Here is a 72,089-nt window from a genome sequence, read left to right on the forward strand (position 1 = left end):
CTTGCGTTTTCACTTGTCTGAAGAAATTGAATTGTTGACATTGGATAATCATCCCTTTCCCATGAAAATGTAAACTTCTGGGAAACTGCAACAGACAAAATCTAATGCAGTGAACAAAATCCTGCACCTTTATTCATCAATCCCATTTCCTATCTCTGTAGAAACTCCCTTCCACTGACAGATTCTGAGATCCATACTCAATCTCAAAAACCACCACAGAAAAGTGACTGATAATTTTAAACAGTGAATCTGAACTATTTGAAGTTCTGACTCAGTCACAGAATCGCAGAAACTTTGACTCTGTGGGATGAAAATTATCAGAATAACTTTGCAACATACAGGTAACATCAATAGGATTTGACCATTTGATCAAGTCACCCCTGATGCTACTAAATTTCAGGGAATACAACCCGAGTTTGTGCAATCTCACTTTGCAATTTAACCCTTGGAATCCAGGTCTCATTCTGGCAAAGCTGCGATGCACTCGAACTGTCTAAACAGTCCCTGGAGTGTCGGATTAACCCGGGTCACTCACATACACCCAGGTCAGGTTCAAGACTCACCTGTCTCACCCGCTGAGACGCTCCTGTATCACTGGCCTTATTGTAGTCGGATGCCGCGTTGGGAGCAGGACAGGTAGACGGGATTAGGATGACTGCTCATGTGGAGGGTAAACATGAGGAATCTATCAGAGAATCAGAACAGACCAGGGAGAATCAAACAAGGAAATTCATGTTCAATTTGTTAAGCCCTGCTTTGTGGAATGTTTTTGTTTTTGATGAGGATGTTGCCAGCAACCATTCCCAGAGATGATGCAGCAGGGGCTAGATACAGAGTAAAGCTCCCTCGATACTGTACCCATCAAACACTCCAAGGACAGGTACAGCACGGGGATATATACAGAGTAAAGCTCCCTCGATACTGTCTCCATCAAACACTCCCAGGACAGGTACAGTACGGGGTTAGATACAGAGTAAAGCTCCCTCTATACTGTCCCTAACTAACACTCCCAGGACAGGTACAGCACAGGGTTAAATATAGAATAGAACTCCCTCCATACTGTCCCCATCAAACACTCGCAGAGAGAAATAGAGACTGAGAAACGGATTGAGAAGGGATCTCCGTCCTGCCTCACCAACTCTCTCTCATCCAAAACTGGAGAGAGCATGGGAATGAGAGAGCACGGGGGTGGGGATGGTGGGTGGGATGGTGCAGAGATAGTTTGGGGGGTGGGAGAGAAAGCGTGGGGTTGGCAGAGAGGGTGTGGGCCAAGATGATGATCAGAGAGAGAGTGCATGTGAGAGACAGAGATTGTGTGTGTGAGAGAGAGATGGTGTGTGTGCGTGGGAGATTGTGTGTGCAAGAGATAGAGTGTGAGAGTGAGCGTGTGAGAGGGATTGTGAAAGTGGGATTGCACGTGAAAGGGAGAGAGTGAGAGAGAGTTGGGGTGAGAGGGTGAGAGAGTGCGGATGAGAGTGAGAGAGCTTTTGGGTGAGAGGTTTGGGGTGATAGGGAGGGAGAGTCGGGTGAGAGAGTGGGGAAGGGAGGGAGAGAGGTTTGGGGTGAGAGGGAGAGAGGGTTGGGGTGAGAGAGAGAGAGTGAGTTGGGGTATGAGGGGGGGAGGTTTGGGGTGAGAGGGAGAGACTGTTGGGGTGAGAGGGAAAGAGAGTTGTGGTGAGAGGGACAGCGGGTTCTGGTGAGATGGAGAGAGGGTTGCATTGAGAGGGAGAGAAGTTTGGGGTGAGTGGGAGAGAGTTTTGGTGAGAGTTAGAGAGGGTTGTGCAGAGAGGGAGAGAAGGATGGGGTGAGAGGGAGAGAGGGTTGGGTGAGAGGGAGAGAGGGTTGGTGTAAGAGGGAATGAGGAGATGGTGAGAGTGAAAGAGAGTTGGGGGGAGAGGGTGAGAGAGTGGGGATGATATTGAGAGAATTTTGGGTGAGTGGTTTGGGGTGATAGGGAGAGAGTGTTGGGGTGATTGGGAGAGAGAGTTGGGGAGATTGGGAGAGAGAGTTGGGGAGATTGGGAGAGAGAGTTGGGGAGATTGGGAGAGAGAGTTGGGGTGAGAGGGAGATAGAGTTGGGGTGAGAGGGAGATAGTGTTGGGGTAAGAGGGAGAGTGGGGATGAGATGGTAAGTTGGTTGGTGTGAGAGGGAGAATGGGTTGTGTTGAGAGGCAGAGAGGGTTGGAGTGAGAGGGAATGAGGGTTGGGGTGAGAGGGAATGAGGGTTGGGGTGAGAGGGAATGAGGGTTGGGGTGAGAGGGAGACAGTGTTGGGGTGAGAGGGAGACAGTGTTGGGGTGAGAGGGAGACAATGTTGGGGTGAGAGGGAGACAGTGTTGGGGTGAGAGGGAGACAGTGTTGGGGTGAGAGGGAGACAGTTTTGGGGTGAGAGGGAGACAGTGTTGGGGTGAGAGGGAGAGAGTGTTGGGGTGAGAGGGAGAGAGTGTTGGGGTGAGAGGAAGAGAGGGTTGGGGTGAGAGGGAGAGAGGGTTGGGGTGAGAGGGAGAGAGGGTTGGGGTGAGAGGGAGAGAGGGTTGGGGTGAGAGGGAGAGAGAGTTTGGATGAGTGGGAGAGAGAGTTTGGGATCAGGGGATTTATATAGAGAATAGTAGTTACCCGGGATTGAGTTACAGGCTGGAATCTAATTGAGGGGTGCAGGGGGTTTATATATAGAATAATCGATACCCGGGATTGAGTAACAGACTGGAATCAAGAACAGTTGAAAATATCATTTTTCTTGTGGTGTGCTGAAGTGCAGGTTACAGAGGCTGATTCATGGAATGGGTAGTGTGAGTTTTTAACCAGCTTGATCCCAAATATCAAATTTAATTTCTCATTGGAACTATTTGATGTTTTGAGATTCAAAAGCCTCATTATCTTTGAATTCGAGTTCAAATTAAAAAAGTGTTCAAATTCATTATTCACAATCTAATGCAGCGAACAAAATCCTGGACCTTTATTCATCAATCCCATTTCCTATCTCTGTTGAAACTCCCTTCCACTGACAGATTCTGAGATCCATACTCAATCACAAAAACCACCACAGAAAAGTGACTGCTTATTTTAAACAGTGAATCTGAACTATTTGAAGTTCTGACTCAGACACAGAATCACAGAAATTTTGACTCTGTGGGATGAAAATTAACAGAATAACTTTGCAACATACAGGTAAATTGTAGTGACAGAAGGATACTTGTCTGTTCAAAAAGGATTCGATAAGTTGCCTCACAAAGCTTGTTACTCAGGACAAGAGCTCATACATTAACCTAATCTCCCCCCTCAGTACCTCTCAGGATTTGACAAATTGATCAAGTCACCCCTGATGCTACTTAATTTCAGGGAATACAACCCGAGAGGGAGAGTGGGTTGGGGACTGCGATTACTGCCAGTGTTTTGGGGGTTTGTGTGAGATCGGGGTTTGGAACTGGAGTAACACAACCAACAGGGGAAAGAAATATAGTTTTAATATTAAGCCAAAAATAAAGACAGGCCCTTGTTGAAACCATGTCTGTCCTGGGATTAACCCTCAGTGGACAGGAGCAGCAAGGGGTCCTGTCCTGTTATTAACATTCAATGGACAGGATCAGCAAGGGGTCCTATCCAGGCATTAACATTCAAAGGACAGGATCAGCAAGGGGTCCTATCCAGGGATTAACATTCAATGGACAGGATCAGCAAGGGGTCCTGTCCGGAGATTAACATTCAATGGACAGGGCTCCTAGGGGATAGAGTGAGCGACATTCCAAACATGTGCGAGAATCAGGGGGTGGAGTCTGTATCCAGCTCACTCAGGATAAATATGGATCAGGATATTCCCAAACCAGTCCCAAACCAGCAAACTCCCTGTGCACTCTCTCTCTGGAGAGAGTGAACAGCCTGCCCACTCTGGTTCAGTGTGTGTGTGTGTGTGTGTGTTTCTGTGTGTCTCAACCTGCTTTTGAACTGTGATTTGTTTGTGTTGGGAAGTTGCTGAGAGACTGACTTGAGAGTGGTAACTCTGGGATCTTGTTGTGCTATGTTGTGTTTTTTTAAAAATGTCCTAGTTTTTGTCCTTTTAACCAATTTTATCTGTTTTTCTCCTGAGAAATTTGTATTCTGAAAACTGGAAGGTGAGGATCCAAAGAGGGAAAGTCTGGGATAAGGACAAGGAGCTTCTTCCAGAGGGGGATAGTCTGAGGCCTGGTCCACAGGCTTCACCCACGTGAGTTGTGTCTGTTTATTAACCCAATCGAGGTTTAATTTTCATCTCTGAGAGACAGAGAGAGAGCGAAAGAGAGAGAGAGTGAGGAGAACAGAGATGTGAGTGAGATACAGAGAGAAACACAGGGGATGGGAAAGGTCTCTCAATCTGTTTTAGCATCTGGTTTATAACTGCGATATTTTGGTATTTGGATGTTGCTAAGGGATTGCATAACTGTGAAGGGGAGGGGGTGGGTGTGGGGGTGGAATCCTGGGCTCCTGCTGTGCTATTTTGTTTAGAAATGATCTTGCTTTGTGTGTTTAGTTAATTCTTTTCCCTCTCTCTGAGACAGAGTGAGAGAGAGAGAGGGGGACAGAGATGTGAGTGAGATAGGAAGAGAGATACAGAGAGAAACACAGGGGATGGGAAAGGTCTCTGAATTTGTTTTAGCCTCTGGTTTATAACTGGGATATTTTTGTATTTGGATGTTGCTAAGAGGTTGTGTAACTGTGAAGGGGTCGGTATGGGGGGGAATGGAATACTGGGATCTTGCTGTGCTATTTTGTTTAGAAATGTTCTTGCTTTGTGTTTTAGTCAATTCTTTTCCCTCTCTCTTTTCCCCAGGAATTTGGAGTTTGAAGACTGCAATGTGACTATGAATCCATGGGCAGGAGCTTTTCCCCAGTTTGGATGGATGGACTCAGGCCTGTTCCACACCCCCCACCCACCCACGTGAGTTGTGTCCCTTTATGACCCCGAGGTTTAATTTTAATCTCGGAGGGTCCCTGGTTTTTGGTTCATCGATGAAGCGGTTTCTGTTAGAGGATGGGGTGCTGGATTTTGAAACCCTGGGGTTAAAATATCCCGGCCTTGCGATTAGTCACAAACACATTAACCCTTTTGTGTGTGGCAAAGAGGAGATTAAAAATCTGAAACCTGAGGCTGTTTAAAAGCTTGTTATAATTCCAAAATAAGTCAGGGAGTTTAGCACCTTCTGGAGACTGATGGGTGGACAGTGGGAACTATAAATGGAACTATAAATGTAAAACATGGCCAGTGTGGTGTGGTGAGGGTGGGGAGAGAGCAGCCCCCAGTCTCTGCCACTCCAGCTTGTTCCCTCTCAATGTGATTTGTCGTTACTTTAATTGGGGTTGGGGGAGGGTGTTGGGGGGGGAGAGAGAGAGGGGGTGAGGCCCATTCCCCACTCACTGTCCCGCAATCCTCAGCCAATACATTTTTATCTGGTCATGAGCAGGTGGGTAGTGGGATCTTGCTGTGTACACATGGTCTCCACCCCCGCCCTGTTCTTTGCCCCCCACAAGAGTGACCACACTTTCAAAATAAAAGATTGAGGGAAAGGAGGAGGGTGCAGAGGGAGGGATGATGGAGGCAGAGATAGAGGAGGGTGCGGAGGGAGGGGGATAGACTGAGGCCTGGTCCACAGGCTTCACCCACGTGAGTTCTGTCTGTTTATTACCCCAATCGAGGTTTAATTTCCATCTCTGAGACACAGAGAGTGAGAGAGTGAATGAGTGAGGGGGACAGAGATGTGAGTGAGATAGGAAGAGAGATACAGAGAGAAACACAGGGGATGGGAAAGGTCTCTCAATCTGTTTTCGCCTCTGGTTTATAACTGGGATATTTTTGTATTTGGATGTTGCTAAGAGGTTGTGTAACTGTGAAAGAGGGGGTGGGGGTGGGTGTGGAATCCTGGGCTCTTGCTGTGCTATTTTGTTTAGAAATGTTCTTGCTTTGTGTTTTAGTCAAGTCTTTTCCCTCTCTCTTTTCCCCAGGAATTCGGTGTTTGAAGACTGCAATATGACTATGAATCCATGAGCAGGAGCTTTTCCCCAGCTTGGATGGATGGTCTCAGGCCTTTTCCACACCCCCCACCCACCCACGTGAGTTGTGTCTCTTTATAACCCCGAGGTTTAATTTTAATCTCGGAGGGACCCTGCTTTTTGGTTCATCGATGAAGTGGTTTCTGTTAGATGATGGGGTGCTGGATTTTGAAACCCTGGGGTTATAATATCCCGGCCTTGCGATTATTCACAAACACATTAACCCTTTGGTGTGTGACAAAGAGGAGATTAAAAATCTGAAATCTGAGGCTGTTTAAAAGCTGGTTATAATTGCAAAATAAGACAGGTGGGGAGACAGTGCGATGAAGTGGAATCTGTTCAATTAGATTCACAGGGGCCATTACTGTTCAGTTTCCTGATATTCTGACTTTAGTTTTACCTGTGTGATTTTCTGTGTCTTTCTCCCTCCAGCTTTTCTCTCTCTCTCCCTCTCTCTCTCTCCAGATCTCTTTGTGCCCATTTTAAACTTTAATCAACAAAAAATGACCAGAAACAGCAATGTGATTTGTCATTATTTGAAATGGGGAGACAGGAACATTTCATCTCTCTTTTCAATGCAGAGCACATGAGACAGGGGGAAGGAAAATAGGAAGATGGGACAGAGAGAGAACGAGCGAGAAAGAGGGATGGAGAAAGAGAGGACAGGGACAAGGGCCTAGATAGGAGCATCCATCTTTACCCTGAATGTGAGAGACGGGAGCAGAGAGAGAAAAGGGAGGGAGTGATTGAAACAGAGAGAGAGGGGGATGCCAAGGCGAGTGGAGGTGTAAAAACAGGAGGGGGTGTGGGAAAAGAGAGACAGGGTCTAATGGTCTCCAGTGTGTAGTCACAAGCCACCTCCACTCACATCCTCTGAGAGAGAATGAGATTTTAAAATAAATCCTGGGATGGTAATTTTAAAAAGTGTCCCAAAGGAATGAGCAGCCCCTTACCAAACTGAAAGAGGGAGTTTAGCACCTTCTGGAGTCTGATGGGGGGGGGGACAGGGCGAACCATTTTAATTCAATTTATGCAGTTAAATGTCCTTGCTTTTGTCCTTTCAACAAAATTTATCTCTTTTTCTCCTGAGAAATTTGTATTCTGAAAACTGGAAGGTGAGGATCCATAGAGGGAAAGTCTGGGTCAAGGACAAGGAGCTTCTTCCAGAGGGGGATAGTCTGAGGCCTGGTCCACAGGCTTCACCTACATGAATTGTGTCTGTTTATTACCCCAATCGAGGTTTAATTTTCATCTCTGAGAGACAGACAGAGAGAGAGAGGGGGACAGAGATATGAGTGAGATAGGAAGAGAGATACAGAGAGAAACACAGGGGATGGGAAATGTCTCTGAATTTGTTTTAGCCTCTGGTTTATAACTGGGATATTTTTGTATTTGGATGTTGCTAAGAGGTTGTGTAACTGTGAAGGGGTCGGCAAGGGGGGGATGGAATCCTGGGCTCTTGCTGTGCTATTTTGTTTAGAAATGTTCTTGCTTTGTGTTTTAGTCAATTCTTTTCTCTCTCTCTTTTCCCCAGGAATTTGGAGTTTGAAGACTGCAATGTGACTATGAATCCATGGGCAGGAGCTTTTCCCCAGCTTGGATGGATGGACTCAGGCCTGTTCCACACCCCCCACCCACCCACGTGAGTTGTGTCCCTTTATGACCCCGAGGTTTTAATTTTAATCTCGGAGGGACCCTGGTTTTTGGTGCATCGATGAAGCGGTTTCTGTTAGATGATGGGGTGCTGGATTTTGAAACCCTGGGGTTAAAATATCCCGGCCTCGCGATTAGTCACAAACACATTAACCCTTTTGTGTGTGGCAAAGAGGAGATTAAAAATCAGAAACCTGAGGCTGTTTAAAAGCTTGTTATAATTCCAAAATAAGACCGGGAGTTTAGCACCTTCTGGAGACTGATGGGTGGACAGGGGGAACTATAAATGGAACTATAAATGTAAAACATGGCCAGTGTGGTGTGGTAAGGGTGGGGAGAGAGCAGCCCCCAGTCTCTACCTTTCAGCTTGTTCCTTCTCAATGTGATTTGTCGTTACTTTAATTGGGGTTGGGGGAGGGTGTTGGGAGGGGAGAGAGAGACGGGGTGAGGCCCATTCCCCACTCACTGTCCCGCAATCCTCAGCCAATACATTTTTCACTGGTCATGAGCAGGTGGGTAGTGGGATCTTGCTGTGTACACATGGTCTCCACCCCCCGCCCTGTTCTTTGCCCCCCACAAGAGTGACCACACTTTCAAAATAAAAGATTGAGGGAAAGGAGGAGGGTGCGGAGGGAGGGATGATGGAGACAGAGATAGAGGAGGGTGTGGAGGGAGGGGGATAGACTGAGGCCTGGTCCACAGGCTTCACCCACGTGAGTTGTGTCTGTTTATTACCCCAATCGAGGTTTAATTTTCATCTCTGAGACACAGAGAGAGAGAGTGAATGAGTGAGGGGGGCAGAGATGTGAGTGAGATAAGAAGAGAGATACAGAGAGAAACACAGGGGATGGGAAAGGTCCTCAATCTGTTTTAGCCTCTGGTTTATAACTGGGATATTTTGGTATTTGGATGTTGCTAAGAGGTTGTGTAACTTTGAAGGGGAGGGGGTGGGTGTGGGGGTGGAATCCTGGGCTCTTGCTGTGCTATTATGTTTAGAAATGATCTTGCTTTGTGTTTTAGTCAATTCTTTTCCCTCTCTCTTTTCCCCAGGAATTTGGAGTTTGAAGACTGCAATGTGACTATGAATCCATGGGCAGGAGCTTTTCCCCAGCTTGGATGGATGGACTCAGGCCTGTTCCACACCCCCCACCCACCCACGTGAGTTGTGTCTCTTTATGACTCCTAGGTTTAATTTTAATCTCTGAGGGACCCTGGTTTTTGGTTCATCGATGAAGCGGTTTCTGTTAGATAATGGGGTGCTAGATTTTGAAACCCTGGGGTTAAAATATCCCGGCCTTGCGATTATTCACAAACACATTAACCCTTTGCTGTGTGGCAAAGAGGAGATTAATAATCTGAAACCTGAGGCTGTTTAAAAGCTTGTGAGAATTCCAAAATAAGACAGGGAGTTTAGCACCTTCTGGAGACTGATGGGTGGACAGGGGGAACTATAAATGTAAAACATGGCCAGTGTGGTGTGGTGAGGGTGGGGAGAGAGCAGCCCCCAGTCTCTGCCTCTCCAGCTTGTTCCCTCTCAATGTGATTTGTCGTTACTTTAATTGGGGGTGGGGGAGGGTGTTGGGGTGGAGAGAGAGAGGGGGTGAGGCACATTCCCCACTCACTGTTCCGCAATCCTCAGCCAATACATTTTTAACTGGTCATGAGCAGGTGGGGAGTGGGATCTTGCTGTGTCACATGGTCTCCACCCCCCCCCCGCCCCGTTCTTTGCCCCCCACAAGAGTGACCACACTTTCAAAATAAAAGATTGAGGACCCCAATCGAGGTTTAGTTTCCATTTCTGAGACACAGAGTGAGAGAGTGAATGAGTGAGGGGGACAGAGATGTGAGTGAGATAGGAAGAGAGATACAGAGAGAAACACAGGGGATGGGAAAGGTCTCTTAATCTGTTTTAGCCTCTGGTTTATAACTGGGATATTTTTGTATTTGGATGTTGCTAAGAGATTGTGTAACGGTGAAAGAGGGGGTGGGGGTGGGGGTGGAATCCTGGGCTCTTGCTGTGCTATTTTGTTTAGAAATGATCTTACTTTGTGTTTTAGTCAATTCTTTTCTCTCTCTCTTTTCCCCAGGAATTTGGAGTTTGAAGACTGCAATGTGACTATGAATCCATGGGCAGGAGCTTTTCCCCAGCTTGGATGGATGGACTCAGGCCTGTTCCACATCCCCCCACCCACCCACGTGAGTTCTGTATCTTTACGACCCCGAGGTTTAATTTTAATCTCGGAGGGACCCTGGTTTTTGGTTCATCGATGAAGCGGTTTCTGTCAGATGATGGGGTGCTGGATTTTGAAACCCTGGGGTTAAAATATCCTGGCCTTGCGATTAGTCACAAACACATTAACCCTTTGGAGTGTGACAAAGAGGAGATTAAAAATCTGAAACCTGAGGCTGTTTAGAAGCTTGTTATAATTCCAAAATAAGACAGGGAGTTTAGCACCTTCTGGAGACTGATGGGTGGACAGGGGGAACCATTTTAATCCAGTTCACGCAGCTTCTGTGTGTGAATTTCTCTCTCTCTCTCTCCATCCTCCTGATCTTGCTGTGCCCACAGGGGCCTGTGGCCTTTCCCCACATGAGAGAGAGAGAAAGGAGAAGTCAGGGGAAAGAGGGGGAGAGATAACAAAACAGAGAGGAGTTGGTGTGGGTAGGTGAGAAGACACAGGGTCCGGGGGGAGAGAGAGAGGGCTCCTCGTGTGCAGTCACTGCCCAGCTCCCAGTCAGGGCCTTCCAGAAAGTGGGATTTGACCCCAACTGAAATCCCGAGGCAGTGATTTGAAAATGTCTCCTGAGAGAATCCAGCAGCTCCCCAGTTTGAGTTTCAGCCCTTTCAGGGGGTTGTGGTGGGGAGGGAGGGAGGTAACTGAGGGGATGGCCCCTAGATTGGGGAATTCCCACGGGGAAGGCGGGGAGAGAGAGTCTTTCACAGCAGGTATGGAGATAGGGAAAGTCATGGGATCTTGCTGTGTAAAAAAATAAAACACAGAGGCCGCCAGCCTTTCCTGAACTGCATCAGTGACCACACTTGATAGAAATGGGTTCATGGAGTGTGAAGCAGTCAGAGAGAGGGAGAGGGAGAGGGAGAGGGAGAGGGAGGGGGCCTGAAATGAGAACCCGGAGCCTGTGCGAAGGCTTCTTCTCACCCCCAGAGTCATGTCGGTGTGTGTTAGACAGGCCGGGCCACGGGCTTTCCTGGGTTAAATGGAAGGGGCAGCAGCCATTTCAATTGAGTTTAATGTAAATCTAAGGGTGCGGGCTGGTGGTGAGGGTGGGGAGAGAGCAGCCTCCAGTCTCTGTCTCTCCCTCTTGTTCCGTCTCTCCCTCTCTCCCTCCAGCCAATTCTGTCCATAATTCATCTTTCAGTAAAATGTATAAGAAAACCAATGTGATTTGTCGTTACTTTAATTGGGGGTGGGGGAGGGTGTTTGGGGGGGTGGGGGGGTGAGAGAGGGGGTGAGGCCCATTCCCCACTCACTGTCCCGCAATCCTCAGCCAATACATTTTTAACTGGTCATGAGCAGGTGGGGAGTGGGATCTTGCTGTGTACACATGGTATCCACCCCCCCCGCCCTGTTCCTTGCCCCCCACAAGAGTGACCACACTTTCAAAATAAAAGATTGAGGGAAAGGAGGAGGGAAAGGAGGGAGGGATGATGGAGGCAGAGAGAGAGGAGGGTGCGGAGGGAGGGGGATAGACTGAGGCCTGGTCCACAGACTTCACCCATGTGAGTTTTGCCTGTTTCTTACCCCAATCGAGGTTTAATTTCCATCTCTGAGACACAGAGTGAGAGAGTGAATGAGAGAGGGGGACAGAGATGTGAGTGAGATAAGAAGAGAGATACAGAGAGAAACACAGGGGATGGGAAAGGTCTCTCAATCTGTTTTAGCCTCTGATTTATAACTTGGATATTTTTGTATTTGGATGTTGCTAAGAGGTTGTGTAACTGTGAAAGAGGGGGTGGGGGTGGGGGTGGAATCCTGGGCTCTTGCTGTGCTATTTTGTTTAGAAACGTTCTTGCTTTGTGTTTTAGTCAATTCTTTTCCCTCTCTCTTTTCCCCAGGAATTTGGAGTTTGAAGACTGCAATGTGACTATGAATCCATGGGCAGGAGCTTTTCCCCAGCTTGGATGGATGGACTCAGGCCTGTTCCACAGCCCCCCACCCACCCACGTGAGTTGTGTCTCTTTACGACCCCGAGGTTTAATTTTAATCTCGGAGGGACCCTGGTTTTTGGTGCATCGATGAAGCGGTTTCTGTTAGATGATGGGGTGCTGGATTTTGAAACCCTGGGGTTAAAATATCCCGGCCTTGCGAATAGTCACAAACACATTAACCCTTTGGTGTGTGACAAAGAGGAGATTAAAAATCTGAAACCTGAGGCTGTTTAGAAGCTTGTTATAATTCCAAAATAAGACAGGGAGTTTAGCACCTTCTGGAGACTGATGGGTGGACAGGGGGAACCATTTTAATTCAGTTTACGCAGCTTCTGTGTGTGGATTTCTCTCTCTCTCTCTCCATCCTCCTGATCTTGCTGTGCCCACAGGGGCCTGTGGCCTTTCCCCACATGAGAGAGAGAGAAAGGAGAGGTCAGGGGAAAGAGGGGGAGAGATAACAAAACAGAGAGGAGTTGGTGTGGGTAGGTGAGAAGACACAGGGTCCGGGGGGAGAGAGAGAGGGCTCCTCGTGTGCAGTCACTGCCCAGCTCCCAGTCAGGTCCTTCCAGAAAGTGGGATTTGACCCCAACTGAAATCCCGAGGCAGTGATTTGAAAATGTCTCCTGAGAGAATCCAGCTGCTCCCCAGTTTGAGTTTCAGCCCTTTCAGGGGGTTGTGGTGCTGGGGAGGGAGGGAACTGAGGGGATGGCCCCCAGACTGGGGAATTCCCACGGGGAAATCGGGGAGAGAGAGGCTTTCCCAGCAGGTGTGGAGATAGGGAAAGTCATGGGATCTTGCTGTGTAAAAAAATAAAACACAGAGGCCGCCAGCCTTTCCTGGACTGCATCAGTGACCACACTTGATAGAAATGGGTTCATGGAGTGTGAAGCAGTCAGAGAGAGAGAAGAGGGAGAGGGAGAGGGAGAGGGAGAGAGAGAGGGAGGGGGAGAGGGCCTGAAATGAGAACCCGGAGCCTGTGCGAAGGCTTCTTCTCACCCCCAGAGTCATGTCGGTGTGTGTTAGACAGGCCGGGCCACGGGCTTTCCTGGGTTAAATGGAAGGGGCAGCAGCCATTTCAATTGAGGTTAATGTAGATCTGAGGGTGCGGGCTGGTGGTGAGGGTGGGGAGAGAGCAGCCTCCAGTCTCTGTCTCTCCAGCTTGTTCCCTCTCTCCCTCTCTCTCTCTCCAGCCAATTCTGTCCATAATTCATCTTTCAATAAAATGTATAAAAACACCAATGTGATTTGTCGTTACTTTAATTGGGGGTGGGGGAGGATGTTGGGGGGAGGAGAGAGAGGGGGTGAGGCCCATTCCTCACTCACTGACCCGCTATCCTCAGCCAATACATTTTTAACTGGTCATGAGCAGGTGGGGAGTGGGATCTTGCTGTGTACACATGTGGGCAGAGAGAGAGGTGGGTGCAGAGGGCGGAGTGATGGGGGCAGAGAGAGAGGTGGGTGCAGAGGGAGGAGTGATGGGGGCAGAGAGAGAGAAAGAGGAACAGAATGAGGGAGACTTTGACAGAGAGGGGGTGGGGGTGTTGGGGGCTCAGAGGCAGGGGAAGGAGACACAGGGTCTGGGGGTGTCCCCCTCCATTGTGGGACCGCTCGTGGGATCCTGCTGTGCAGAATTGCCTTACTTGCAACTCTAATAACTATTTGATTGACTGGGTGATGTGATTGTGGAACTATAAATGTAAAAGATGGCCAGTGTGGTGTGGATTTTTGTCGATGGTGAGACAGGAGCTTTCCAGAGTGCCCTTTCTATCCAGCACTCACAGGGGCGTGGAATTAAAAAGGCCGGAACTTGTACCCGGGTCTAATTCACCAAGAGGGAGGGAGAGCGAAAGGGGAGAGGGAGGGAAACAGGGAGAGAGAGGGACAGGGAGGGGAGAGACGAGGATCTGGGGGCCTCCGGCGTGCAGTGACTGCCCAGCTCCCAGCCTCTGGAGAAAAGACCCTCACTCCCAGCCTCCCAGAAGTTTGGATTAGTGAAAAGAAAATGTGTCACTGAGGGGCCAATCTGTGCCAGTTTGTTTCAAGATATTTCTCTGCCTTTGCCTTTCCATCAACTCTCAGTCTAAACCAATCTGATCTGACTGTGAGCACACTGCAGTGTGTGGGATCTTTCTGTACGCAAATGCCAAACAGGTTTTCCCAAATGACCAGCAGGGAGCACACTTTGAAAATTAATTTCCCGACTGGTGAAGCAGGCGGGAGGGCCTGAAGTGAAACTTGTTCAAGTGAGGCTGTTTCCCCGAATAATGCTGCTGTTTTAGGCACTGCGATGAATTGAGGCTTGAATGAAATGTGCGGGAACCATTTTGAATTGAGTTTATTGAGGGCCTGACTGTGGATTTCTCTCTCTCTGCCTCTCCATATTCTGGCATGGGAGAAACAGAGAGAGAGAGAGACAGAGGGAGAGAGGGAGAGAGAGAGAGAGAGAGAGAGAGAGAGAGAGGTGGGAAAGAGGAAAGATTGAGGCAACTATTGAGTGGGGAGGTTAACAGATGGTGGGAGGGGACGGTTATGAGGGAGAGAGACATCTGGGGTTTGTCCAGTCCATGTCCCTCGTGGGGCTGTTTTTGGGATCCTGCTGTGCGCTGCAATTGTAAACATTGATGCGTTTACTTTCGGAGGGCCTGGAATTGAATTTCTAAATGTGAGGCTGCGTAAAGGCCTGTTATTTTTATGTTGCTTATTTATTGTTCTATTTCCTGTGTTGAATCCCCATCACTGATTTCTCTGAAAGTTTTCATATATTTTGTAAAGCAATTAGTTCCCAACCCCGGGCCCAGTTTTAAAGAGGAAGATTAGCTTTTTCTAGGAATAGGGGGTGGGGGAAGGATACCTGGCTAACATCACCTTGCTTGTGGGATCTTGCTGTGCGTGTCCAACCTGCAGCCTGGTTGGACGTGGGGAAGTGTGAGGTCATGCACTTTGGTAGGAAGAATAGAGGCATAGACTATTTTCTAAATGGGGAGAGAATTCGGAAATCTGGAGCGCAAAGGGACTTGGGAGCCCTAGTCCAGGATTCTCTTAAGGTTAACTTGCAGGTTGAGTCGGTAGTTAGGAAGGCAAATGCAATGTTGGCATTTATTTCGAGAGGACTAGAATATAAAAGCAGGGATGTGCTGCTGAGGCTTTATAAGGCTGTGGTCAGACCGCATTTAGAATATTGGGAGCAATTTTGGGCCCCGTAACTCAGGAAGGATGTGCTGGCCCTGGAAAGGGTCCAGAGGAGGCTCACGAGAACGATCCCAGGAATGAAAGGCTTAACATATGAGGAACGTTTGAGGACTCTGGGGCTATACTCGATGGTGTTTAGAAGGATGAGGGGGGATCTGACTGAAACTCACAGAATACTGAAATGCCTGGATAGAGTGGACGTGGGGAAGATGTTTCCATTAGCAGGAGAGACCAGGACCCGAGGACACAGCCTCAGAGTAAAGGTGAAGACCTTTTAGAACAGAGATGAGGAGAAACTTGTTTAGCTAGAGAGTGGTGAATCTATGGAATTCATTGCCACAGAAGGCTGTCGAGGCCAGGTCATTGAGTGTATTTAAGACCGAGATAGATAGGTTCTTGATTGATAAGGGGATCAAAGATTACGGGGAGAAGGCGGGAGAATGGGGTTGAGAAACTTATCAGCCACGATTGAATGGCGGAGCAGACTCGATGGGCCAAATGGCCTCATTTCTGCTCCTAGGTCTTATGGTCATATCCCTTGTGGGGCTGCCTGTGGGATCCTGCTGTGCACTGCAATTGTAAACATTGATTTTCGAATGTTTGAGCTTCTTGAATTGAATGTCTAAATGTGAGGCTGTGCTTGTTAGTTTGATATTGTTTATTTATTGTTATAATTCCCTGTGTTGAGGGCCAGATGAGGAATGGGACAGGGGTGGGGAGTGGGGGGGTTTAATTCCAGCGATTTCTCTCAAGCCTTCAAAAAGTTGCAATACAATCAGTTCCACCCAGCCGACCCCAGTTTAAAAGAGGTAGATTAGACTTTTCTGGGGGTGAGGGAAGGAAGGATACCTGGCTAACATCACCTGGCTTTTGGGATCTTTCTGTGCTTGTCTGGCCTGCAGCCTGTCCTGCACCGCAACCATGGTTACCCTCCCCGAGTTCAGTTTACTGACGGGCTGATTGAGGGTTGTTCCCATTTCCCACCGCCCCCCGCCCCCATTTCTCTCCGTAAATCATCGATAAATGTAAAACATGGCCACAGCGCATCATTATTTCAAATGGTCAGACAGAGACTTTTCGAATCAAGTTCAATCCTGAGGAAGGGGGAAAGAACAGAGATAGGGACAGATTATCAAGCGGGAGAGAGAGAGAGAGAGGGAAAGATGAGCAGGGATGGGGTGGGCTGGATAGGTACAGAGGGAGGGGGAGAGAGAGAGACAGAGGGAGAGGTGACAGTGTTTGAATCGGAAAGTGCAATGTGAATATTTAGTGTGCAAACAGCAGCAGCCCTGGAGTGAGCAGGTAGAGGGGGTGAGGCCAGTGAATGGGAGAGGGACGGTGAGGTGGGGATGATCAGTGTTTGTGTGTTATGTACAATCAGGCAGTAAAACAGCTGGAGCTGTCAGGTTAAACACAGAGGGAGAGGGCTGGTCACGAGGCATTTACACCGTCATCTCATTTCAAATCTGTTCCCATTGTCTGTGTTTACTAACAGGGGGTGTGTTTACTAAATGATGCCTCTACCCCCACTCCACCGCCCCTCTGAGATTGTGGATGTAAGTGAGTGAGAAGAGCCCTGGGATCTTGCTGTGTCTTTTTTGTTTGATATATTTTGTAAATCAATTAGTTCCCAACCCCGGGCCCAGTTTTAAAGAGGAAGATTTTCTGGGAATAGGGGGTGGGGGAAGGATACCTGGCTAACATCACCTTGCTTGTGGGATCTTGCTGTGCATGTCCAACCTGCAGCCTGTCCTGCACTGCAACCCTGTGGCTGCCCTCCCCCTGAGATCACGGGGATGCTATAGGGACAGAGGGTGAGATCACCGGCAGTTTAAAGGGACAGAGAGTGAGATCACGGGAGCGTTAAAGGGACAGAGAGTGAGTTTCAGGGGAGGTTAAAGGGACAGAGAGTGAGATCACGGGGAGGTGAAAGGGACAGAGATTGAGATCGGGGACAGTCAAATGGACAGAAAGTGAGAACAGGGACTGTTAAAGGGACAGAGATTGAGATCACGGGGAGGTTAAAGAGACAGAGAGAGAGATCACGGGGAGTTAAACGTACAGAGAGTGAGATCACGGGGAGGTTAAAGGGACAGTGAGTGAGATCACGGGGAGTTAAAGGGATAGCGAGTGAGATCACGGGAAGGTTAAAGGGACAGAGAGTGAGATCACGGGGAGGTTAGAGGGACAGAGAGTGAGATCACGGGGAGTTTAAAAGGACAGAGACTGAGATCACGGGAAGGTTAAAGGGACAGAGAGAGAGATCACGGGGAGTTAAACGTACAGAGAGTGAGATCACGGGGAGGTTAAAGGGACAGTGAGTGAGATCACGGGGAGTTAAAGGGATAGAGAGTGAGATCACGGGAAGGTTAAAGGGACAGAGAGTGAGATCACGGCGAGGTTAAAGGGACAGAGAGTGAGATCACGGGGACGTTAAAGGGACAGACAGTGAGATCACGGTGAGGTTAAAGGGACAGAGAGTGAGATCACGGGGAGGTTAAAGGGACAGACAGTGAGATCACGGGGAGGTAAAAGGGACAGAGAGTTTGATCAAGGCGAGGTTAAAGGGACAGAGAGTGAGATCACGGGGAGGTTAAAGGGGCAGAGAGTGAGATCACGGAGAGGTTAAAGGGAAAGTGAGTGAGATCACGGGGAGGTTAAAGGGACAGAGAGTGAGATCACGGAGAGGTTAAAGGGAAAGTGAGTGAGATCACGGGGAGGTTAAAGGGAAAGTGAGTGAGATCACGGGGAGGTTAACGGGACAGAGAGTGAGATCACGGGGACGTTAATGGGACAGAGAGTGAGATCACGGGGATGTTAAAGGGACAGGGAATGAGATCACGGGAGGGTTAAAGGGAAAGAGGGTGAGATCATGGGGAGGTTACAATCAGGCAGTAAAACAGCTGGAGCTGTCAGGTTAAACACAGAGGGAGAGGGCTGGTCACGAGGCATTTACACCGTCATCTCATTTCAAATCTGTTCCCATTGTCTGTGTTTACTAACAGAGGGTGTGTTTACTAAATGATGCCTCTACCCCCACTCCACCGCCCCTCTGAGATTGTGGATGTAAGTGAGTGAGAAGAGCCCTGGGATCTTGCTGTGTCTTTTTTGTTTCAGTAATGTTTGCTTTATTTTAATCATTTTGAATTGAGTTTATTGAGGCCCTGACTGTGGTTTTCTCTCTCTCTCTGCCTCTATATTCTGCCATGGGAGAAACAGAGAGAGAGAGAGAGAGAGAGAGAGGGAGGGAGGGAGAGAGAGAGGTGGGAAAGAGGAAAGATTGAGGGAACTATTGAGTGGGGAGGTTAACAAATGGTGGGAGGGGACGGTTATGAGGGAGAGAGACAGCATCTGAGGTTTGTCCAGTCCATGTCCCTCGTGGGGCTGTTTGTGGGATCCTGCTGTGCGCTGCAATTGTAAACATTGATGTGTTGACTTTCGGAGGTCCTGGAATTGAATTTCTAAATGTGAGGCTGCGTAAAGGCCTGTTATTTTTATGTTGCTTATTTATTGTTCTATTTCCTGTGTTGAATCCCCATCACTGATTTCTCTGAAGTTTACATATATTTTGTAAATCAATTAGTTCCCAACCACGGGCCCAGTTTTAAAGAGGAAGATTAGCTTTTTCTAGGAATAGGGGGTGGGGGAAGGATACCTGGCTAACATCACCTTGCTTGTGGGATCTTGCTGTGCGTGTCCAACCTGCAGCCTGTCCTGCACTGCAACCCTGTGGCTGCCCTCCCCCTGAATTCAGTTCAGTGACGGGCTGATTGAGGATTGCTCCCATTTCCCGCCCCCCTCCCCCCTCATTTCTCTCAGTAAATCATGGATAAATATAAAACATGGCCACAGTGCATCATTATTTCAAATAGTCAGACAGAAGCTTTTCAGAGACGCATTTCAGTCAAGATTGATCCTGAGGTAAAGAAAAGGAACAGAGATAGCGACAGATTAGAGAGGGAAAGATGAGCAGAGATAGAGAGGAGGCTAGATAGGTACAGAGGGAGGGGGAGAGAGAGACAGAGGGAGAGAGGTGACAGTGTTAGAATCGGAAAGTGCAATGTGAATATTTAGTGTGCAAACAGCAGCAGCCCTGGAGTGAGCAGGTAGAGGGGGTGAGGACAGTGAATGGGAGAGGGACGGTGAGAGGGGAATGATCAGTGTTTGTGTGGTTTTTACAATGAGGCAGTAAAACAGCTGGAGCTAGCAGGTTAAACACAGAGGGAGAGACGCAGCCTCTGGGAGTTGGGGGGACAGGGGAGGCACTGGGGTGGTCTCTAGTGTTTATTCACAGCCCCAGCCTCAGAGTAAAGGCCCCACATGCCCACCTCCCCCTTTTGATTGAGATTGTGGCTGTGAGGGAGTGAGAAGAGCCCCTGGGATCTTGCTGTGTCTTGTGTTTTAAAATTCTGTGCTTTATTTTAATCAATTTCCATTTCTCTCTCTCTCCCTCTCCGCCCCAAGGAGAATGGATTTGGCAGCTGCAGCTCGGACGATGCAGAGAGAGAATCGATTTGCCGCGAGGAATCCTCGGACAAGAGCTGTAACCGGAGAGAAAAATAATAAAAATGTATCCGTGTCTTTGTCACTCATTCTTATACCCGGAGAAAGGACGTGTGGAATTTTCACACCGACGATTGGGTTCAGTGTCGGTGGCGGGGGGTGGGGGGTGGTTGGGGAATGGGGGTTTTACTCAGGGGGATCCAGGTTGAGACACGGTGCTGCGGAGAGCCCAATCTAATCCCATCGAGTTCAATCCCTCCACCTCGTCCTGCCGCTCTTATCTCTGCTCACTCTTACTCAGTGATAGTTTCAGGGCCTGAAACACTCACAGGGTCTGCATTCGATTCACGGCCTGGATCATTATCCTTTAACGGTATCAATTCTGCATTATTTTCAGGGTCTCCTATTAGATCGGGGGCCTGTCTTTGTTTGATGGTTTTGATCAGTTTGAGGGGATTCAGTTGTTGCTGGGTGGATTTGTTTCTGCTTTTGATTTATTACCGCCCAAGGAGGATCATCCTCAGAAACTGTTCAGCACAAACTTAACCAAGACATAAGGGCCCCCGGCTTCTGTTAGGCCTCAGGCTTCCGATGGCCTCTGTTGGCACACACCCAACAAATCAGACATCGGCGGGAGAGGCATCATGGCCATCGTGTCTGTATTACTTTAGTGGCCTCTGTGAATATTTATTTCACGGCCCGTGTGGGTTTCAGTGTTTAATATTGGATTTGAGGGATTCTGTTAGTTTCAGTGATTGAATAAATTTCGAGGTCTGTATTTCCCCTTGTGTAATTGTAATTTCAGGGACCATATTCATTTTTTGGCTCAGTAATAGTTTCAGGCGCCGTCTAATGATCAGGGCCAAAATGAGTTTCATGGTGAATCCTAGTCTCAGGGGCTCCATTAGTGTCAATGCCTGATTTCGATTCCGGAACTAGATTATTTATTCCGGGTCTGCATTTTTTTCATAGTCTCTATTAATTCCGGGTCCAGTATTAGTGTCGGGTCTGCATTGGTTTCTGGCCCTGTATTAGTTTCAGGGTCAGTATTAATTCCAGACCATCTATTAGTTTCAGGGTCAGTATTAATTCCAGACCATGTATTAGTTTCAGGGTCAGTATTAATTCCAGACCGTGTATTAGTTTCAGGGCCAGTATTAATTCCAGACCGTGTATTAGTTTCAGGGTCGGTATTAATTCCAGACCGTGTATTAGTGTCTGTATTAGTTTCAGGGTCAGTATTAATTCCAGACCATGTATTAGTTTCAGGGTCAGTATTAATTCCAGACCATGTATTAGTTTCAGGGTCAGTATTTATTCCAGACCGTGTATTAGTTTCAGGGTCAGTATTAATTCCAGACCATGTATTAGTTGCAGGGTCAGTATTAATTCCAGACCATGTATTAGTTTCAGGGTCAGTATGGGCTTGAGGATCTTTAGTGTCAGGGCAATGATTAGAGCCGGGGGGTGGAAAAGGAGGAGGGGGGTGGCAGAAATTTCGGGTGTGGAGGGCCAGAGTGCGAAATTACAGGGGAGGGGGGAAAGGAAAGAGCGCGGGGTGGGGGGGAAAGAGCAAAAAAGAGCATGGGGGGGAAAAAAGAGCAAAAAAAGAGCGTGGGGGGAATAAAGAAAAAAAAAGAGCGTGGGGGGGAAAAAAGAGCAAAAAAAGAGCGTGGGGGGGAATAAAGAAAAAAAAGAGCGTGGGGGGGAATAAAGAAAAAAAAGCGCGTGGGGGGGGAATAAAGAAAAAAAAGAGCGTGGGGGGGAATAAGGAAAAAAAAGAGCGTGGGGGGGATAAAAAAAAGATTAAAAAAAAGTGTGGGGGGGGATAAAAAAAAAGAGTGTGGGGGGGGATTAAAAAAAAAAGTGTGGGGGGGGATTAAAAAAAAAAGTGTGGGGGGGGGATAAAAAAAAAGTGTGGGGGGGGATAAAAACAAAAAGAGTGTGGGGGGGGATAAAAAAAAAGTGTGGGGGGGGGATAAAAAAAAAAGTGTGGGGGGGGATAAAAAAAAAGTGTGGGGGGGAATAAAGAAAAAAAAGAGCGTGGGGGGAATAAAGAAAAAAAAAGAGCGTGGGGGGAATAAAGAAAAAAAAAGAGCGTGGGGGGGATAAAGAAAAAAAAGAGCGTGGGGGGGATAAAGAAAAAAAAAGAGCGTGGGGGGGATAAAGAAAAAAAAAGAGCGTGGGGGGAATAAAGAGAAAAAAAGAGCGTGGGGGGAATAAAGAAAAAAAAAGAGCGTGGGGGGGATAAAGAAAAAAAAAGAGCGTGGGGGGAATAAAGAAAAAAAAAGAGCGTGGGGGGGATAAAGAAAAAAAAAGCGTGGGGGGAATAAAGAAAAAAAAAAGCGCGTGGGGGGAATAAAGAAAAAACAAGCGCGTGGGGGGGATAAAAAAAAGATTAAAAAAAAAGTGTGGGGGGGGGGATAAAAAAAAGATTAAAAAAAAAGAGCATGGGGGGGATAAAAAAAAGATTAAAAAAAGAGTGTGGGGGGGGGGATAAAAAAAAAAAGAGTGTGGGGGGGGGATAAAAAAAAAAAAGAGTGTGGGGGGGATAAAAAAAAAGTGTGGGGGGATAAAAAAAAAGTGTGGGGGGGGATAAAAAAAAAAGAGTGTGGGGGGGATAAAAAAAAAAGAGTGTGGGGGGGGGGGATAAAAAAAAAAGAGTGTGGGGGGGGGGATAAAAAAAAAAAAGAGTGTGGGGGGAATAAAGAAAAAAGAGCGTGGGGGGGGAATAAAGAAAAAAAAAGTGTGGGGGGGGGATAAAAAAAAAGTGTGGGGGGGGGATAAAAAAAAAGTGTGGGGGGATAAAAAAAAAGTGTGGGGGGGATAAAGAAAAAAAAAAGAGCGTGGGGGGGATAAAGAAAAAAAAAGAGCGTGGGGGGGATAAAGAAAAAAAAAGAGCGTGAGGGGGATAAAGAAAAAAAAAGAGCGTGGGGGGGGGAATAAAGAAAAAAAAAAGAGCGTGGGGGGGATAAAAAAAAGATTAAAAAAAAAGTGTGGGGGGGGGGATAAAAAAAAGATTAAAAAAAAAGAGCATGGGGGGGATAAAAAAAAGATTAAAAAAAGAGTGTGGGGGGGGATAAAAAAAAGATTTAAAAAAAAGAGCATGGGGGGGATAAAAAAAGATTAAAAAAAGAGTGTGGGGGGGGATAAAAAAAAAGTGTGGGGGGGATAAAAAAAAAGAGGGGGATAAAAAAAAAGAGTGTGGGGGGGGAATAAAGAAAAAAAAAAGAGTGTGGGGGGGTAATAAAGAAAAAAAAAAGAGTGTGGGGGGGAATAAAGAAAAAAAAAAGAGTGTGGGGGGGTAATAAAGAAAAAAAAGAGTGTGGGGGGGTAATAAAGAAAAAAAGAGTGTGGGGGGGAATAAAGAAAAAAAAGTGTGGGGGGGGGATAAAAAAAAAGTGTGGGGGGGGATAAAAAAAAAGAGTGTGGGGGGGATAAAAAAAAAGAGTGTGGGGGGGGGATAAAAAAAAAAGTGTGGGGGGGGATAAAAAAAAAAGTGTGGGGGGGGATAAAAAAAAAGAGTGTGGGGGGGGGATAAAAAAAAAAGAGTGTGGGGGGGGATAAAAAAAAAGAGTGTGGGGGGGGATAAAAAAAAAGAGTGTGGGGGGGGGATAAAAAAAAGAGTGTGGGGGGGGGATAAAAAAAAGAGTGTGGGGGGGGGATAAAAAAAAAGAGTGTGGGGGGGGGATAAAAAAAAAAGAGTGTGGGGGGGGGGATAAAAAAAAAGAGTGTGGGGGGGGATAAAAAAAAAGAGTGTGGGGGGGGATAAAAAAAAGAGTGTGGGGGGGGATAAAAAAAAGAGTGTGGGGGGGGATAAAAAAAAGAGTGTGGGGGGGGGGATAAAAAAAAAGAGTGTGGGGGGGGGGATAAAAAAAAGAGTGGGGGGGGGGGGGGGGATAAAAAAAAGAGTGTGGGGGGGGGATAAAAAAAAGAAGAGTGTGGGGGGGGGGGGAAAGATGCAGAGAGAGAGAGAAAGAGACAGAGGAGACAGAGAGAAAGAGACAGAGAGAGAGAAAAAGAACGAGACAGAGAGAGAAAGAAAGAGGCAGGAGAGAGAAAGAAAGAGACAGAGAGAGAGAAAGAAAGAGGCAGAGAGAGAGAAAGAAAGAGACAGAGAGAGAGAAAGAAAGAGGCAGAGAGAGAAAAAGAAAGAGGCAGAGAGAGAAAAAGAAAGAGGCAGAGAGAGAGAAAGAAAGAGACAGAGAGAGAGAAAGAAAGAGGCAGAGAGAGAGAAAGAAAGAGGCAGAGAGAGAAAAAGAAAGAGGCAGAGAGAGAAAAAGAAAGAGGCAGAGAGAGAGAGAGAGAGAGAGAGAGAAAGAGGCAGAGATAGAGAGAGAAAGATGCAGAGAGAGAGAGAGAAAGATGCAGAGAGAGAGAGGGAAAGATGCAGAGAGAGAAAAAGAAAGAGGCAGAGAGAGAAAAAGAAAGAGGCAGAGAGAGAAAAAGAAAGAGGCAGAGAGAGAGAGAGAGAGAGAAAGAGGCAGAGATAGAGAGAGAAAGATGCAGAGAGAGAGAGAGAAAGATGCAGAGAGAGAGAGAGAAAGATGCAGAGAGAGAAAGACAGGGAAAGAGGCAGAGAGAGAGAGAGTCAGAGAGGGATAGTGAGAAAGATAGAGAGAGAAAGAGGCAGAGAGAGAGAGAGAGAGAAAGATGCAGAGAGAGAGAGAGAGAGAGAGGCAGAGACAAAGAGGCAGAGAGAGAGCAGAGAGGGATAGAGGCAGAGAGAGAGCAGAGGGGGATAGAGAGAAAGAAGCAGAGAGAGAGAGAGAGGCAGAGAGACCTATAGAGACAGAGAGAGAGGATAGAGAGACACAGAGAGAGGGATAGAGAAACACATAGAGAGAGGGATAGAGAGACACAGAGAGAGGGGTAGAGAAACACATAGAGAGAGGTATAGAGAGACACAGAGAGAGGGATAGAGAGACACAGAGAGAGGGATAGAGAGACACAGAGAGAGGGATAGAGAGACACAGAGAGAGGTATAGAGAGACACAGAGAGAGGGATAGAGAGACACAGTGAGAGAGGAAGAGAAGGAGACAGAGGCAAAGGGTGGAGAGAGAGAGTAAGGCGAGAAATTGAAGAGTTTCATACTCACTAATCCATAGGTTCCAACTTCCCTTGGTGGATTCTCACTCCTCCTTCCATCTCCTCTCCCATGGCGGGGAGAGAGACCCTGGGCCTGGGTTTGTGTGCTGGGTGGGGAGATTCAAAGGCCAGATCTGGGACTTGGTTCAGATACACACTCACCCACACACCTACCCACCCACCCACACAGACACACACTGTCCCACCCACACAAACAGACACACACCTACCCAACCACCCACCCACCAACCCAGACAGACACAAAGACAGAGAGAGAAAGAGAAAGGTATATACTCACCTCACACAGGCAATGTTACTCATCCCAATGACGCATGGCCCAGAGACCTGAACAATGGGTGATCCAGACCTTTTATACTCCCATGTCTGTCACTCAAACACTCCACACCTCACCAATCTGCCCTATCCAACCCGCATTCAGCTCTGCACACCTGAGACACACCTACCCAGGGGTGGCACAGACCAACAGGAAACTTTCTCTGTGACTTGGGGGGGGTGGGGTGGGTGTGCTGTAATCCACCAGGAAAATGGTTTAACCCAGGGCAATCTCCCTGTCCATCTCTCTCTTCCCCCTAGGCCAGAATCCACACCAGGCTCACAGCTCGGGAACAATGGAGCTGGCAGAGAGATTGCAATGTGAAATTCAGCACGGCAGCCAAGGATCATTCCTTCCACAGTTCCTCCCTACTGCATTAAACAAGGTAGAGTTTACTCCATTTCCAATGACTCTTCATCTTTACCAGACAGCCTGTGTGTGCATTGGACACCCTGAGTGAGTGCAGATCTTTCTAGTTCAAAGCTTATCGGTGCCACTGCGACTGTGACAGGTTTCATGTGTCAGGGACAGGGATCTGAGATCAGGGCTGGCAGGAGTTTAAACACAGAGAACATTGAACACAAGGAGCTGGGGAGGGGGGAAAGAATTAAAGTGGAGCAGCTCTGTGGAGAAACAGGACAGGGAAAATGCTGCGATGTGTCTTCACCAAGCTGCTCTGGATCCAGCTGCACTGGTTTCTGCCCAGGCTCATCCCCGAGGGATCTGCTCACACTGGGATGTACACAGGCGCCCACACACAGAGACACACTGAGAGAGACATCCACTCCTGTACACACACACACACTGAGAGAGACATTCACTCCTGTACACACACACACACTGAGAGAGACATTCAATCCTGTACACACACACACTGAGAGAGACATTCAATCCTGTACACACACACACACTGAGACATTCAATCCTGTACACACACACACTGAGAGAGACATCCACTCTTGTACACACACACACTGAGAGAGACATTCACTCCTGTACACACACACACACTGAGAGAGACATTCAATCCTGTACACACACACACACTGAGAGAGACATTCACTCCTGTACACACACACACACTGAGACATTCAATCCTGTACACACACACACTGAGAGAGACATCCACTCCTGTACACACACACACACTGAGACAGACATTCACTCCTGTACACACACACACACTGAGAGAGACATTCAATCCTGTACACACACACACTGAGAGAGACATTCACTCCTGTACACACACACACACTGAGAGAGACATTCAATCCTGTACACACACACACACTGAGAGTGACATCCACTCCTGTACACACACACACACTGAGAGAGACATTCACTCCTGTACACACACACACTGAGAGAGACATTCAATCCTGTACACACACACACTGAGAGAGACATTCACTCCTGTACACACACACACTGAGAGAGACATTCAATCCTGTACACACACACACACTGAGAGAGACATTCAATCCTGTACACACACACACACACACACACACACTGAGAGAGACATCCACTCCTGTACACACACACACTGAGAGAGACATTCACTCCTGTACACACACACACACACACACACACACACTGAGAGAGACATCCACTCCTGTACACACACACACACTGAGAGAGACATCCACTCCTGTACACACACACACACTGAGAGAGACATTCAATCCTGTACACACACACACTGAGAGAGACATTCAATCCTGTACACACACACTGAGAGAGACATTCAATCCTGTACACACACACACACTGAGAGAGACATTCACTCCTGTACACACACACACTGAGAGAGACATCCACTCCTGTACACACACACACACTGAGAGAGACATCCACTCCTGTACACACACACACACTGAGAGAGACATCCACTCCTGTACACACACACACACTGAGAGAGACATCCACTCCTGTACACACACACACACTGAGAGAGACATCCACTCCTGTACACACACACACACAGAGAGACATCCACTCCTGTACACACACACACACACACACTGAGAGAGACATTCAATCCTGTACACACACACACACTGAGAGAGACATCCACTCCTGTACACACACACACACACTGAGAGACAAGTCTGGAAACTGTGCAATTAGCTTTCCAAAGAATACACTTTATTCTATTCAGGAAATCTGTGAGGGTACATTACATGCCACTCATGTTGACATAAAATGCAACGCAGTTCACTCACTTTCAATCCACTGTGTGTGGGGCCGTCTGAGGGACTTCAATACAATTGAACATCGGTTAGATTTACAATTCCCATTTCATATCAAACATTCTCTGAAGCCTTGTGTTACAGAGACCCGACTAACAACGCTGCACAACGATATCCCCACATCTCCTGCAGGCTCTGCCATGTCTTCACCGAGTGACATCTCTGCTCAGCTCCCAGCTTTGAGGAGAGGTGAGTCCTGAACTTCATTTCTGCATTGATTTTCTCACCTCCCCAAACTCCACTCAAACCGAGCTGTGTGCTCCCAGCTCAGATCTGTCAGGGCCACTGTCAATGTCGTGAGACAGCTTCTCTGGACTCTCTCTCTCTCTGTGTGCCAACACTCATAGCACTAATTCTGATCCTCTGGGACCTCACTTGACCTTTCAGGTTAAACAGGGAGCTGCAGACACAACAGTCATTCCGGGATGCATTGGAGCCTGGCAGCATTTAGAAGATATTTACACAGGTTTTCAGACTTTCTTGCAGTTGGGATCTTTCTCCATCCTGTCCACTCGGGGTGTTTGATAACAGAGTTTCCCCGGCTGATATCAAGCTGTGTTTCATTCCTGACTGGAAATGTTGAATCTGGTGATTTCACACAATGGGATAAACGCACTGACAGCAAAGGATTGTCTTTCACTGACTTCATTCGCTGCAATATTACAGACTGAACCGTGAGACATTAACTCATCCCATTCATCTTACACTTACAGCATTGACAATATAAAGCTGGACATCATTGGTAAAGTATACGACAGGAGCAGTGGATTCCATAGGTACAGGTTAACACGTCACTTTCAATAGTTATCAGGTTAACAAGGGCAGGACAGAACAAAGGAGAAACTGGTGCCAATTTTCGCAGGTAAAGGGTTAAAACGCAGAGATATTTATCAATCTGCAATGCAGCCCTGGTTTACCCACTCACCTTTACTGATCTACCCCCTGCTGGATGTTCCCTGAATTACACACACACCTTTACTGATCTACCCCCTGCTGGATATTCTGACAATTACACACACCTTTACTGATCTACCCCCTGCTGGATGTTCCCTGAATTACACACACACCTTTACTGATCTACCCCCTGCTGGATGTTCCCTGAATTACACACACACCTTTACTGATCTACCCCCTGCTGGATATTCTGACAATTACACACACACCTTTACTGATCTACCCCCTGCTGGATGTTCCCTGAATTACACACACACCTTTACTGATCTACCCCCTGCTGGATGTTCCCTGAATTACACACACACATTTACAGATCTACCCCCTGCTGGATATTCTGAGGATTACACACACACCTTTACTGATCTACCCCCTGCTGGATATTCTGACAATTACACACACACACCTTTTCTGATCTACCCCCTGCTGGATATTCTGACAATTACACACACACCTTTACTGATCTACCCCCTGCTGGATGTTCCCTGAATTACACACACACCTTTACTGATCTACCCCCTGCTGGATATTCTGAGCATTACACACACACCTTTACTGATCTACCCCCTGCTGGATGTTCCCTGAATTACACACACACCTTCACTGATCTACCACCTGCTGGATTAAATTAATTAATGTTAACGTTCCCAAATTAATCAATGTTAACACAACTTTCAGTAATAATTTAATTCATGTGCAAAACAAGGTTCCGATTATTGTTCTGCCTTAATGAAAGCAAGTAATAGAACGATGATTCTTATTCATCTAGATATAGTGGCATAGACATAAAAAATATATATATATATTTCTCCGTCAGGCAATGCTTACCATTTAATCGCTTTTAAACTGAGCAGAGTTAATTCAAGACCAATAAAAATGCTGGCCTAGCCAGCGACGCCCACATCCTGAAATACATTATATATATATCCTCTCCCATTATAGCTGGTGTTCCAAGTTTCTGACAATTGATTAAAATTGCCTTCAAATTGCCTTTTTATATCATCAACCAGCTTCCCAGGTGTCCACGGTTTTCATCGCTCACCCATTGATGGCCGGGCCTTTGTCTACCGCCCTTTGTGTCACTCAAGGTTCCTTTCAATCCCCGCTCAAAAAACTCTCTCTTTCAGATTGATCTCCGTCACCTTCCCAAATGTCCCCTCTTGTTCTCTGAGTCCATCATTGTGAGGCAATACCACGTCCCACCCTCACCCCACTCTGCCCCGTGAGGGACTAGTACTCAAAAAAAGCCCATAAAAGCATGTTGCGCTCTTGATATTTGAGTCATGCAATTTCCTGTGTCAAACAAACATGCATGACTGATATTTGGGTCTTTTCAATTGTCATGAGCATCATTAACTAACCACATCCTCTCCTGAGATTTAAAACCCTCAGCAACAACCGTGTGGTTAATAATGGTGATTTCCAGGACCGTTTCTCTGAGCTCACTAACGCCAATTGCCCAGCTAGAACATTAATGGCCGTGAAAGCGTTTACAGCTGTAGGACATAATATCTTTGACTGTTGGTGTATCTGCCAACCATGCCATCAAAAGCGGCATGCAGTTTCCAGCGTCTTTCACAAGCATGAGCGGCACTAACAGTTTTTCTTTCAATTCAAGACAACCCTTCTCCTCATCTTCCAAGTAGTACCACAAAGGAGTGTCTCCGGAAGAAAACAAAATACAATTAAACTTATAAGCATTACGCACTGTGATAGATCTATGGACTCACCTCGAGCTCTCCCAGGTTCCATTATAAGCCCTGAAAAAAATAAAAATAAAACTTGCTTATATTTCACCTCTCTTCTATTTTCACTTAGTTCTGCTGAAGGGCCATTCGGACTCGAAACGTTAACTGTGCTCCTCACGTCAGCCTCGATTAGGACTATTCATGTCCCTTTAACGTCACAAACTGAAGGCATGCCCCTTAATCTCTGTCTTCAGCTGAACAGCAGGCAATTATTATTATTATTATTATTTTGATTCTGAAAACAGATGCGTCTTCATTCCCAATTTGGTTTCGCATCTTAATTTCTTAATTTAAGACCCCCCTGGCTCGATAGGCCGCTACCTGTCAACTCACTCCCACCACTACCGGCACTCTTACCTATCCCACACTCCCACTACCTTCCAGCACCCGTCTCCCAGCTACCCGGGGGTTCTCTTCTCTCCGAATCCCAGGCCTGCCAATGCTGCAAATATCACCTGAAACAGTCCATCAAGTGCTGCTTATCATATCAGCGGAGCCAACCAGCTCCGGGGGACCTGGTGATCAGACGATGTAATAATTTTCATAATTAGAATTTATTGTAGGGTGATGGTGGAGCCGGTGTCTAGGTATCTCTCTGTGTGTGTGTGTGTGTGAGTGTGTGTGACTTCATTAGATTAAAGACAGCTGGTCTGATGGCCTTGATATAACAGAAGAAAGGCTAGGTTTGAAGTGTTAAGTAGTTAAAAATAAACGTAAAGGAAAGAATTTCATTTTGTTAAAAAATATGTCGCCCTAGAGTGAATTAAAAGGAGGGAGTGAAATGTTTCAAAAGTGTGTTTGTTTTTCTTTCCCCCCAAAGATTGCTGGTGAAATTGGTACTAAGTGAGATTTTTATAATTAAAGAGGTAAAGTCCAAAGACAGAGTGAAAAAAATGGGAATTTGCATTGAAAGGGGAAAATCTGTGTGAACGAGAGAAGGCTGTGTGCAAGGGTAAGCATTCTAAGAACTAAAACATATATGAAAAAAACCTCCAGCATCTAATCCTCATACTGTTGTCGACAGAGAACTGAAGTAGAGAAAATTGAAAAAGGATTGTCCTGGGTATTGTGACTCTTTGCCTGGTCTTTTAAAACCTATGTGGCTTACTATGGCCTTAACGTAGTTGCACCTAGGAGTAAGTTTAACTAGGCGATTTAAAAGGTACCATAGTTGTAATTTGTCTATCTATGTGTGCGCTTGAAATCATTTCTTCTATTAATAAATCATTCATTTAGTTTTGTACGAAACATATAAGACTCGGTGGTCTTATTACTACTGAATTCAAAGCCTGCATCTCGAAATAGATACACATTGCAAATCGTTGTGGCAGCTGCGTCAAGTTTCCCTCTGGGATTGGAGCAGCTCAGCATTTGCCATCGGCTGTGCCATAACACGGCGGCGTAGCGGTAATATGACTGAGCTAGTCCAGAGACCCGGGCTAATGCTCTGGGGACGTGATTTCATATGCGACCATTGTAGACGGCGCAATTTAAACGCGATTAAAACATCCGGAACATAAAAGGTCGTCTAAGTGACGGTGACTATGAAATCGATCATAGGTCGTTGAAATAGGCCATCTCGTTGTGTAATGTCCTTTAAGGAAGAGAACCCTGCCATCTTCACCTCTCTGTCCTGGCTGACATGTGACCGCCGGGCCCACAGGAATGCAGCTGAGACTTGGCTGCCCTCTGAAATGGGCTAGTACAAGGCCAAATGGGGGTAGGCGACCAATGCCAGTGACGCCCAGAAGAATGAATGGTCAATATCTCCGAGTTATTCCAAAGATGAAGAGAGTTCATCGCATTAAAAGGCTAAATAGTTTCCTCTCTCCACAGATAGTGTCTGTTTTTGCGGTTTCTGCCTTCTCTGTTTTGAGTCCATTGAATATACCACGGTGCAGAGCAGTCACGCCAAATGCACTCTCATTTCACCCAAACCTCCTGTAAAATTGTGCTGTAAGACAGTTAAGGGCACGGAGGACTTCCGTGTGCTTTCGAAATGTATCGGCAGGGAAACAGATAATGCTGTTTGCTCTTTTCCTACTTTTATTTCCTTGTTGTTTCCTAGCCACAGACCATATCAGCCTGGCTATATTGATTTCAATGGAAAAAAAAACCCCCAAATGGTCTGAGATCCAGCCTTTGCCTGTACTTCCTCAAGTGGAGCAATTTCTGAATTTTCTGGGGGTTTTTTTCCCCCCCCACCCCTGCTTTAAACATTACGACAAAAAAACTAAGATTGTAAATGAGTTAAAGCTAAGAGGCCCCACGATTGTACTCACCGACCCCGAGGAGAACTGAGAAACTCAACATTTTCATTTCAGTGAGGATTTTCTTAGGCTCTTCGGATCATCCAACGCAGCCAGTTTATTATTATTATTATTATTTTTTTTGACCAATGTTCTCGCCTCTCCGGTGTCTTTGGAGAAACAGGATGTGATGTGACAGGTGCTTTCGCAATTTGGGTTTCAACACAGCCCGGGAATCCACAACTGCCTCCCAGAATTCAGGTCCATCAAGTTATTGTCCAACATCTGTAAACAAAAACAATAAACAGCTGCCGGCCTATGAGCATTGAGCATTAGTGCTCACTGTTAGAAATGAGGGAGGCAGAGGTTGGGTAAAGGGAAGGGGGGGTGGGGGGTGTTGGCGTGGGGGCGCTGGCGGCTGTGGGCAGGTGGGGGGTGAGGAGGGAGGGGGTGAGGAGGGAGGAGGGGGGTGGTTTTGTCGGAAGCCCGTAGAGGGATGTCCGAGGTACGGGGGGGTGGTAGGGGTCGGGGTGGGGGAGAGTTTAGGGTTGGGGGGGTTGGGGCGGGGGGCGTCCGAGGTCGGGAGCGGAGCTCGGCCGGTGTTCCTGGCGTTAGCTGGGGGTCGGATGTCCTTGAGGGGGTTATCGTGGAGAGGTTGAGGGTGTGGGGATCCGGGGGTGGGGGCTGGTGGGGTGGGGGTGGGGTGGGGGGTGGGGGTGGGGTGGGGGGAGGTCGGAGGTCGGAGAGAAGGCAGAATGCACATCAGCAGATGCTATTTGTGGAGAAAGGGCAAATGCTGAAGCGTTCAGTTCCATGGACTCTCTTCACCCCTGGAGTAACTCGGAGGTGGTTCCCTTTCATCCCTCTGGCTCTCACTGGCATTTCTCGCCCACCCCTTCCTTGGGCTTGTACCAAGTTTCCGTGCCAGTCCATTTCAGAGGGCAGTTCGGAGTCAGCCTCTTCCCTGTGTGTCTGCGGTCACATGCCACAGGTCAGTCTTTGTCCGCTTAAGGAACCCGCTGCGTTGGACGATCTGTCCGTGTGTGTGAGACAATCTCCTTGATAACAGAACATGTTTTGCCTCCTCAGTTCTCCTTTGGGGTGGGTGACTGGCACTTCTGGGGCATCTCAGCTTTAATTTAACTCACTCAAAACCTGATCCCGTCTCATCATTTCCAAACAAAAAAAGGGAAGGACAGAATATTCAGCAAAAAAAGGTGTTGTGGGAGGGGTGGGGGTGGTGGTGGGGGGGGTGGGAGTGTCCGGGTGGATCCTGGTGAGGGGGGGGGCCTGAGTCCCGCGGTGTTCTGGGGGAGGTGGGGGTGTGATTCAGAGGGTCCGGGGGGTTCGTGGAGGGGTGAAAGGGACTTTCAGACGGTTCCCAGCGGAGCCGAAGTTGCCCAGGTGATGTGCTCTGTTCTGGCCCCATTTCCCCAACAAGCCCCCTTTACCTGGGGACCTCCCATCGGGATTTCCCAGCGCATATTTCGGGCAGCCGCCAAATCCGACGCTAGGTGGCGCAGAAGTGACGGGTGATAGAAGCCGCCTGAACGGGCTGAAAGGCCGGTCCCTATTGGAGATTTAGTTTCAGTGATGCAGTGTTGAACCCCCCCCACACCCCCCCCCTAATAGACATAAACATAGATTAATAACAGAAGCACACGGGGTTTACAATTCCACATATGTATCATTTTTCTCTTGAGTCGAACTATGATTCTCTATTCAGTGGTTCAAGGTTACCTGCTGCTGTATTCATAGTGAAGACCTTCTAACGTGCAGTGTGCTGACGGCTCACTTTCCTGCTACCTGCGTGTATTTAAGAGGCGGATTTGTGTGTGTGCGTGTGTGTGTCTGTTAGTGAGTGTGAGTATGAGTGAGTGTGTGTGTGTGTTTCTGTGGGTGTGTTTGTGTTTGTGTGTGTGATTCTGTGTATGTGAGTGAGTGAGTGTGTGTGTTTGTGTGTGTACGTGTGTGTGTGTTAGTGAGTGTCTGAGTATGAGTGAGTGTGTGTGAGTGAGTGTGTGTTTGTGTGTGTGAGAGTGTGTGTGTGTTAGTGAGTGTCTGAGTATGAGTGAGTGTGTGTGTGTTTCTGTGGGTGTGTGTGTGTGAGAGAGAGTGAGTGTGTGTGTGTGTTTCTGTGGGTGTGTTTGTGTGTGTGTTTCTGTGGGTGTGTTTGTGTGTGTGTGATTCTGTGTATGTGAGTGAGTGAGTGTGTGTGTTTGTGTGTGTACGTGTGTGTGTGTGTTAGTGAGTGTCTGAGTATGAGTGAGTGTGTGTGTGTGTGTGCGAGTGAGTGTGTGTGTGTTTCTGTGGGTGTGTTTGTGTGTGTGTGATTCTGTGTATGTGAGTGAGTGAGTGTGTGTGTGTGTGTGAGAGTGAGTGTATGTGCGTGTGTGAGTGTGTGTTTGTGGGTATGTATGTGTGTGTGAGTGTGTGTTTGTGGGTATGTGTGTGTGTGTGTGTGTGTTTGTGGGTATGTGTGTGTGTGTGTGTGTGTGTGCTTGCGTGTGTGTGCGTGTGAGTGAGTGTGTGTTTGTGTGTGCGTGTGTGTGAGTGAGTGTGTGTTTGTGGGTATGTATGTGTGTGTGTGTGAGTGTGTGTTTGTGGGTATGTGTGTGTGTGCTTGCGTGTGTGTGCGTGTGTTTGTGTGCGCGTGTGTGTGTGAGTGTGTGTTTGTGGGTATGTGTGTGTGTGTGTGTGCTTGTCTGCGTGTTTGTGTGTGTGTGTGTGTGTGTGTGAGTGAGTGCGAGTTTTTGTGTGCGTGTGTTTGTGTGCGTATGCGTCTGTGTGTGTTTATGTGTGTGTGTGTGTTTATGTGTGTGTGTGATTGTTGTGGTGGGCGGTGGGGAGGTGTGTTGGTGGCTGTGTGATGATGGTAGCGTGCTAATCTGTAAGCAGGGTGGGGTTGGGGGGGCGGTGGGTCGAATGCATCTCCCGTGTACAGGTGTCTCGGGGTTGGAAAATGCTTTCAAGTTGCTACAATGGGACTTGTAGGTGGTGCAGTGAGCTGCCACTGGGCGCTAGTGGTGGAGATAAGTCATGCGGAATGTGGCCCATGGTATGCCCAGCGTTCTAGCTTCTCTGCCCTGGATGGTGTGAAGCTTCTTGGGCCTTATTGGAGCTGCACTCATGCAGGGACATGGACGGGATCCCATTGACACACTCTCGCTCCCCGCACCAACGCCCTCACCTCCCACCAACAGCTGTACCCTCTGGGGGTTGGAAAGGCATTGGGATTTCAGGATGCAAGTTCCTCGCGGCAGGGCCTCTGAACTGCCCCGATAGCCCCAGCATTGAAATGGCTGGGCCTGCCATTTCCTCAGCCAATGGTAGCTGGAACAGGTGTGTTGACGGGGAGAAGGGGGCGGATTCGGCCTTATAAATGTTGGCACTATGACATGGTTATATTCTCGCTTATTTGGCATGATGATTACCAGGAACCATATGTGACCCCCAAAGTTGCTTGCCACTTATCATCCCAAGCCTGGACGCTGTATGCAATCATGGTCTACCTCTGCAATTGGGGAGTCGCATAACACTGAGTGCTCGGCAGCAATCGTGGAAGACCCTGACCTTATGATGGAGCAAAAGTCATTGATGAAGCCGTGAAATCGGTTAGCCAAAGGTTTTGCACTGAGGAACTCGGGGAGTTATGGTTTTTGGGGTGAGGTGATTGGCTTCCAACAAGCAAAACCATATTGCCCTGTGGTCTGTGCACCTCCAACCTGTGAAGTTCCTTGGCCTTACTCCGTTGGCTTCTATTTTGGTGTAGGTTGTTGTTGCCACATTCGGTGAGAGGCAACCGTGATGACAAGGGCAGTCGCTTCCATCTCAAACTGTTGATCCAGCCTTTTTGTGTGATGTTGTTGTCACGCTTGGGCCAATCCTGCAATGAGGCCTAGAGAGTGAAGGGGCCTCATTCTAAGCCTAAGCGATCAGGTTATTTTCCGCCTAAGTGATGCTTGATAGCATTATCCTCGATGCATTTCATCACGTTGCTGACGGAAGATCGTTTTCCCTTCGCCCTGCACCTGCTAACCAAAAGATGGCCCTTGGACAATTTGCGATTGCTGGTCAACTCCTGAAAATTGCATTTCCTTTACCGAGGGGGACCTGTCCAGCGTGGCATCGTTCTATCATCCCGCAGGATTTGGGAGATGACTTGCAGTCCATTACGATGAGATGTCAGACTGCAAGCATCAGGTAGCTATCGGGTTGGATGATGGTTTAGCCATGACCAGGCTACTTGGGGAGCTCCCAGGTGAGGTTTTTGAATAAATTCTTGGGATAATTCCAAGTCATTACAGAGTTCAGAAAGGGGTTCCTGCTTAACACCTCAGGCAGAATATGACAGGGCTACAATGAGTCTTTTACTGAAACGTGAGCCTAGCACTAGTGATCAATTGTCTCGCGTGGGTATCAATTCCATAAAGCTCTATTAACTGTTGACGGCAATGACTGGTGTGGCTAGGTGACCCAAAGGTCTTTGGACACTTCAATTATTACGCGGCTGCCATACTCTTAATAAAGAAATCGTGGACTCTGTTGCTGAATCTAACTCTGATAATTCCATTGAAACAAAAGGGTGAAGGGAATACTACCAGATACCAATTCCAACGAAAGAACGAATGCACAGTCAGCGATAAAAACATTTCCCAAGAAGCGTTAAGAATGCCCGGATTCGTCTCCAGTGGGAGAATACTGCCATATTCGGCGCAGAGCTGGAGGGTGGTCGCTGGTGGAGGGAAGGGGGGCGGTGCGGGGTGGGTGGTTGGTTGTCCGGGGTTATTAGTAACATGTCACTGGTTCTATTAGACATTCGGTTAGGTGCAGGGACGAGGGAATCTGCAATTCTTTCCTCTGGAAAAGCCTGGTTTAACGGGACATTTAAGGAGCGCAGCAAATTATGGAGAATTTTAATTGATGACAAGTTCGTGGTAATCAAGCCTGTGCTAACGGTAGTTTCTGTCAAACAGTATGGTTTTACAAATCAGAAATGGATCAACCAAAGTGCCTTAGACATTGTATAATTAGAACTGTATACAATATGGTTGATTCATGACTGTTTGGTCAACATATCAACGGAATCGATAGAAGGGCAGATAGTTAGAGTTCAGATACTGATAATTTATGATCTAATTTAATAGCTAATCTATCTGGTGGGATTGACTGTTCTACCGTTCTATGTATGCCTGCCTGTCAACATTCAATCTCTCTTGTAATAGTGTTGCCCACAGACCACTGGTGTAATCAAACAAATCAATGGCATCGTACATTTTACTGCAATCTTCAGTGACCCGACATGTTTATTATTTGACATTAAAACTATTGAATTAGCATGCCTTTGATTGTTTGAATGAATGTAAAATTATATAACCTAATGGCTTCGAGCACTGGAATAAACGAACAGAAGGTGCTAAGACTTATGTTTCAGAGAATGAAAAGACAGAGAATGAGTAAATTAGACCTATATCGGCTTTGCTTAATATTGAAGAATTGCCTAATTAATTGCAGACACCTTCTACATCTCAATAGCCCTTCACATTGTTCATTTTAATACACACCCAGTTTTTAGCTTTTTTTCCCCCAGAGATACTTAATTATTCATTTCGTTTTAGATTTATGTACAGTTTTCATGGTGCGTGGGTGTTACTGGCAAGACCAGCCTTTGTTGCACATTCCGAATTGTCCTTGAACAGGGTGACTTGCTCGGCCATTTCAGAGGGCAGTTAAGAGCCATCCACATCGCTGTGGGTCTGGAGTCACATGTAGGCCAGACCAGGCAAGGATGTCATATTTTCTTCCGAAAAGACATTGTTAAGTTCATGGCAACATTTTCATGGTCACCATCACCGGAACTTGATTTATATTCCATATTTATTAATTGAATTTAATTTCACACAGCTTCTGAGATGGCATTTAAAATCCATGTCCGCAAAGCCATTAACCTGGACCTGTGCATTCCTAATACAGTGGCGTTACCACTAGGCCACCACATGTCCATTTCTGTTGCCCCTTTTCCATGTAATAAGTTCCTGTTTGAAACAGATGCTTATTCAAAATAAACCGTTCCTGATCTCCACTCCAGTTCTTTTACAATTACCCAAAATGTGTATTAATGCTGCTGAACGACCAGTGAAAACAGATGATCATCTTTTCCATGATCACTATTACCACCTCTACTGAAACAATTGCCGTTTTGTGCTACAAGAAGGGGCTTCTTAGTAATGATATATAACTGAGGTCCTCGGTGGTGCTTCCATCCTGATAAGGCTTCGCACGCCATGCCGAAATTCATGGCATCCAACTTAAACCACGGTGCTCAGGATGTGACAGTACCCCAGCCGAAGCGTGATTGTTAACAGCTTAGTATTCCTAACTTGCATTTGAAAACTGAACCATTGCTTTCTATATAAGTGTCGTGATTTCCATGCTCCTCTTTTAATATTTGATCAATATTGAATTCTGTCAACCTGAAGGTCTCTTTTTTCAGACCCCTCTTCTAAAATCCTCCAATTGATTCTATCGTGATTTGCCTCATTAATTTTCCAACTAACACCATGCATACTGAACTCATGGCTAGCACATCCGCGCATTTCTTAGGGGAGAAGGTGGCGTAGTGGTATTGCTAGCATTACCGCCATAGTTCTTGGTTTTCCAGGAGTGGGACATGAACCCGCAACCCTCTGATTCAAAGGCGAGGGTGCTATGAACTGAGCCACAGCTGGCACCTCTCTAGAAGATGTAACTCTTTCGAGTTATCAACAGTCACAGATTGTAACTCTTTCGAGTACATTCACAGTTCTTGGTTTCCGGGAGTGGGACATGAACCCACAACCCTCTGATTCAAAGGCGAGGGTGCTATGAACTGAGCCACAGCTGACACCTCTCTTAAGAGGTCGAGACCTTAAACTGCTGTGCCTACCTGGCCTGGCTTGTAACTCTTTCGCGTTATCAACAGATCGCATGTAACTCTTTTGAGTACATTCACAGTTCTTGGTTTCCGGGAGTGGGACATGAACCCACAACCCTCTGATTCAAAGGCGAGGGTGCTATGGGGTATCACCATGAAAACTAAGATAATGCTCCGCGAATCCATGAGATCCCAGAGATCCGATCTCCTGGTTCTGGGTTCAAATCCCTGGAGCATTACGGCCAATGGTGAAAATTGAATTCAATAAAAATCTGGAATTTAAAATCTGATGATAACCACGAAATCAATGCTGATTGTCATTAAAAAAAACAAACAATTAAGCAAGGCCGTCCTTACCTGGTCTACATGTGACCCCAGACCCCACAGGAAGGGCAATTAAGGAATTAAAATAAATGCCCGCACCCCATGACCGAATAGCATATGTGCTCTGGAAAACGCGCGTTAAGTCCCATTCCCTTCCCTTTGTACCTTAGCCAAATTTGCAGCGCGGTGTTACTGTCAAGAATAACAATAGAATTGAACGGCAAGATATGATATTTGAAGATCCAGGAATAAAATGAGCGATGCAGATAATAGTCGCAGCACTCGTGCCAATCCATAAGATGTGAAACTTCGGACAAGGTAATAAACCAGAGGCCTGCTTTGAATTTTTCACTGACACCTAATATAGTAGTTACAATGTTTTTTTTTAACACGTCTGCCAAATGTTCATATTCTCACAATAAGAACCTTACATCACAGCATTGAACAAAATCCAACAAGGCTCCTTCCCTGCCTCCGAATTGCTCACCGGTTTGCTCAGTGCTTTGCACAATGTTAGACAGCAGGACTCACGTGTGAGCAGAGATTGGTTCGACTGGTCACTAGAGTTTAGAAGGATGAGAGGGGACCTGATTGAAACGTATAAAATTCTAAGAGGGCCAGACAGACTGGATGCAGGGGGCGGGGGGGAGATGTTTCGCCCGGTCGTGAAGTCTAGAAGCAAAGGTCACAAGCTCAGGATGCGGGACAAGACATTTAGGACTGAGATGAGGAAATCAATCTTCACTCAGAGGGCGGCCAACCTACCAGAGGCCGGGTCACTGAGCATATTCAAGAAAGAAATTTATATATTTTTTGGATGTTAAGGGCATCAAGGAGTATTGAGAGAAAGCAGGAATAGAGCTTCGAGAGAGAGGATCAGCTATAATCATATTGCATGGCGGAGCAGGCCCGAAGGGCCGAATGGCCTGCTCCTGCTCTGAGTTTCTATGTGTCTATCTTTCTAATATTCACAGGTCTCAAGTAGAAAAATAATGCAGAATCAAGTAGGTGGAGGAAACTATCAATATGTCTGAAGCTTCTGTTAAGAGCATTTTTTTTTAGGGAACAGAGACATGGTTCATACCGTGATCAAGTTTATATTGTTTCCTGGTTGCACGACATCGAGTCAACCATAGTGGGCAGTGTGACAAAAGGATATAATAGCTTTACAGAGTGCTCGAATATTTTTTTCTTTCTCACCCTGCAGTCCAAAGGATCGACTGTTTGTTGGGCGAGGTTTTGATTAGCCTCAGGCATATTTATATACATGTGCATCTTGTTAGCTCAATGAATAAAATGTATGCAACGGATGTGGGATTCCGTCTTTAATTTCCATGCATCATCCACTAGCGTGCAATGAAGGACAAAAGCTCAGTAGCATTGAAGCGGGACTGCATCAAAGCACAGCTAGCAGTCACTATACGGAATAAGGTCAATGCTGCATTATGCACAGTAAATGGATAACATATCCATAAATTCGAAAGGCTCGTGTTGTTGACACTGACGCTCATTTTTTTTTTGTTTTTGCTTTGTTTTTCGTCTCTACCCAACGAAATACCGAATTGTTTCTTCCACCGCCTTATAGCTGTCGTTCCTGCCCTTTAATGCCCTATTCATCCTCCCAATGAATTGCGACATGTGAAATAATTCTACCGCCTTGGAATCGATTACATTTTCTGCTCCTTTCGCCTCTTAAACCGCTGCAGCATGTTAACACAATAAGAGATGCAGATTGAATCAAAGCGGGGGTGAGGGGGAATCACTGCTAGATGTTTTTATAGTTAATAAGCAGTGCTAAGGACTAATAGTAGTTTACCTTGAGAATCGCTTCTCAGGCTGACAATGCTGCCTGTGGATTGCCACCTTGTGTTTGTACTGCGTAATTACAGTCAGTATTCCTGCTGCCAGTTGGAACTGACAATGGAAGGGTTAAATCCCCCAAGCAGCAGGCGCTTGCTGTTTACAGTGAAAAATTACCTCCAGGATAACTGGCCTTTCGCCAGCTTCCTACTTGCAGTCACTAATCTTGCAACCTTTCCATTTTGCTTCCTGTTCTTATTGGAGTTATCTGGCACCAGTGAAAACCGACATGCACTCTATCATTCCTGACAGGCATACTGTGGTCGCTGGAATTGAACAGGTTTTACGATTCTGATGCTGACAAGGAACCGCATTCCTGAATTAAGAAAGAAGGAGTATCTGCCATTTTACTTTTACTGAGATATCTTTGCAACTCCCTCCCTGGTGAAAATAATTAGCACTCCTGCTTAAATGTGTACTTAGCAAAATAGCGGTGCAAAAGTGCAAAAGATAAGTCAACAATTATTCCACCCTGGAGCTTTGAACAAGCCGCTAATGAGGGGATTTTCCATTCACTTTAACATACAGCTTTCGGATTGTATTGCGACGGTTAGTGCTCTGGTTGTTCCCCCTCAAACAACTCTTTCTCTGGTACATCGATGATTACTTTGGTGCTGCTTCGTGCTCTCGTCTGGACCTGGAAAAAATTATTAATTTTGCTTCCAATTTCCACCCCTCCATCATTTTCACATGGTCCATCTCTGACACTTCTCTTCCCTTCCTGGACCTCTCTGTCTCAATTTCTGGTGATAGACTGTCCACCAATATCCATCACAAGCCTACCGACTCCCACAGCTACCTCGACTACAGCTCCTCACACCCTGCTTCCTGTAAGGACTCCATCCCATTCTCTCAGTTCCTTCGCCTCCGTCGCATCTGTTCTGATGATGCTACCTTCAAAAACAGCTCCTCTGACATGTCCTCCTTCTTCCTTAACCGAGGTTTTCCACCCACGGTCGTTGACAGGGCCCTCAAGCGTGTCCGGCCCATCTCCCGCACATCCGCCCTTGCACCTTCCTCTCCCTCCCAGATACATGATAGGGTCCTCCTTGTCCTCACTCATCACCCCACCAGCCTCCGCATTCAAAGGATCATCCTCCGCCATTTCTGCCAAAACCAGCATGATGCCACCACCAAACACATCTTCCCTTCACCCCCCCTGGTGTCATTCCACAGAGATCATTCCCTCCGGGACACCGTGGTCCACGCCACCATCACCCACTACACCTCAACTCCCTCCCACGGCACCTTCCCATGTAACCGCAGAAGGTGCAACACCTGCCCCTTTACTTCCCCTCTCCTCACCGTCCAAGGGCCCAAACACTCCTTTCAAGTGAAGCAGCATTTCACTTGCACTTCCCTCAATTTAGTCTACTGCATTCGTTGCTCCCAATGCGGTTTCCTCTACATTGGAGAGACCAAGCGCAGACTGGGTGGCCAGTTTGCGGAACACCTTCGGTCTGTCCGCAAGCATGACCCAGACCTCCCTGTCGCCACCCTGCTCTCATGCCCACATGTCCGTCCTTGGCTTGCTGCATTGTTCCAGTGAAGCTCAACGCAAACTGGAGGAACAGCACCTCATCTTCCGACTAGGCACTTTACAGCCTTCCGGACTGAATATTGAGTTCAATAATTTTAGATCATGAACTCTCTCTCCTCCATCCCCACCCCCTTTCCGATCCCCCCAACCCTTTTTTCCAATAATTTATACAGACTTTTCTCTTCCCACCTATTTCCATTATTTTTAAATGTATTTCCATCCATTGTTTTATCTCTACCTTTTAGCCTTTTTTGATTCCTTCACCCCACCCCACCCCCACTAGGGCTATCTGTACCTTGCTTGTCCTGCTTTCTACCCTTAATTAGCACATTCCTTAGATAATATCCCCACCTTCAACACCTCTTTGTCCTTTTGTCTATGACATCTTTTGGATTTAGTGTCACAGCATCAATTTCCGTTCATGTGAGAGAGATCCAAACTAATACCACAATTGGTGTTTTAAAATGTTTCTTAGTTTCTCTCCTGAAATTCTAAAATTCTAAACATAGTTGAAAAACCATGACCCCAAGCCCAGACTCCCCAAACCGGGGGGAATAGTTAGTCTTTTTCAAACCTCTACTTCCATTATTATCCTGAAATATTTCATCAAATCACCCCCTCACCTAAATTCCAGTTTAAAGCTTCATCTACACTGTTCAACAAACACACCCAAACCAAATACAGTATGGGGTTCGATAGAGAGTAACATTCCCTCTGCACTGTCCCATCAAACAGGCCCAGGGAAGAGGCAGCACAGGGTTAGATACCAAGTAAAGACAGGGCCTATTGAGTGATAAACAGAGTTTCTCCATCTTTAAAATGGACGGAGATATCTGTGTCTCTGTCACGTTGAAAGGACTAATTTACCATTCGTGAGGAGTCAACTCTGTCATAAATGTCCCAGTGCTGTGGGAACATAAAATGGCCACTGTGAATAAACCTAAAATGGCTGCCTGGTGTTTGGGGATTTTTCTTACAGAATCTGAGAGGGGGAGAGAGAGAGAGAGAGCAGACGCGGAATGAGGGAATGTTAAAGAGAGAGACACAGAGTGACAGGGGATGAACAGGCAGACGATGAAAGAATGATATCGGTAATAACATTGGGACATTTCTGACTGAGTTGAATTATGGCAAACTAGTGGCATTCTATCCTATTATCTTAAATTGTTAATAAATACTGAGAAACAGACACAGACACGGGCTTTGCAGCAGCAGAAAGAATGTCAATCATTCCATCCCGGGGGTTTTTACTTCCAGATTCAGTTTTAGAAAATTCAGAATTCAAATTCACAACAGCAAAGTGTGGGACTGAACGCCCGGATCCTTCAATATTCCAGGGAATACTTGTGGAATTTATGTCTCCATACCTGTGTCTCTGTCACATTTAAAATATTAATGTTACATGAGTGAGGAGTCAACTCTGTCCTAAGTGTCCCAGTGCTGTGGGGGCATAAAATGGCCACTGTGAACAAACCTAAAATGGCTGCCTGGTGTTTGTAGACTAGATTCTCAGAGGAAGAGAGATAGGGAGAGAGGGAAAGAGAGCTGGGTAAGCGAGTGAGATAGAAAGAGGAGATCAAGCGATAAAAAAGGGATGAGTTGAGAGAGAGAGATGAAGAGAGGGGAGCGAGTGTAGAGTAAAGATATGGGATGAGAGAGAGAAACAGAGAAATGTATAGAGTGGCAGAGAGATGGGGTGGGAGAGGTAGAGAAGGAAGGAGACAGGGTGAGAGAAAGAGAAAGTGTAGGGGGAAACTGAAAATGTTCATAAATTTGTTAACATTATTGAGTGTAAAGAACAATATCCTGTGAGACATCCCTTCTCCATCTTTAAATTAGAGGGAGAGCCTTTAACCAACTTTAAAATGGGGGGAGACCCCTGTCTCAAATTGTGATGTGGAAGTGCTGGAATCTAATCGAGGGGTTCGGGGTGGTTTATATATAGAATAACAGATACCCGGGAGTGAGTTACAGACTGGAATCTAATCGAGGGGTTTGGGGTGGTTTATATATAGAATAACAGATACCCGGGAGTGAGTTACAGACTGGAATCTAATCGAGGGGTTCGGGGTGGTTTATATATAGAATAACATACCCGGGAGTGAGTTACAGGCTGGAATCTAATCGAGGGGTTCGGGGTGGTTAATATACAGGATAACAAATACCCGGGAGTGAGTTACAGACTGGAATCTAATGTAGAGGTTCGGGGTGGATTATATATAGAATAACAGATAACCGGGAGTGAGTTACAGACTGGAATCTAATAGAGGGGATCAGGAGGTTTATATAGATAATAATAGATACCCGGGATCGAGTTAGCGGCTGGAATCTAATGGAGGGGTTCAGGGGGTTTATATATAGAATAATAAATACGCGGTTTTGAGTTCCAGACTGGAATCAAGAACAGTTGAAAATATCATTTACTTGTGATGTGCTGAAGTGCAGGTTACAGAGGCTGATTCATTGAATGTGTAGTGTGAGTTTTTAACCAGCTTTATCCCAAATATCAAATTTAATTTCTCATTGGAACTGTTTGATGTTTTCTTAGTCTTGGCAAATGGATAGGGACTCTTTGGGCCCTCACTGTTTGCAGCTTTTCACCATTTATAATGTAATCTGTTCCACATAAACAGAGTTTCTCCATCTTTAAAATGGAAGGAGATATCTGTGTCTCTGTCACGTTGAAAGGACTAATTTACCATTCGTGATGAGTCAACTCTGTCATAAATGTCCCAGTGCTGTGGGCACATAAAATGGCCACTGTGAACAAACCTAAAATGGCTGCCTGGTGTTTGGGGATTTTTCTTACAGAATCTGACAGGGGGAGAAAGAGAGAGAGAGAGAGAGAGAGCAGACGCGGAATGAGGGAATGTTAAAGAGAGAGACACAGAGTGACAGGGGATGAACAGGCAGACGATCAAAGAATGATATTGGTCATAACATTGGGACATTTCTGACTGAGTTGAATTATGGCAAACTAGTGGCATTCTATCCTATTATCTTGAATTGTTAATAAATACTGAGAAACAAACACAGACACGGGCTTTACAGCAGCAGAAAGAATGTGAATCATTCCATCCCGGTGGTTTTTACTTCCAGTTTCAGTTTTAGAAAATTCAGAATTGAAATTCACAGCAGCAAAGTGTGGGACTGAACGCCCGGATCCTTCAATATTCCAGGGAATACTTGTGGAATTTATGTCTCCATACCTGTGTCTCTGTCACATTTAAAATACTAATGTTACATGAGTGAGGAGTCAACTCTGTCCTAAATGTCCCAGTGCTGTGGGGACATAAAATGGCCACTGTGAACTAACCTAAAATGGCTGCCTGGTGTTTGTAGACTAGATTCTCAGAGGAAGAGAGGCAGGGAGAGAAGACACAGATCGAGTGAATGAGAAATAGAGACTCTCAGACCAAGTGGGTGACTGAGAGTCAGACATTGAATAAAGGATATTGGTTCTAGCACATGGAAAGAGCAAGAGGCCATTTAACCCTCCAACCCTGTTCTGACATTCAATGCGATCCTGGTTTTTATGTGTGTGTGCCTGCGTCTATGAGATAGTATAGATCTGTGCAAGTGTGTGCGTGTGTTTGTGTGTACATGAGAGAGAGAGAATGTATATATGTGTGTGTGTGTGTGAGAGAGCGTTTATGTGTGTGAGTTGGTGTGTGTGTGTTTGTGTGTGAGGAAGAATATATGTGCGTGTGAGATTGTGTGTGTTTGCGTGTATGAGAAAGAATAGATCTGCGAGTCTGTGTGTGAATCGGTGAGATAGAGAATCAGTGTCTGTAAGAGAGAGGATGTGTGTGCGTTTGAGAATACATCTGTGTGATTGTGACTATGTCTGTGTGAGCATGTGTATGAGAAAGAATATGTCTTTGTGAGTGTGTGAGAGAGAGTGTGTGTCTATGAGAAATAATATATCGGTGTAGCGTGAGTGTGAGAGAGAATGTGTGTGTGTATGTATGTGTGAAATAGAGAATATATGTGCGTGAGTGTGTCTGTGTGTGAGAGGGTGTGTGTGTGTGTCTGCGTTTATGAGAAAGAATATATCTGTGCAATTGTGTATTTGTGTGTTTGAGAGCGCTTGTGTCCAAATTGAAATGTAGGGGATTCCTTCCACATCATTAAAATGGAGAGGGATCCCTTCCCCATCTTTAAATTGTACGGAGATCCCTTCTATATATTTAAAATGGAGGGCGACCCCTCCTACATCTTAAAAATAGAGGGAGGTCCCTTTTCCATCTTTAAAATGTTGGTAGATCCCTTCTCCGTCATTAAAATGGAGGGAGATCTTTTCTCAATCTTTAAAATGGAGGTAGATCACTTCTCCGTCTTTAAAATGCAGGGATATCTCTGTCATAGAGTCAAAGAGGTCGACAGCACAGAAAAAGGCCTTTCGGCCCATCAAGTCTGTGCCGATCGAACAAGAACCTAACAATTCTAATCCTGTTTTACAGCACTAGGCCCACAGCCTTCTATGCCAAGGCATCGCAAGTGCACATCCAAATATTCTTAAATGTTATTAGGGTTTCTGCCTCTAACCCCCTTTCAGGCAGTGAGTTCCTGATTCCCACCACCCTCTGGGTGAAAAAATCCTTCCCCACATCCCCTCTAACCCTCCTGCCCCCTGCCTTAAATCTATACTCCCTCGTTATTGTTCCCTCCACCAAGGGGAAAAGTTCCTTCCTCTCTACCCTATCAATGCCCCTCATTATTTTATTCATCTCAATCATGTCCTTCCTCAATCTCCTCTGCTCACGGGAAAATAATCCAAGTCTATCCTATCTCTCCTCATATCTAAAATTCTCCAGCCCAGGCAACATCCTGGTAAATCTCCTCTGCTCTCTCTCTCGCGCAATCACATCCTTCCTATAATGCGGACTCCAGAACTACACGCAATACTCTAGCTGTGGCCTAACCAGCGTTTTATGCAGTTCCAGCATGACTTCCCTGCTCTTATATTCTATGTCTCGGCTAATAAAGGAAAGTATCTCATATGCCTTCTTAACCACCTTATTTACCTGTCCCACTACCTTAAGGGACCAGTGGACATACACACCAAGGTCTCTCTAATGCTCATTAGATCCCAGGGTCCTACCATTCATCATGTATTCCTGTGCCTTGTGTGTCCTGCCCAAGTGCATCACCTCACACTTATCCGGATTAAAGCCCATGAACCACTGACCAGTCCGTCTATATCCGCCTGTAATCTAAGGCTCTCCTCCTCACTATTTACCACACCACCAATTATCGTGTCATCCACAAACTTGCTGATCAACCCTCCTACATTGAAGTCTAAATCGTTTATACATACCACACACAGCAAGGGACCCAACACCCATCCCAGTGGAACCCCACTGGACACAGGGATCCAGTCACAAAAACACCCCTTGACCATCACCCTCTGCTTCCTGCCACTCAGCCAATTCTGGATCCAAATTGAAAAATTACCTTGGATCCCATGGGCTCTTACCTTTGCTTTCGATCTCCCTTGTGGGACCTTATCAAAAGCCTTGCTTATGTTCCACTAGGCTACGTCTTCTCCATCTTTAAAATGGAGGAAGATCCATTCCCGTCTTTAAAATGGAGGAAGATCCATTCCCGTCTTTAAAATGGAGGGAGATCCATTGGCCAACTTTTGATGTGGAGGTGCTGGTACCTACAATGGAGGAAAGAGTGAAGCTTATTCGAGAATGAAATGTTAACCTGCGTGTGTAACACAGAAAGTTTACAACACAGAAGGAGGCCATTCAGCCCATCAATCTACTTTCGACACTCTGCAAGGAAAATTTCACTGGTCTCACTCGTCCGCCCTTTCCCCGAAATTATTATAATTATTATTGAAGGTTGTTGCTCAGAAACCAATGAAGACAAGGACAAGGCCAATTGTGTGAGGCATTTCTCATCATCTCGGATCTTATGAGGAAAGGATTCTGATTTTCTTATGAGGAAAGGTTGGACAGGCTGGGCCTGTATCCATTGGAGTTTAGAATTTGGAGAGGTGATCTTAGTGAAAGATGTAAGTTCCTGAGGGGTCTTAACAGGGTGGATGTGGAGAAGATGTTTCCCCTTGTGGGAGAGTTTGGAACTAGGGGCGAAGTTTAAAAGTATTTTCAAACAATTTAAAAAATGGATGCTAAGCTCCAATTCACACTCAGTGATGCAGTCTATAAAAAAAGGGAATTATTTAAAAAGACCTGAAAATGTCTACAAAACACAGCACACTCCAAATGAAGCTGATTCCAACATCAAACACAGAAGGGGTGTAAATCTCAATTCCATCCCACGTAATCACACTGCCCCGGGAATCATATCCTTCCTATAGTGTGGCTCCCTGGACTGTACACAATACTCCATCTGAGGTCTAACTAGCGTCTTATATAAATTCAGCATAACCTCCCTGCTCTTGTACTCTATGCCCCTATTATTAAAGCCCAGGATACGATATGCTTTATGAACACTCGCTCAACCTGTCCTGCCACCTTCAATGATCTATGCACATCTCCACCCAGGTCTTTCTGCTCCTGCACCCCCTTCAAAATTTCACCCCTACTTTTATTTTTCCTGTCCATGTTTCTCCTACCAAAATGCATCACCTCAAACGTCTCCACATTGAACATCATTGGCCACCTATCTGCCCACGCTACTAACTTGTAAATGTCCCTTTGATGCTCTACACTGTCCCCCTCTCTGTTTATCATTCCCCCAAGTTTTGTGCCATCCACAAACTCTGAAATGGTCCACTGCACACCAATATCTCAATCATTTATATACATCAGGGAAATCCAGGGTTCCAATACTGACCCCTGCGGAACTCCACTACAATCCGACATCCAGCCGGAAAAATTCCCATGAACCATTACTCTCTGTTTTCCTGGGAGAGAAAGAGAGAGAGAGAGATAGACGGAGAGGTAGATGGGATGAAAGAGGTACAGAGATAGAAAGAGAGCAACAGAGAGACAAGGCGAAAGGGAGAGATATGGCGGCGACAGAGGGAGTAGCAGAGCAACGGAGATAAGTAGTGAGTGAGAGAGAGAGAGAAAGACGGAACGACAGATAGAGAGACAGAGCGGCAGAGAGACAGGGTGAGAGGGAAAGAGAGCTGGGTAAGCGAGTGAAATAGAGGGGGGAGATCGAGCGAAAGAAAAAGGGATGAGTTGAGAGAGAGAGATGAAGAGAGGGGAGCGAGTGTTGGGTAAAGTGATGGGGTGAGAGAGAGAAACAGAGAAATGTATAGAGTGGCAGAGAGATGGGATGGGAAAGGGAGAGAAGGAATGAGACAGGATGAGAGAAAGAGAAATTGTAGGGGGAAACTGAAAATGTTCAAAAATTTCTTAACATTATTGAGCGTAAAGGACATTATCCTGTGAGACATCCCTTCTCCATCTTTAAATTGGAGGGTGATCCCGCCCCCATCTTAAAAATAGCGGGAGAGCCTTTAACCAACTTTAAAATGGGGGGAGACCCCTTCCTCAATTTGTGATGTGGAAGCGCTGGAATCTAATCGAGGGATTCGGGGTGGTTTATATATAGAATAACAGATACCCGGGAGAGGGTTTCAGACTGGAATCTAATCGAGGGGTTCGGAGGGTTTATATATAGAATAATAGATTCCCGGGCTTGAGTTACAGACTGGAATCTAATCGAGGGGTTCAGGGGGTTTATATATAAAATAGATACCCGGGATTGAGTTACAGACTGGAATCTAATCGAGGGGTTCAGGGGGTTTATATATAGGATACCCGGGATTGAGTAACAGACTGGAATCACGAACTGTTGAAAATATATTTTTTCATGTGATGTGCTGAAGTGCAGGTTACAGAGCCTGATTCATGGAATGTGTAGTGTGAGTTTGTAACCATCTTTATCCCAAATATCAAATTTAATTTCTCATTGGAACTGTTTGATGTTTTCTTAGTCTTGACACAAATGGATAGGGACTCTTTGGACCCTCACTGTTTGCAGCTTTTCACCATTTATAATGTAACCTGTTCCATCCTTTTTAAAGTGAGGAGCCACACATTTGCCGACAATGAAATCCATCTTTCACTATTTCACCCATTCACTTAAGGTGTACATATCTCTTTGGAATTTGCAGTGCAGGTTACAGATTGGATTGGAACTTTCTGCTTTCTGAATCATTAACCAAGGTTCACAGAGTTAAACATCAAAACTGACATTCTGAAACAGGAGAGGGCCCCACAACTTCAATTCTGTGATTCTCCAGCATCTCATGATCTGTATCTTACAATATGTCTGCCCCCTTCATGTCTCTGAAGACTTGGAAAGTGATTCAGATATTGGGGAACCATTTCTGTCAACCGGGATATTTCCTTTGAAGCATTTCATTGTCTCGAGACATTTACAGTAAACGGCTCCTTCAAAGGACATCATTAAAATTGACTCTTTAATCATCCAAAACCTGTTGTCCATTCAGACTCCATGGCCCTACATCCTATTGTTTCAAAGCTAACTTACATTTCACAATGTCGGAATGTGTGAATGCAAACACTTTCTTCACACGTTTCCACAATACTAAGGCTCACACTATTCAGGGTAAAATTTTCAAGACAACATTCATCAACTGAGAGATTTCCAGCTCCAAATGGAAGCTTCAAGATACAGAAAGTGACAGAGAAATGAAACCTCCGATTTATTTGTTTCTGCATCCGTTATTGGACAGCGCGGGGTTAGATAGGAATTAAATGAAAGATTGATATTGATCATAGCATTGGGACATTTCTAACTGATATTGAATTATGGCAAACTTGCGGCATTCTATGCTATTATCTTAAATTGTTAATAAATACTGAGAAACAGACACAGACACGGGCTTTGCAGCAGCAGAAAGAATGTCAATTTTTCAATCCCGGGGGTTTTTACTTCCAGATTCAGTTTTAGAAAATTCAGAATTCAAATTTACAACAGCAAAGTGTGGGACTGAACGCCCGGATCCTTCAATATTCCAGGGAATACACGTGGAATTTATGTCTCCATACCTGTGTCTCTGTCACGTTTAAATTAATAATGTTACATGAGTCAACTCTGTCCTAAGTGTCCCAGTGCTGTGGGGGCAAAAAATGGCCACTGTGAACAAACCTAAAATGGCTGCCTGGTGTTTGTAGACTAGATTCTCAGAGGAAGAGAGGCAGGGAGAGAGGGAAAGAGAGCTGGGTAAGCGAGTGAGATAGAGAGAGGAGATCAAGCGATAAAAAAGTGATGAGTTGAGAGAGAGAGATGAAGAGAGGGGAGCGAGTGTAGGGTAAAGATATGGGGTGAGATAGAGAAACAGAGAAATATATAGGGTGGCAGAGAGATGGGGCGGGAGAGGGAGAGAAGGAACGAGACAGGATGACAGAAAGAGAAACTGTAGGGGGAAACTGAAAATGTTCAAAAATGTGTTAACATTATTGAGTGTAAAGAACAATATCCTGTGAGACATCCCTTCTACATCTTAAAATTGGCGGGAGAGCCTTTAACCAACTTTAAAATGGGGGGAGACCCCTTCCTCAACTTGTGATGTGGAAGTGCTGGAATCTAATCGAGGGGTTTGTGGGGTTTATATATAGAATAATAGATACCCGGGAGTGAGTTGCATACTGGAATCTAATCGAGGGGTTTGTGGGGTTTATATATAGAATAATAGATACCAAGGATTGAGTTACAGACTGGAATCTAATCGAGGGGTTCGGGGTGGTTTATATATAGAATAACAGATACCCGGGAGTTAGTTACAGACTGGAATCTAATCGAGGGGTTCGGGGTGGTTTATATACAGAATAACAAATACCCGGGAGCGAGTTACAGACTGGAATCTAATCGAGGGGTTCGGGGCGGTTTATATATAGAATAAGAGATACCCGGGAGTGAGTTACAGACTAGAATCTAATCGAGGGGTTCGGGGTGGTTTATATATAGATTAACAGATACCCGGGAGTGAGTTACAGACTGGAATCTAATCGAGGGTTTCGTGGTGGATTATATACAGAATAACAGTTGTCCGGGAGTGAGTTACAGACTGGAATCTAATTTTGGGGATCGCTGTGGATTATATATAGAATAACAAACACCCGGGAGTGAGTCACAGACTGGATTCTAATCGAGGAGTTCGAGGTGGATTATATATAGAATAACAGATACCTGGGAGAGAGTTACAGACTGGAATCAAATCGAGGAGTTCGAGGTGAATTATATATAGAATAACAGATACCCGGGAGAGAGTTACAGACTGGAATCCAATCGAGGGGTTCGGTGTGGATTATATACAGAATAACAGTTACCCGGGAGTGAGTTACAGACTGGAATCCATTTGAGGGGTTCGCGTTGGATTATATATAGAATAACAAACACCCGGGAGTGAGTCACAGACTGGATTCTAATCGAGGGGTTCGGGGTGGATTATATATAGAATAACAGATACCCGGGAGATAGTTACAGACCGGAATCTAATCGAAGGGTTCGGGGTTCTTTATATATAGAATAACAGATACCCGTGATGGAGTTACAGACTGGGATCGAATTGATGGGTTTGGAGGGTATATATATATATATATACATATAGGCTAACAGATACCCGGGAATGAGTTACAGATTCGAATCTAATTGAGGATTTTTGGGATGGTTTAACTAAAGAAAATCAGATATCTGAGATTGAGTTAGAGACTGGAATCTAATTGAGAGTTTCGGGGATTTATATATAGAATCACAGATACCCGAGAGTGAGTTACAGACTGGAATCTAATCGAGGGGTTCGGGGTGGTTTATATATAGATTAACAGATACCCGGGAGTGAGTTACAGACTGGAATCTAATCGAGGGTTTCGTGGTGGATTATATACAGAATAACAGTTGTCCGGGAGTGAGTTACAGACTGGAATCTAATTTTGGGGTTCGCTGTGGATTATATATAGAATAACAAACACCCGGGAGTGAGTCACAGACTGGATTCTAATCGAGGAGTTCGAGGTGGATTATATATAGAATAACAGATACCCGGGAGAGAGTTACAGACTGGAATCAAATCGAGGAGTTCGAGGTGGATTATATATAGAATAACAGATACCCGGGAGAGAGTTACAGACTGGAATCCAATCGAGGGGTTCGGTGTGGATTATATACAGAATAACAGTTACCCGGGAGTGAGTTACAGACTGGAATCCATTTGAGGGGTTCGCGTTGGATTATATATAGAATAACAAACACCCGGGAGTGAGTCACAGACTGGATTCTAATCGAGGGGTTCGGGGTGGATTATATATAGAATAACAGATACCCGGGAGTGAGTTACAGACTGGAATCAAATTGAGGGGTGTGGGGTATTTATATATAGAATAACAGATACCCGAGAGTGATTTACAGACTGGAATGAAATCGAGGGTTTCGGGGGTTTATATATAAATCGTATGAATATAATATATATATGGAATAAAAGAAGCCCGGGAATGAGTAACAGACTGAAATTTAGTCGAGGAGTTTTGGACATTTATATACAGAATAACATGTACACGGGAATAAGTTACAGACTGGAATCAAATCGAGGGGTTTGGGGTGGTCTATATATAGAATAACAGATACCCGGGATGAGTTACAGACTGGAATCTAATCGAGGGGTTCGGGATGGATTATATATACAATAACAGATTCCCGGGAGTGAGTTAAAGACTGGAATCTAATTGAGGGGTTCGTGGTGGTTTATATATAGAATAACAGACACCAGGCAGTGAGTTCCAGACTGGAATCTAATCGAGGGGTTCGGGGTGGTTTATATATAGAATAACAGATGCCCAGGAGTGAGTTACAGACTGGAATCTAATCGAGGGGTTCAGGGGGTTTATATATAGAATAACAGATACCCGGGAGTGAGTTACAGACTGGAATCTAATGGAGGGGTTTGGGGTGGTTTCTATATAGAATAACAGACACCCGGCAGTGAGTTACAGACTGGAATCTAACGGAGGGGTTCGTGGTAGTTTATATATAGAATAACAGTCACCCGGCAGTGAGTTACAGACTGGAATCTAACGGAGGGGTTCGTGGTAGTTTTTATATAGAATAACAGTCACCCGGCAGTGAGTTACAGACTGGAATCTAATGGAGGGGTTTGGGGTGGTTCATATATAGAATAACAGATGCCCGGGAGTCAGTTACAGGCTGAAATTTAATCGAGGGGTTCGGGGTGGTTTATATATAAATCATGTAGATATAATATATATCGAATAAAAGATATCCGGGAGTGAGTTACAGAACGGAATCTCATCGAGGGGATTGAGGGGTTTATATATAGAATAATAGATACCCAGAAGTGAGTTACAGACTGGAATCTAATCGAGGGGTTCAGGGGGTTTATATATCGAATCATAGATACCCGGGATTGAGTTAGAGGCTGGAATTTAATTAAAGGGTGCAGGGAGTTTATATATAGAATAATCGATACCCGGGATTGAGTTACAGACTGGAATCTAATCGAAGGGTTCAGGGGGTTTATATATAGAATCATAGATACCCGGGATTGAGTTACAGGCTGGAATCTAATTGAGGGGTGCAGGGGGTTTATATATAGAATAATCAATACCCGGGATTGAGTTACAGACTGGAATCTAATCGAAGGGTTCAGTGGGTTTATATATAGAATCATAGATACCCGGGATTGAGTTACAGACTGCAATCTAATCGAGGGGTTCAGGGGGTTTATATATAGAATGATCGATACCCGGGATTGAGTTACAGGCTGGAATCTAATTCAGGGGTGCAGGGGGTTTATATGTAGAATAATAAATACGCGGGTTTGAGTTACAGCCTGGAATCAAGAACAGTTGAAAGTATCATTTTTCTTGTGATGTGCTGAAGTGCAGGTTACAGAGGCTGATTCATGGAATGGGTAGTGTGAGTTTTTAACCAGCTTTATCCCAAATATCAAATTTAATTGGAACTATTTGATGTTTTCTTAGTCTTGACACAAATGGATAGGGACTCTCTGGACCCTCACTGTTTGCAGCTTTTCACCATTTATAATGTAATCCGTTCCATCCTTTTTAAAGTGAGGAGCCACACATTTGCCTACAATGAAATCCATCTTTCACTATTTCACCCATTCACTTAAGGTGTACATATCTCTTTGGAATTTGCAGTGCAGGTTACAGATTGGATTGGAACTTTCTGCTTTCTGAATCATTAGCCAAGTTTCACAGAGTAAAACATCAAAACTGACATTCTGAAACAGGAGAGGGCCCCACAACTTCAATTCTGTGATTCACTGGTATCTCATGATCTGTATCTTACAATATCTCTGCCCCCTTCATGTCTCTGAAGACTTGGGAAAGTGTTTCAGACATTCGGGAACCATTTCTCTCTCTCGGGATATTTCCTTTGAAGCATTTCATTGTCTCGAGACATTTACAGTAAACGGCTCCTTCAAAGCACATCTTTAAAATTCACTCTTTAATCAACCAAATCCTGTTGTCCATTCAGACTCCCTGGCCCTACATCCTATTGTTTCAAAGCTAACTTACATTTCACAATGTCGGAATGTGTCAATGCAAACACTTTCTTCACACGTTTCCACAATACTAAGGCTCACACTATTCAGGGTAAAATTTTCAAGACAACATTCATCAACTGAGAGATTTCCAGCTCCAAATGGAAGCTTCATGGCACAGAAAGTGACAGAGAAATGAAACCTCTGATTTATTTGTTTCTGCATCCGTTATTGGACAGCGCGGGGTTAGAAAGGAATTAAAGTTGTTCTTAAACTGTCCTCTTCAATCACACCCAGGACTGGTACAGCATGGGGTTCGAAACAGAGTAAAGCTCCCTCAACACTTGAGTTCTGAGATTCAATAGCCTCATTATCTTTGAATTCGAGTTCAAATTAAATAAGTGTTCAAATTAAAAGTTCATCAGCAGGAGAAATGGCTAAAGCTCCAAACATTTTTCAATATGCCAGGGTATATAAAACATTATCCTGTGACATATCCTTTTCCCCATCTTTAAAATGGAGTGAGATCGCTTCTCCTTCTTTACCACTGTTACCACTATCTTCATTTCCATTATTATCTTGAAGCGTTTGATCAAATCATCCCTTAACATCAATTCCAGTGTTTCAGAGTGAAGCTTTGAATCCCAACCCAATTACAGTATGGGGATCGATACAGATTCAAATTGTAAAAACCTGGTTCAAGTGTGACGGGGGAGACACAGAGTGAAGGTTTGGGGAAAGGGTTGAAGGGGGGGATGTGGTGAAGACATTTTTAAATCAGCGAGTGGGGATGACCTAGAACCTGTGGGCAATGCGGTGTTTCAGGGATGAGTGTTTGATCAGTGCCTCAGTGTCTCCATAGTTGTGTCTCTGTCACGTTGAAAGTACCACCGTCACATTCCTGAGGAGTCAACTCTGTCAGAAATGTCCCAGTGCTGTGGGCACGTAAAATGGCCACTGTGAACAAACCTTAAAGGCTGAGTGGTGTTTGTGACATTTATATAGATTCTGAGAGAGAGGAAGAGAGAGAGAGAGAGACAGACCGAGCGAGTGAGAAGAAGAGAGAGACTCACATCAAGAGGGAGACCGAGAGACAGAGATTGAAGAAAGGATATTTATCATAGCACATGGGAAGAGAAAGATGCCATTTCACCCCACACCCTGTTTCCGAAATTCAATGAGATCCTGACTGATCTCTGATCTAACTCTATATCTCTTTACGCCTTTGCCTAAGAAAAATCTATCAGCCTCAAATTGAAACATGAACAAGAGACTTTGGATCAATTGCCGTTTGCAGAAGATTGTTTCAAACTAAAGCTTTGACTACACAGTTCAACAAACACTCCCAACCCAAATACAGTATGGGGTTCGATACAGAGTCAAATTACCTCTGCTCTTTCCAAGAAATTTTTAATAGTAGATTTTTATTTTTAATTTTGGGATAACAGGACTGAAATTGTACGGCATCCCAGTGTGAGATTTAAACTCCTGTTTATTTCAATCTTTAGCTCAGGAATTCACATTAAAACATGCAGAGAATTGAAACCTTCTTCATACAGTTGCCTGTTTGTTCCAGTGTTGGTATATTCCCTCTTTCTCTTGCGTTTTCACTTGTCTGAAGAAATTGAATTGTTGACATTGGATAATCATCCCTTTCCCATGAAAATGTAAAGTCCTGGGAAACTGCAACAGACAAAATCTAATGCATGAACAAAATCCTGCACCTTTATTCATCAATCCCATTTCCTATCTCTGTAGAAACTCCCTTCCACTGACAGATTCTGAGATCCATACTCAATCTCAAAAACCACCACAGAAAAGCGATGCTTATTTTAAACAGTGAATCTGAACTATTTAAAGTTCTGACTCAGACACAGAATCGCAGAAATATTGACACTGTGGGATGAAAATTTTCAGAATAACTTTGCAACATACAGGTAACATCAATAGGATTTGACCATTTGATCAAGTCACCCCGGATGCTAGTAAATTTCAGGGAATACAACACGAGTTTGTGCAATCTAACTTTGCAATTTAACCCTTGGAATCCAGGTCTCATTCTGGCAAAGCTGTGATGCACTCGAACTGTCTAAACTGTCCCTGGAGTGTCGGATTAACCCGGGTCACTCACATACACCCAGGTCAGGTTCAAGACTCACCTGTCTCACTCACTGAGACGCTCCTGTATCACTGGCCTTATTGTAGTCGGATGCCACGTTGGGAGCAGGACAGGTAGACGGGATTAGGATGACTGCTCATGTGGAGGGTAAACATGAGGAATCTATCAGAGAATCAGAACAGATCAGGGAGAATCAAACAAGGAAACTGATGTTCAATTTATTAGGCCTGATTTGTGGATTGTTATTGTTTTGGGGGAGAATGTTGCCAACAAACATTCCCAGAGATGATGCAGCAGGGACTAGATACAGAGTAAAGCTCCCTCGATACTGTCCCCATCAAACACTCCCATGACAGGTACAGCACGGCGTTAGATACAGAGTAAAGCTCCCGCTACACTGTGGCCATCAAACACTACCAGGGCAGGTATAGCACGGGGTTAGATACAGAGTAAAGCTTCCTCTACACTGTCCCCATCAAACACTCCCAGGACAGGTACAGCACGGGGTTAGATACAGAGTAAAGCTCCCTCTACACTGTGCCCATCATGCACTCCAAGGGCAGGTATAGCACGGGGTTAGATACAGAATTAAGCTCCCTCTACACTGTCCCCATCAAACACTCCCAGGTCAAGTACAGCACGGGGTTAGATACAGAGTAAAGCTCCCTTGATACTGTAACCATCAAACACTCCCAGGACAGGTGCAGCACGGGGTTAGATACAGAGTAAAGCTCCCTCGATATTGTCCCAATCAAACACTCCCAGGACAGGTACAGCACGGGGTTAGAAACAGAGTAAAGAAAACTCGATACTGTGCCCATCAAACACTCCCAGGACAGGTACAGCACGGGGTTAGATACAGAGTAAAGGTCACTCGATACTGTCCCCATCAAACACTCCCAGGACAGGTACAGCACGGGGTTAGATACAGAGTAAATTTCCCTCTAACCTGTCCCCATCAAACACTCCCAGGACTGGTTCAGCACGGGGTTAGATACAGAGTAAAGCTCCCTCTACACCGTCCCCATCAAACACTCCCAGGGCAGGTACAGCACAGCGTTAGATACAGAGTAAAGCTCCCTCTACACTGTAACCATCAAACACTCCCAGGACAGGTGCAGCACGGGGTTAGATACAGAGTAAAGCTCCCTCTACACTGTCCCCATCAAACACTTCCAGGACAGATACAGTACAGGGTTAGATACAGAGTAAAGCTCCCTGTATACTGTGCCCATCAAACACTCCCAGGACAGGTACAGCACGGGGTTAGATACAGAGTAAAGCTCCCTCTATACTGTCCCCAACTAACACTCCCAGGACAGGTACAGCACAGGGTTAAATATAGAATTAAGCTCCCTCCATACTGTTCCCATCAAACACTCGCAGAGAGAAATAGAGACTGAGAAACGGGTTAAGAAAGGATCTCCATCCTCCCTCACCAACTCTCTCTCATCCATAACTGGAGAGAGCATTGGAATGAGAGAGCACGGGGGGTGGTGGTGGGTGCGATGGTGCAGAGATAGTTTGGGGGGTGGAAGAGAAAGCGTGGGGTTGGCAAAGAGGGTGTGGGCCAAGATGATGATCAGAGAGAGAGTGCATGTGAGAGACAGAGATTGTGTGTGTGAGAGAGAGATGGTGTGTGTGCGTGGGAGATTGTGCGTGCAAGAGATAGAGTGTGCGAGCGAGCGTGTGAAAGGGATTGTGAAAGAGCGATTGCTTGTGAAAGGGAGAGAGTGAGAGAGAGTTGGAGTGAGAGGGTGAGAGAGTGCGAATGAGAGTGAGAGAGCTTTTGGGTGAGAGGTTTGGAGTGATAGGGAGGGAGAGTTGGGGTGAGAGAGTGGGGAAGGGAGGAAGAGAGGTTAGGGGTGAGAGGGAGAGAGGGTTGGGGTGAGAGAGAGAGTGAGTTGGGGTATGAGGGTGGGAGGTTTGGAGTGAGAGGGAGAGACTGTTGGGGTGAGAGGGAGAGAGAGTTGGGGTGAGTGGGAGAGCGGGTTGTGGTGAGAGGGAGAGAGGGTTGCATTGAGAGGGAGAGAAGTTTGGGGTGAGTGGGAGAGAGTTTTGGTGAGAGTTAGAGAGGGTTGTGCTGTGAGGTTGAGAGAGTTGGGGTGAGAGGGAGAGAGTGTTGGGGTGAGAGGGAGAGAACGATGGGGTGAGAGGGAGAGAGGTTTGGGGTGAGAGGGAGAGAAGGATGGGGTGAGAGGGAGAGAGGGTTGGGTGAGAGGGAGAGAGGGTTGGTGTAAGAGGGAATGAGGAGTTGGTGAGAGTGAGAGAGAGTTGGGTGGAGAGGGTGAGAGAGTGGGGATGAGAGTGAGAGAGATTTTGGGTGAGTGGTTCGGGGTGATAGGGAGAGAGTGTTGGGGTAGGAGGTAGAGTGGGTGGGAGTGATAGGGAGAGAGAGTTGGGGAGATTGGGAGAGAGAGTTGGGGTGAGAGGGAGATAGAGTTTGGGTGAGAGGGAGATAATGTTGGGGTGAGAGGGAGAGTGGGGATGAGATGGTGAGTTGGTTGGTATGAGAGGGAGAATGGGTTGTGTTGAGAGGCAGAGAGGGTTGGAGTGAGAGGGAATGAGGGTTGGGGTGAGAGGGAATGAGGGTTGGGGTGAGAGGGAGACAGTGTTGGGGTGAGAGGGAGACAGTGTTGCGGTGAGAGGGAGACAGTGTTGGGGTGAGAGGGAGACAGTGTTGGGGTGAGAGGGAGACAGTGTTGGGGTGAGAGGGAGACAGTGTTGGGGTGAGTGGGAGACAGTGTTGGGGTGAGAGGGAGACAGTGTTGGGGTGAGAGTGAGACAGTATTGGGGTGAGAGGGAGACAGTGTTGGGGTGAGAGGGAGACAGTGTTGGGGTGAGAGGGAGACAGTGTTGGGGTGAGAGGGAGACAGTGTTGGGGTGAGTGGGAGACAGTGTTGGGGTGAGAGGGAGACAGTGTTGGGGTGAGAGTGAGACAGTATTGGGGTGAGAGGGAGACAGTGTTGGGGTGAGAGGGAGACAGTGTTGGGGTGAGAGGGAGACAGTGTTGGGGTGAGAGGGAGACAGTGTTGGGGTGAGAGGGAGACAGTGTTGCGGTGAGAGGGAGACAGTGTTGGGGTGAGAGGGAGACAGTGTTGGGGTGAGAGGGAGACAGTGTTGGGGTGAGAGGGAGACAGTGTTGGGGTGAGAGGGAGACAGTGTTGGGGTGAGAGGGAGACAGTGTTGGGGTGAGAGGGAGACAGTGTTGGGGTGAGAGGGAGACAGTGTTGGGGTGAGAGGGAGACAGTGTTGGGGTGAGAGGGAGACAGTGTTGGGGTGAGAGGGAGTCAGTGTTGGGGTGAGAGGGAGACAGTGTTGGGGTGAGAGGGAGACAGTGTTGGGGTGAGAGGGAGAGAGTGTTGGAGTGAGAGGGAGAGAGAGTGGGGATGAGATGGTGAGATGGTTGGTGTGAGAGGGTGAATGGGGTGTGTTGAGAGGTAGAGAGGGTTGGAGTGAGAGGGAATGAGGGTTGGGGTGAGAGGGAGAGAATATTGGGGTGAGAGGGACAGAGTGTTGGGGTGAGAGGTAGATTATGTTGGGGTGAGATGGAGAGAGTGTTGGGGTGAGAGGGAGAGTGGGTTGGGGTGAGAGGGAGAGTGGGTTGGGGTGAGAGGGAGAGTGGGTTGGGGTGAGAGGGAGAGTGGGTTGGGGTGAGAGGGAGAGTGGGTTGCGGTGAGAGGGAGAGAGGGTTGGGGTGAGAGGGAGAGAGGGTTGGGGTGAGAGGGTGAGTGGGTTGGGGTGAGAGGGAGAGTGGGTTGGGGTGAGAGGGTGAGTGGGTTGGGGTGAGAGGGAGAGTGGGTTGGGGACTGCGATTACTGCCATTGTTTTGGGGGTCTGTGTGAGATCAGGGTTTGGAACTGGGGTAACACAACCAACAGGGGAAAGAAATATAGATTTATTATTAAGCCAAAAATAAAGACAGGCCCTTGTTGAGACCATGTCTGTCCTGGGATTAACCCTCAGTGGACAGGAGCAGCAAGGGGTCCTGTCTTGTTATTAACATTCAATGGACAGGATCAGCAAGGGGTCCTATCTGGAAAGAGAGAGGGAGAGGGAAAGCTGGAGTGACAGAGACAGGGAAATGCCACCCCCTCCCCCAGAAACGTCGTGTGTTCCCTGTTGCAGTTCAGGAAAAGCTGCAGGCCGTTTCTGCACAGGGGGATCCCACAGGCAGCAATGTAATGCTATCCGGATGGGAACAGGGAGACACATTTCCTTCCCCAGCCTCATGCCTGCTGTAACCCTCCCTCTTCCCCCTCTCCCCCCCACCCCGGGCACCATGTTTGCTCTGAGTCCGGACACATCCCCAGAAAGGCCTAAACTCCTTCCCTTCAAACCGGGAACAAGCTGCTGCTTCCTGGGGGAGACTTTTTGAAATCTCCGTCCCAGCATCGATTTTTACAAACCAGGCGTCCCCGGGAGGGTGTGACTGAGGCTTTTCTGCAGAGACTGGGAGCTGGGCACTGACTCCACACTGGAGACCCTCCCCTAACCCCCCCCAGACCCTGTGTCTCTTCCTCACCCTCAACCCCCTGCCTCTGTTTCACTGTCTTTTCCTGTTTCCCTCAATCTCCCCCCTCTCTCTCTGTTGTAACGTAGGGACACATCCTAGAGAGACTGAATTCAAATGACTGTTCCACCTCCCAATTCATCGCCCTGCCTAAAACACCAGCATTATTCAGGAATTAGCACAAACTTTTACACACACTCACAGTTAGAATGAGATTTTAAAATAAATCCTGGGATGGTAATTTTAAAAAGTGTCCCAAAGGAATGAGCAGCCCCTTCCCAAACTGAAAGAGGGAGTTTAGCACCTTCAAGAGTCTGATGGGGGAGGGGGACAGGGGGAACCATTTGAATTCAATTTATGCAGTTAAATGTCCTTGCTTTTGTCCTTTCAACAAAATTTATCTCTTTTTCTCCTGAGAAATTTGTATTCTGAAAACTGGAAGGTGAGGATCCATAGAGGGAAAGTCTGGGACAAGGACAAGGAGCTTCTTCCAGAGGGGGATAGTCTGACGCCTGGTCCACAGGCTTCACCCACATGAATTGTGTCTGTTTATTACCCCAATCGAGGTTTAATTTTCATCTCTGAGACACAGAGTGAGAGAGTGAATGAGTGACGGGGACACAGATGTGATTTTTACAAACCAGGCATCCCCGGGAGGGTGTGACTGAGGCTTTTCTGCAGAGACTGGGAGCTGGGTACTGACTCCACACTGGAGAACCTCCCCTATCCAACCCCCCAAGACCCTGTGTCTCTTCCTCACCCCCCACCCCCTGCCTCTGTGTCACTGTCTTTTCCTGTTTCCCTCAATCTCCTCCCTCTCTCTCTGTTGTAACGTAGGGACACATCCTAGAGAGACTGAATTCAAATGACTGTTCCACCTCCCAATTCATCGCCCTGCCTAAAACACCAGCATTATTCAGGAATTAGCACAAACTTTTACACACTCTCACAGTTAGGACTTGGTAAAGGGCTCCTAAGGGACAGGAAATCAGTCCAATCAGCACATTTTTAATAAATTAACTGGTTGTGGCACAGTATGAAACACTGCAGGGAATTTGTGCATAGCAAGATCCCACAGGGTACAGCCAGCTCTGCTCAGCACTTTTTAAATGGGGCAATATTTACACTGAGAGAGAGAGGCAGCAAGTTGGAGAGGGACTAAGACAGTGAAGACCCCTGACCCCTTCAGAACCTCAGAAAGACTGAGCGCTTTGCAGTGAAAGAATGAATGTTTAAAATGCTCTCATTCTTAGTGAGTCACTTGCTTCACTGTCCCTGGATTCATTTTCGCAATTCGGCCTTTTCTAAAAGATGTGACTGGGAGCTGGGCAGAGTCTACACATTGGAGACCCCCAGATCCTCTGTCTATTCACACCCCCTCCTCTTGTTTTACTACCTCAGCCCCTCTGTTTCAACCCTCTTTCCAGACATTATGACAAACTTGTGGCATTCTAAACTATTATCTCAAATTGTTAATAAATACTGAGAAACAGACACAGACACGGGCTTTGCAGCAGCAGAAAGAATGTGAATCATTCCATCCCGGGGGTTTTTACTTCCAGATTCAGTTTTAGAAAATTCAGAATTCAAATTCACAACAGCAAAGTGTGGGACTGAACGCCCGGATCCTTCAATATTCCAGGGAATACACCTGGAATTTATGTCTCCATACCTGTGTCTCTGTCACGTTTATAATACTAATGTTACATGAGTCAACTCTGTCCTAAGTGTCCCATTCCTGTGGGGACATAAAATGGCCACTGTGAACAAACCTAAAATGGCTGCCTGGTGTTTGTAGCCTAGATTCTCAGAGGAAGAGAGGCAGGGAGAGAGGGAAAGAGAGCTGGGTAAGCGAGTGAGATAGAGAGAGGAGATCAAGCGATAAAAAAGTGATGAGTTGAGAGAGAGAGATGAAGAGAGGGGAGCGAGTGTAGGGTAAAGATATGGGGTGAGTTAGAGAAACAGAGAAATGTATAGAGTGGCAGACAGATGGGATGGGAGAGGGAGAGAAGGAACGAGACAGGATGACAGAAAGAGAAAGTGTAGGGGGAAACTGAAAATGTTCAAAAATGTGTTAACATTATTGAGTGTAAAGAACAATATCCTGTGAGACATCCCTTCTCCATCTTAAATTTGGCGGGAGAGCCTTTAACTAACTTTAAAATGGGGGGAGACCCCTTCCTCAACTTGTGATGTGGAAGTGCTGGAATCTAATCGAGGGGTTTGTGGGGTTTATATATAGAATAATAGATACCCGGGAGTGAGTTGCAGACTGGAATCTAATCGAGGGTTTTGTGGGGTTTATATATGGAATAATAGATACCAAGGATTGAGTTACAGACTGGAATCTAATCGAGGGGTTCGGGGTGGTTTATACATAGAATAACAGATACCCGGGAGTTAGTTACAGAATGGAATCTAATCGAGGGGTTCGGGGCGGTTTATATACAGAATAAAAAATTCCCGGGAGTGAGTTACAGACTGGAATCTAATCGAGGGGTTCGGGGTGGATTATATATAGAATAACAGATACCCGGGAGTGAGTTACAGACTGGAATCTAATCGAGGGGTTCGGGGTGGATTATATATAGAATAACAGTTACCCGGGAGTGAGTTACTGACTGGAATCTAATTGAGGGGTTCGCGGTGGATTATATATAGAATAACAAACGCCCGGGAGTGAGTCACAGACTGGATTCTAATCGAGGGGTTCGGGGTGGATTATATATAGAATAACAGATACCCAGGAGAGAGTTACAGACTAGAATCTAATTGAGGGGATTGGGGTGGTTTATATCTTGAATAACAGATACCCGGGAGTGAGTTACAGACTGGAATCTAATCGAGGGGTTCGGGGTGGATTATATATAGAATGACAGATACCCGGGAGTGAGTTACAGACTGGAATCCATGCGAAGGGTTCGGGGTGGTTTATATATATAATAACAGATACCTGGGAGTGAGTTACAGGCTGGAATCTAATCGAGGGGATCGTGGTGGTTTATATATAGAATAACAGATACCCGGGAGTTAGTTACAGACTGGTATTTAATCGAGGGGTTCGGGGTGGTTTATATACAAATCATATGAATATAATACATATAGAATAACAGAAGCCCGGGGATGAGTAACAGACTGAAATCTAGTCGAGGGGTTTGGAACATTTATATACAGAATAAAAGTTACACGGGAATGAGTTACAGACTGGAATCTAATCGAGGACTTCAGGGGGTTTATTTATTGAATAACAGATACCCAGGAGAGAGTTACAGACTGGAATCCAAGCGAAGGGTTCGGGGTGGTTTATATATATAATAACAGATACCTGGGAGTGAGTTACAGGCTGGAATCTAATCGAGGGGTTCGTGGTGGTTTATATATAGAATAACAGATACCAGGGAGTGAGTTACAGACTGGAATCTAAGGGAGGGGATCAGGGGATTTATATAGAGAATAATAGTTACCCGGGATTGAGTTACAGGCTGGAATCTAATTGAGGGGTGCAGGGGGTTTATATATAGAATAATCGATACCTGGGATTGAGTAACAGACTGGAATCAAGAACAGTTGAAAATATCATTTTTCTTGTGATGTGCTGAAGTGCAGGTTACAGAAGCTGATTCATGGAATGGGTAGTGTGAGTTTTTAACCAGCTTGATCCCAAATATCAAATTTAATTTCTCATTGAAACTATTTGATGTTTTGAGATTCAAAAGCCTCATTATCTTTGAATTCGAGTTCAAATTAAAAAAGTGTTCAAATTAATTATTCACAATCTAATGCAGTGAACAAAATCCTGGACCTTTATTCATCAAACCCATTTCCTTTCTCTGTAGAAACTCCCTTCCACTGACAGATTCTGAGATCCATACTCAATCTCAAAAACCACCACAGAAAAGTGACTGCTTATTTAAAACAGTGAAACTGAACTATTTGAAGTTCTGAATCAGACACAGAATCGCAGAAATTTTGACTCTGTGGGATGAAAATTATCAGAATAACTTTGCAACATACAGGTAACATCAATAGGATTTGACCATTTGATCAAGTCACCACTGATGCTACTAAATTTCAGGGAATACAACCCGACTTTGTGCAATCTCACTTTGCAATTTAACCCTTGGAATCCAGGTCTCATTCTGGCAAAGCTGCGATGCACTCGAACTGTCTAAACTGTCCCTGGAGTGTCGGATTAACCCGGGTCACTCACATACACCCAGGTCAGGTTCAAGACTCACCTGTCTCACTCGCTGAGACGCTCCTGTATCACTGGCCTTATTGTAGTCGGATGCCGCGTTGGGAGCAGGACAGGTAGACGGGATTAGGATGACTGCTCATGTGGAGGGTAAACATGAGGAATCTATCAGAGAATCAGAACAGACCAGGGAGAATCAAACAAGGAAACTGATGTTCAATTTTTTAGGCCTGATTTGTGGATTGTTTTTGTTTTGGGCGAGAATGTTACCGACAAACACTCTCAGAGATGATGCAGCAGGGGCTAGAGACAGAGTAAAGATCCCTCAATACAGTCCCCATCAAACACTCCCAGGACAGGTACAGCACGTGGTTAGATACAGAGTAAAGTTCCCTCGATACTGTGCCCATCAAGCACTCCCAGCACAGGTACAGCACCGGGTTAGATACAGAGTAAAGCTCCCTCGATACTGTCCCCATCAAACACTCCCAGGAAAGGTACAGCATGGGGTTAGATACAGAGTAAAGCTCCCTCTATACTGTACCCATTAAACACTCCCAGGACAGGTACAGAACGGGGATAGATACAGAGTAAAGCTCCCTCTATACTGTACACATTAAACACTCCCAGGACAGGAACTGCACGGGGTTAGATACAGAGTAAAGCTCCCTCGATACTGTACCCATCAAAAACCCCCAGGACAGGTACAGCATGGGGTTAGATACAGAGTAAAGCTCCATCAATACTGTCCCCATCAAACACTCCCAGGACAGGTACAGCACGGGGTTAGATACAGAGTAAAGATCCCTCGATACTGTCCCCATCAAACACTCCCAGTACAGGTACAGCACGTGGTTAGATACAGAGTAAAGTTCCCTCGATACTGTCCCCATCAAGCACTCCCAGCACAGGTACAGCACAGGGTTAGATGCAGAGTAAAGCTCCCTCTACACTGTGCCAATCAAACACTCCCAGGGCAGGTACAGCACGGGTTTAGATACAGAATAAAGGCCCCTCTGCATTCTCCCTATCAAAAACTCCTAGGGGAACTACAGCACGGGGTTAGATTCAGAGTAAAGCTCCCTCTACACTGTCCCCATCAAACACTCCCAGGACAGGTACAGCTCAGGGTTAGATACAGAGTAAAGCTTCCTCTACACTGTCCCCATCAAACACTCCCAGGACAGGTACAGCACGGGGTTAGATACAGAGTAATGCTCCCTCTATACCGTCCCCATCAAACACTCCCACGACAGGAACAGAACAAGGTTAGATACAGAGTTAAGCTCCCTCTATTCTCTCCCCATCAAACACTCCCAGGGCAGGTACAGCACGTGGTAAGATACAGAGTAAAGTTCCCTCGATACTGTCCCCATCAAGCACTCCCAGCACAGGTACAGCACGGGGTTAGATACAGAGTAAAGCTCCCTCGATACTGTCCCCATCAAACACTCCCAGGAAAGGTACAGCATGGGGTTAGATACAGAGTAAAGCTCCCTCTATACTGTACACATTAAACACTCCCAGGACAGGAACAGCACGGGGTTAGATACAGAGTAAAGCTCCCTCGATACTGTACCCATCAAACACCCCCAGGACAGGTACAGCACGGGGTTAGATACAGAGTAAAGCTCCCTCTACACTGTCCCCATCAAACACTCCCAGGGCAGGTACAGCACGGGGTTAGATACAGAGTAAAGCTCCCCCTGCACTGTACCCATTAAACACTCCCAGGGCAGGTACAGCACGGGGTTAGATACAGAGTAAAGCTCCCTCGATACTGTCCCCATCAAACACTCCCAGGGCAGGTACAGCACGGGGTTAGATACAGAGTAAAGCTCCCTCTGCACTGTCCCCATCAAACACTCCCAGGGCAGGTACTGCACGGGGCTAGATACAGAGTAAAGCTCCCTCGATACTGTCCCCATCAAACACTGATGTCTCTTCCTCACCCCCAACCCCCTGCCTCTGTTTCACTGTCTTTCCTGTTTCCCTTAATCTCCCCCCTCTCTCTCTGTTGTAACGTAGGGACACATCCTAGAGAGACTGAATTCAAATGACTGTTCCACCTCCCAATTCATCGCCCTGCCTAAAACTCCAGCATTATTCAGGAATTAGCACAAACTTTTACACACTCTCACAGTTATGACTTGGTTAAGGGCTTCTGAGGGACAGGAAATGAGTCCAAACAGCACATTTTTAATAAATTAGCTGGTTGTGGCACAGTATGAAACACTGCAGGCAATTTGTGCACAGCAAGATCCCACAGGGTGCAGTCAGCTCTGCTCAACACTTTTTAAATGGGAAATATTTACACAGAGAGTGAGAGGCAGCAAGCTGGAGAGGGACTAAGACAGTGAAGACCCCCGACCCCTTCAGAACCTCAGAAAGACTGAGCGCTTTGCAGTGAAAGAATGAATGTTTAAAATGCTCTCATTGTTAGTGAGTCACTTGCTTCACTGACCCTGGATTCATTTTTGCAATTCGGCCTTTTCTAAAAGATGTGACTGGGAGATGGGCAGAGTCTACACATTGGAGACCCCCAGATCCTGTGTCTTTTCACACCCCCTCCTCTTGTTTTACTATCTCAGCCCCTCTGTTTCACCTCACTCACTCCCCCCTTTCTCTCTCTCTCTCTCTCTCTTCCCCCATTGGAGAGACCGAGGGGGAGAGAGGAGACTGAGAATTTGACAGTCAGAGATCGGTGAAGTGAATTAAATTGGCTGCCGGGCCTTTACCTTTCACCGTGACATGAATTGCTCTCAGACACGGGCCCTGTGCTCTTGGTGAATTAGACCCGGGAACGAGTTCCGGCCTTTTAATTCCACGCCCCTGTGAGTGCTGGATAGAAAGGGTACTCTGGAAAATTCCTGTCTCACCATCGACAAAAATCCACACCACACTGGCCATCTTTTACATTTATAGTTCCACAATCACATCCCCCAGTCAATCAAATAGTTATTAGAGTTGCAACTAAGGCAATTCTGCACAGCAGGATCCCACGAGCGGTCACACAATGGAGGGGGACACCCCCAGACCCTGTGTCTCCTTCCCCTGCCCCCGAGCCCCCAATACCCCCACCCCCTCTCTGTCGAAGTCTCCCTCATTCTGTTCCTCTTTCTCTCTCTCTGCCCCCATCACGCCTCCCTCCGCACTCTCCTCTCTCTGCCCCCATCAACCACTCCCTCCGCACCCACCTCTCTCTACCCCCATCACCCCTCCCTCCGCACCCACCTCTCTCTCTGCCCCCATCACCCCTCCCTCCGCACCCACCTCTCTCTCTGCCCCCATCACCCCTCCCTCCGCACCAACCTCTCTCTCTGCCCCCATCACCCCTCCCTCCGCACCCACCACTCTCTCTGCCCATCACCCCTCCCTCCACACTCTCCTCTTTCTCTGCCCCCTTTATTTTGAAAGTGTGGTCACTGTTGTGGGGGGCAAGGAACAGGGCGGGGGCGGTGGAGACCATGTGTACACAGCAAGATCCCACTCACCACCTGGTCATGACCAGTTAAAAATGTATTGGCTGAGGATAGCGGGACAGTGAGTGGGGAATGGGCCTCACCCTCTCTCTCTCCCCCCCCAACACCCTCCCCCACCCCCAATTAAAGTAATAACAAATTACATTGCTTTTCTTATACATTTTATTGAAAGATGAATTATGGACAGAATTGGCTGGAGAGAGAAAGGGAGAGAGGGAACAAGCTGGAGAGACAGAGACTGGGGGCTTCTCTCTCCCCACCCTCACCACCAGCCCGCACCCTCAGATCTACATTAAACTCAATTGAAATGGCTGCTGCCCCTTCCATTTAACCCAGGAAAGCCCGTGGCCCGGCCTGTCTAACACACACCGACATGTCTCTGGGGGTGAGAAGAAGCCTTCGCACAGGCTCCGGGTTCTCATTTCAGGCCCTCTCCCTCTCCCTCTCTCTCTCTCTCTCTCTCCCTCTCTCTCTCCCTCTCCCTCTCCCTCTCCCTCTCCCTCTCCCTCTCCCTCTCCCTCTCTGTGTCCGACTGATTCACCCTCCATGAACCCATTTCTATCAAGTGTGGTCACTGATGCAGTTCAGGAAAGGCTGGCGGCCTCTTTGTTTTATTTTTTACACAGCAGGATCCCATGACTTTCCCTATCTCCACACCTGCTGAGAAAGCATCTCTCTCCCCGCCATCCCCGTGGGAATTCCTCAGTCTGGGGGCCATCCCCTCAGTTCCCTCCCTCCCCACCACCACAACCCCCTGAAAGGGCTGAAACTCAAACTGGGGAGCAGCTGGATTCTCTCAGGAGACATTTTCAAATCACTGCCTCGGGATTTCAGTTGGGGTCAAATCCCACTTTCTGGAAGGCCCTGACTGGGAGCTGGGCAGTGACTGCACACGAAGAGCCCTCTCTCTCTCCCCCCGGACCCTGTGTCTTCTCACCTACCCACACCAACTCCTCTCTGTTTTGTTATCTCTCCCCCTCTTTCCCCTGACCTCTCCTTTCTCTCTCTCTCATGTGGGGAAAGTCCACAGGCCCCTGTGGGCACAGCAAGATCAGGAGGATGGAGAGAGAGAGAGAGAAATCCACACAGAGAAGCTGCGTAAACTGAATTAAAATTCTTCCCCCTGTCCACCCATCAGTCTCCAGAAGGTGCTAAACTCCCTGTCTTATTTTGGAATTATAACAAGCTTCTTAACAGCCTCAGGTTTCAGATTTTTAATCTCCTCTTTGTCACACACCAAAGGGTTAATCTGTTTGTGAATAATCGCAAGGCCGGGATATTTTAACACCAGGGTTACAAAATTCAGCCCCCCATCATCTAACAGAAACCGCTTCATCGATGAACCAAAAACCAGGGTCCCTCTGAGATTAAAATTAAACCTCGGGGTTATAAAGAGACACAACTCACGTGGGTGGGTGGGGGGTGTGGAACAGGCCTGAGTCCATCCATCCAAGCTGGGGAAAAGCTCCTGCCCATGGATTCATAGTCACATTGCAGTCTTCAAACTC

The sequence above is a fragment of the Cetorhinus maximus genome, chromosome 38 (assembly GCF_964194155.1).
Source record: "Cetorhinus maximus chromosome 38, sCetMax3.hap1.1, whole genome shotgun sequence".
Classification (NCBI taxonomy): Eukaryota; Metazoa; Chordata; class Chondrichthyes; order Lamniformes; family Cetorhinidae; genus Cetorhinus; species Cetorhinus maximus.